Source organism: Bradysia coprophila, unplaced genomic scaffold (genome assembly GCF_014529535.1).
Source record: "Bradysia coprophila strain Holo2 unplaced genomic scaffold, BU_Bcop_v1 contig_70, whole genome shotgun sequence".
NCBI lineage: Eukaryota > Metazoa > Arthropoda > Insecta > Diptera > Sciaridae > Bradysia > Bradysia coprophila.
The window spans coordinates 5,279,928-5,350,748 of record NW_023503941.1 but is presented as its reverse complement, the minus strand read 5'-3'; the positions used below and the strand labels follow the sequence as shown (position 1 = coordinate 5,350,748).

General features: G+C 39.1%; 7 protein-coding genes and 1 long non-coding RNA gene across 8 annotated transcripts; 6 read left to right on the top strand and 2 right to left on the bottom strand.

Moving 5' to 3' along the window:
• Positions 1-3,929: 3,929 nt before the first annotated feature.
• LOC119083862 (zinc finger protein Xfin-like) lies at positions 3,930-7,874 on the top strand. The gene is made up of 6 exons (XM_037193662.1): positions 3,930-4,257; positions 4,324-6,950; positions 7,055-7,182; positions 7,256-7,339; positions 7,398-7,470; positions 7,552-7,874. Exons 1-6 carry the CDS (start codon positions 4,096-4,098, stop codon positions 7,730-7,732), a joined length of 3,255 nt encoding a protein of 1,084 aa, XP_037049557.1. The 5' UTR covers positions 3,930-4,095; the 3' UTR covers positions 7,733-7,874.
• A 292-nt stretch (positions 7,875-8,166) lies between these two features.
• On the bottom strand, positions 8,167-8,973 carry LOC119083883. The gene is made up of 2 exons (XR_005088965.1): positions 8,840-8,973; positions 8,167-8,456 (listed from the first exon to the last, which is right to left on the bottom strand). It is a non-coding gene; the product is annotated as an uncharacterized LOC119083883 (long non-coding RNA).
• Positions 8,974-11,138: 2,165 nt separating this feature from the next.
• On the top strand, positions 11,139-13,592 carry LOC119083867. Its single transcript, XM_037193676.1, has one exon. It carries the CDS (start codon positions 12,044-12,046, stop codon positions 13,577-13,579), a length of 1,536 nt encoding a protein of 511 aa, XP_037049571.1. The 5' UTR covers positions 11,139-12,043; the 3' UTR covers positions 13,580-13,592.
• A 596-nt stretch (positions 13,593-14,188) lies between these two features.
• On the top strand, positions 14,189-15,701 carry LOC119083940. Its single transcript, XM_037193755.1, has 2 exons — positions 14,189-15,100; positions 15,477-15,701. Exons 1-2 carry the CDS (start codon positions 14,189-14,191, stop codon positions 15,699-15,701), a joined length of 1,137 nt encoding a protein of 378 aa, XP_037049650.1.
• A 311-nt stretch (positions 15,702-16,012) lies between these two features.
• Positions 16,013-16,891, top strand: LOC119083939. Its single transcript, XM_037193754.1, has one exon. It carries the CDS (start codon positions 16,013-16,015, stop codon positions 16,889-16,891), a length of 879 nt encoding a protein of 292 aa, XP_037049649.1.
• A 15,801-nt stretch (positions 16,892-32,692) lies between these two features.
• Positions 32,693-40,198, bottom strand: LOC119083879 (aly/REF export factor 2). The gene is made up of 4 exons (XM_037193693.1): positions 39,775-40,198; positions 38,576-38,792; positions 38,293-38,478; positions 32,693-33,241 (listed from the first exon to the last, which is right to left on the bottom strand). Exons 1-4 carry the CDS (start codon positions 39,970-39,972, stop codon positions 33,120-33,122), a joined length of 723 nt encoding a protein of 240 aa, XP_037049588.1. The 5' UTR covers positions 39,973-40,198; the 3' UTR covers positions 32,693-33,119.
• Positions 40,199-44,773: 4,575 nt separating this feature from the next.
• LOC119083868 (farnesoate epoxidase-like) lies at positions 44,774-47,707 on the top strand. Its single transcript, XM_037193677.1, has 7 exons — positions 44,774-45,054; positions 45,177-45,401; positions 46,041-46,179; positions 46,247-46,384; positions 46,451-46,707; positions 46,941-47,121; positions 47,180-47,707. Exons 1-7 carry the CDS (start codon positions 44,967-44,969, stop codon positions 47,619-47,621), a joined length of 1,470 nt encoding a protein of 489 aa, XP_037049572.1. The 5' UTR covers positions 44,774-44,966; the 3' UTR covers positions 47,622-47,707.
• Positions 47,708-48,775: 1,068 nt separating this feature from the next.
• On the top strand, positions 48,776-63,943 carry LOC119083861 (xanthine dehydrogenase-like). Its single transcript, XM_037193660.1, has 15 exons — positions 48,776-48,786; positions 52,577-52,582; positions 54,780-54,808; positions 58,441-58,481; positions 59,056-59,228; positions 59,305-59,429; positions 59,499-59,688; positions 59,803-60,004; positions 60,070-60,293; positions 60,355-60,606; positions 60,671-61,240; positions 61,302-62,358; positions 62,422-62,734; positions 62,937-63,430; positions 63,607-63,943. Exons 4-15 carry the CDS (start codon positions 58,442-58,444, stop codon positions 63,783-63,785), a joined length of 3,819 nt encoding a protein of 1,272 aa, XP_037049555.1. The 5' UTR covers positions 48,776-48,786; positions 52,577-52,582; positions 54,780-54,808; position 58,441; the 3' UTR covers positions 63,786-63,943.
• The last annotated feature ends 6,878 nt before the right edge of the window (positions 63,944-70,821 follow it).

Below are 70,821 nucleotides of genomic sequence, written 5' to 3'. Positions count from 1 at the left end.
TGTAAACAATACCCTAATAGAGCGATCTGACAAATAGATTGAAGATGCCAAAGATCAGTGTCAAATAACGGTTTCTTCTCTCAAAATGGTGTCAAATGAGTTGTCAATTTCACAAAGCTAACCTCAAACAATGAAAGCTCCATATAAATTTTTGTAACATTGTGGTTAGCTTTGTGAAAATGACAGCTCATTTGACATCTCAAACGACATTGACATTATTGACAATGATCTATTGGCGTGACCAGCCACTGTAGCGAAGACGCTAATTGAATGATCTCACAGGATTTTCACAGAACGTAACAGAATGTAGAATGTTCTTCGTCTTCGTTATAGATCACTTTCTTCACTTCAAAGGATTTTCCTTTTACAAATTTTTTTTTCATCTAAGTCTACATATCTTTTGCAAGCACTTGCAGTGCAAGTCTTGTACCTAAACTAAACTGAATGTTACCACAAAATAACAGATACAACAAACACGATTCCTAACATTAATGGTACTTACGAGTAGTTGGAAGAGCTCTTGCCTTGTCGACCTCATCAGACATTATTAAAAAAACAGAATAAAAAATAATTTAAAAAAAAGAAAACACAATATCAAAACAGTAGCGACGACCCTCTATGCTATGGCGACGACTAACATTCGAAGTGTCAACATTTCAGCTGTTTTGGACAGGATGTTTATGAAATGCAATGAATATACAAACCAGGTATGGTCTGTCCATACAAACCGGAGGAAATAGCGATTTCATATGAACAAACTCACCTTTCAATGATTTTCGTTGAGAAGTGAGTTTTTTTTATATGAAATCACTATTTCCTCCGCTCCATACAAATTTTGACATTACGTCATACCTATAGAGCAAGGTTACACTAGCGTCGCTAGTCGTTAGCGACGCTAATTTTGAAAATTTGTCGCTCATAGCTAGAATGTCATTAGCGAATTTTTTTTTGGCTGATCGCTAATCACTTCGAGGAAACGAGCGATTTGGGCGTATTGGTTAATAGATGGTTTCATCCGGGTAGTCACATCGAACAGATGACAATGAAGTGTCGCCAGACAATTGGCTGCATAAAACACTTTTCAAATGGCAATTTTACGAAAGAAACGCAGCGAATACTCTATGTGGCATACGTTCGGTCGAGGCTTGAGTTCGCATCGCCCATTTGGAACCCAGCAGCACAAGTATACAAAGACGATATCGAATCCGTACAGAAGCAGTTCGTAATCTACTTATTGGAAAGCCGAAGCAACGCGACAACATACAGACTTGCACCGTATGAAGATCGATGCAAACAACTGAAGCTACAAAGTTTGGAAAAACGACGTACTGTAGCAGATGCAATGCTCGCCTTCGACATTTACAAACGTAATATTGTCGACGATTTGATATCACCAAGATTTGTTCGAAACGTCCAAAGTGCTTACAATTTTAGAGAGTCTACGATGCAACTATTGATCGAGCCAAGGTATTCCAATATGTACTTAACTAATCAGACTTTAGTTCGTCTAATTAGGCTCATTAATGAACATAAAACGGAAGTGACGAAGTGTAATAATAAACTGTCTTTTAAAAGTGTGATTATTGATAAATTAGGTATTAATCTGCTGTGATTGTTTGTACAGATTTGTTGTATGATAGTATTAGTTAAACTATGTTTGTATTTATGTAAATGTATCAGATTATTCAGCCAGTCTTTGGCGGTGGAAATAAATTCAATTCAATTCAATTCAATGATTTTCGTTGAGAAGTGAGTTTTTTTTATATGAAATCGCTATTTCCTCCGCTCCATACAAATTTTGACATTACGTCATACCTATAGACCAAGGTTACACTAGCGTCGCTAGTCGTTAGCGACGCTAGTTTTGAAAATTTGTCGCTCATAGCTAGAATGTCATTAGCGAATTTTTTTTTGGCTGATCGCTAATCACTTCGCTAATCAAAAATAGAACTTTCTAGGTATTGAACAATTGAATATTCTCAGTATTGCTGGCGTTAATAATGCAGCAATTCTGGGAAGAAATAGCCGACTTTTGGGGTAGCTTTAACTCGTATCTTTATGATAATCGAAAAATCATCAAACTGACCGTTTTTTTTAAATTTCTCCTTACATCGCTCATTTCTTCCCAGGATTGCTGCTCTATTAACGCCAGCAATACTGAGAACAATTTGGAACCGTTTTTGCATAAATTCTGTGAAAAATTAAAAAAATATGGTTTTCCTCGTACCCTTTTTTACACACTAGAAGGTCATCGAATCTGCAACCCGGTGAATCTTTACTTCGAGTCTATATTCGTTTGACAGCTCTTGAAATTCCCTTTAAAATGAGCTATGACACGACTATATTCCTTTCCAGTCACATATTTTAGAGAGCTTTAAATCAAAAAAAAAACTCTGAAAAAGTCATGGTCGGGAGCACGTTTTGTAATTGTTCAACGGTAACTCAAATTTTTTTAAATTTTAAAGTATGCCAAATTGAAGCCACGGTCTCTACGATTAATTATCATATACACTTAAGATATATTTTTCCACACAGCCGGCAGAACTAATCTCACTATGGCTTTGAGACCAAAAAAGTCGGTTTTCAGAGGTGCGCATGGGAGCTTCGAACTTCAATTTTTTTTTTTGGTATTTTCGTGTTCAGTGGACCATTCTGCATCGAGCCTACCCGCAGGCCTTAAAAAACAAAATACTTTCGTCAAAACACTACACCCTATTACTCAAGCAAAACCTCGACAACTCCTCTACAAAAAATGCAGCAACGGAGAAACTGACGTATTTTTTGGTATTGCAGTTTCTTGACATTATTTAAAGACATTTCAAGGTGTATACTTTGGAAATACAAGATTTTCTGGATTCAAAAATTATCGATTTGCAAAGTTTTGCTTGTCAGATGACAGTTTTTTGAAAAGTCATCCTGAAATTGGTCGTCTATTCATTAAATACAATACTGTTAAGCGCAGTAGTGTCGCTTCTGAAAGACTTTCCAGCTTTTCGAAATTCGTTTAGAGAGCCGATATCTGTCAATTGATAAATGGGAGCTTTGCAGCTTCGTAGTCATAAAATCTAATAAATTTTCCTCAATCAATATTCATCAAGAACAATATTTACAAATTTTTTAGATTTCGTCATGTTCAGCGTGATCAGAAGTGTTAAAAAATTTATAAATTAAAAAATCGTTTTATTCACGAGATCTTTTAGCGAAACATTAGCGATCGCTATTAGCGACCGCTACTAGCGCGCTAACTTTTTTTCGGTTAGCCAATAAGTTTAGCGACGCTAACATTTTTCGAAATTAGCGTTAGCGTTAGCGTCGCTAATAAAAATCGTTAGCGATCGCAACCTTGCTATAGAGTATACTTTCATCAAGGTTCTGAAAGAACAGGTTAAGACACATCTGAGTTGATCACGAAGACGGTGACACACAAATTTTGACAAATAGATGCTTTTTATTGAACATACTCAATACAGATTGTTTGAAATGCGAACTTGATAAAAACTTTTTTTTTTCTTCAAGTTGACATTTCAAACAATCTGTATTGAGTATGTTCAATAAATAGCATCTATTTGTCAAAATTTGTGTGTCACCGCCTTCGTGGGTGTCTTAACCTGTTCTTTCAGAACCTTGACTTTCATTGGTTTATCGAACTTTGGTTTTGGATGTTATTTGAATTTCTCGAGAAGTTGTGTGAATTTTGTGAAGTGGTTCAATTGGGTTGGTGATGCAACAGATGAGATTGAATTTTGAGACAAGATTTTCACCTGGCGTCGAAAAATGTATGAGAATTTTATTTCACCGACTGGGTTGCATACTCGACGTTATTTTACAAATATTTCTCCCGCTTCGTACATCGAAACATGATATGCAGCGCCACATCGCGACTATCTCGGATACTTCGTAGAAAATCGCAAAAGTGACAGTCGAAATCAGCTGTGTTGTAGAGAAAAACATTTTTTTTTGTTTTGGTCGTCTCAAGTCTTGAGCGTCTCCAAGTATTTGTTTCCCATTCGCCTGAAAATTCCCGCATACCCGTAATATACCATTGGCATTGTTGCTGATAAATGTATCGGAGCTTGAGTGCAGCGAAAACGAACCATGGAGATTGACGTAAATCGGTCGTGTCGGTCCTGCCTGTGTGAAGGCGATGCTATCCATCCAATTGGAAAAGCAGCCAAAAGCTTCGGACCCGTGGCAAAGGATTCGTACATGTGGAATATGTCGTTGGCTGAAGTGATTATGGCATGCACCGTGGTTAATGTATACTGATGTTGCTGATGGTCGATCTGTCGCACTATGTTCAACTCTGTTCGCATTTTATTTCAGATATCACCGGACGATGGGTTACCACAGTCGGTGTGTACGGAATGCTTGCATCAAGTTCAGCAAGCCTTCCAATTCAAAGAAAAGTGCGAGGCGGCTGATGCGAAGCTACGTCACCATTCAATCAACAAATCGGACGATCCGATTTCTTTCATGCCGATCAAAACCGAATCCTTTGACATGGAACGAATGTTTCATCCGGAAACGGTACTCGTCACCGAATTCCAAATGGATACGTCCGATGATGAGTCACAGACGTCGACGACTGTTGCAAACATTGACGACGATCGGCCGGTCATCAAACGTGAAACGAGCAAGAAACTACACGGCAACGATTCATCAGCAACGACGAGCAAGAAACGGCACAGCAGTGTAAGAACGGTGACAAGGAGTGCTGCAAAAGTCAAAATCGAACAACTGCTGGATGATGTCGATGAAAAGACGTTGTTGGAAGAGGCCGAAATTCGCGACGACGGACGATATCAATGTAAATTTTGTGCGAAAACCCTGGCCGATCGACAAACGTTTCGACTGCATATTCGGCTGCACACGGGCACAAACTTGAAACGTTGCCCGATTTGCGATCGTGGATTCGCCAAGAAGAATCACTTGGAACGACATTTGGCCACCCATGATAAGACGCACAAGTGTACATTCTGTACGAGAGCGTATCTGACGACCAACGAGTGCCAGGACCATGAAAAATTGTGTTACAAAACCAAGACCGAATTAGGCCAAGTGAAGAACGAAGACAAATCACACGGAGAATCAGTGGAAACAGAGGGACATGACGACGAGTATGATGCAGACGACACCAATGGCAACAACGAGAGTTTCGGACAAGCGACAAAGCGATCGAAGAAACCGGAGGGCGGCTTGAATGCTAACGAGATTCGAGTGAGGGCAGCACCGATTCCACTTGACGATGAAGAACAGCTCCTGATAAAAAGTGCAAAAATTGTCGACGATCGCTATGCATGCCCTCTGTGTCCGCGAACGTTGGCACGACGAGAAATTCTTGTCCTGCATCTGCGTACCCATACCGGAAAGAATTTGCTGCGGTGTCCGGTCTGCGACAAAGGTTTTGCCAAGCCGTACAATTTGAGCCGTCACATGATGCTCCATGACGGCAATGCAAATGTTCGAATTGACGAGACGATTGCTAAAGCCGAACAACCGGACGGTTCGTTTTGCTGTACGTTTTGTTTGAAATCGTTCGTCGAACGGAAATCGTTTCGCTTGCATTTACGAATGCACACCAGCAACAAGCTCGAACACTGTCCGATTTGCAATCAAAGTTTCATGGACGAGGATGAGCTTATGCAGCACATGCCGGTGCATGGCGATAGTTTTCCGTGCATCGAATGTGATCAGGTGTTCAATACGTTCAAAGATCGAAAATGCCACACGGAGGCTGTGCACACGGTGAGAAAGGTAAGCTCTGCAACGGGAAAATTGGCAAGGAAACCGCGCGCAGTGAAAGAGGAAGTGTCTGATGAGGAGCACGACGACGAAGACGAACAATTGGTGAACAGTGCCGAGCTGGTTAACGGTCGGTACAATTGCAAATTCTGCGAAAAAACTCTGGCCAATCGAAGCACCCTGAAGCTGCACATCCGATTGCATCTGAAGAAGAAGTTGAAAGTCTGCACGATCTGTGATCACGGTTTCTCGAAAAACAGCCACCTGGATCGCCACATGAAGACCCACTTTCCAAAGATACCGGAATGCAAGATTTGTCACGCCACGTTCGACTCGTTGCAGGAACAGAAGGCACACACAGCGGCCGCACATCGAGATGACATTCAAACGTCGACAATTCGAAAGACAATTGTTCCGTGGACGCAACCCAATGGCAAGAAGAGCTGCGAATGTCGCATCTGCGATTCGGTTTTCGATTCGATTGCAGCTCTTCGAAAGCATCTAGACTGGCATGCCGCCACCACTGACTGGATACAGGAGGTGGACTTGAAATCGCGCCCGGAATATTCTCAAATGTTCGGTGAATCGATGGATGCTGAGTTAACGAACGAACGTTTGGCCGAAATGTTGCAGACGAGATTGAGAGAGAATTCGGCGGACGTGTTGAAAATGCATCGAATTACGAACGGCCAGGGCTGGGAATTATCGCTGACCGATTCGGAGACGGATGATGATGACGACGAGAGCAACGAACGGAAACGAAAGTTCTACAATTGCGACGAATGTCCTCGGCCTCGTAGCTTTGATCGCTTATACAAACTGATGTGTCACATCAAGGCCGACCATCCCAACGCTTCGAAGCAATTTCAGTGCAAGCAATGCTTGCAATGCTTCCCGAACGCAACGATTCTGGACAAACATCTGCGACAGCAGTGTCAGAACGATAGCAAAACGCTGCACTGTACAATGTGCTACAGTCGATTCACATGGGCCGACAGTTTAGCCAGCCATTTCGCTGTCTATCATCAAAGTGAGACGAGGCTGCTGGAATCCAACCGAATGCGTCGTCCCCATACGTGCGATCAGTGTTCAAAGTCATTTTACACACAAGAACGATTGGCTGAACATCAATTGCGCCACCTTCCCAGAGACAAACGATTCGCGTGCGACATTTGCGATAAGCGATTCAGTCGATACGACAATTTGCGGTGAGTTTATGGCGAGAGAATCCGCTCATGGTCTTAACTCCCATCCATCTAAATTGAAAATCATTTCTTTTCGCAACACTAAAATGACATTCTCGCATCCACAGAGCTCACATGCGAAGCCACATTCCACCCCATGAACGGGAAGCTATTGCCAAGACTCATCTGTGTTCCTATTGCGGTGAAGGTTTCGCAAACTCATCCAATTTGAATGTACACATTCGGAAACACACAGGTACCGCACCGACGACACCATACAGTCCACTTGAACATTATTTAAAACCTCTGCAAATCTAATGTGTCCACAGGTGAACGACCATTCAAGTGTGATATTTGTAGCTCCAGATTTCGGCGGTCCTGCGATCTGACTTGTCATCGACGCACTCACACAGGTACTTGCACCCATTGTAACACCAAAATCTCTGAAACTAAATCGGAACGATATTTCAGGTGAAAAGCCGTACCCGTGCTTGGTGTGCGGTCACCGGTTTTCCCGATCCAACAAATTGGTCCGGCACATGAGGTAAAGAAATGACGGAGAACAATGGAACCCTGAAGGCAATCGATTAATTGATTATTTTCGCATCCGTCTCGTTTCCTATAGGATCCATACCGGCGAACGGCCGTACAAGTGCACGGAATGTGATCGAGCCTTTACCCAGTCGAACGATTTGACGTTGCACATTCGACGGCATACCGGCGACAAACCGTTCAGCTGCCTGTGTGGCGAACGATTCATCACGAATAGTCTGCTTCAACAGCATCGGCGGACTCATGGACACTGATTGCCGATTGGACTGGGATTTGTATTTGTCGGAGGAATTAATCTTCAATCTCTCACTCGAATTAGATTTGGAATTTATGTGTTAAGGAAATGGATGAGGCGTTGGTACTACAACGATCGTAAGAATAAAAATAATTTTTGACTCCTGATTTGTTTGTCGGCCTTTTTAATGAGAGAAAACCAGTCGCCGGTTTCTGCCCTACAATTTCAAATCTTTCCCCTCTGTCCCACTACTAATCCCATCCGAATTCCCACCACCATTTGTGATCCGTGCTATGCTTGATGACACCTAGTGAATTTGAATTTGTTAAGTCAAAAGAAGCAATAGATTCAACAGTCACTACTTGTGACAGCAGACTTATCGAACCCTTGCCGACCTGCGATCTTTATTCAATTACTCAATACAAAATTCGGTCACAAAATGGCATCCGTAGCACACTTGGGCACACTTTGTTCGGACAATTTATTTCTTATTTTGCTCGCGATGAGCCTTTAAATATTCGGTTTGGGTCTGTCCAGTCCCAACTTTACTGAATTGATCCTTGGCACGAGCCTTTTCCTCGGGATTTCCACCGGTAGCATAACGACCTGCATGGTATGCGCCATGTACGATGGGACGAACAACTTTATCGTACGCAGCGTTTCCACTAAACTTGGCATCGAACTTGTCAGAGGAATCACGATGAGATGGATTGTCTTTGTCCAGCGGCATTTCTGTTTGTAGCCTGTTATCGAAAATCGTTTGTCTTTATATTCGTACAGAATTTTGAACCAGCTGATTGATGTTTTCAGTTCGAGAAACTCATCAATATCATATTTCATCATATTTGGAATGGCGCAGCTGGTACAGTCAAAGACAGTCAATTTTCAGCATAAATTTGCTTCAGCTGTTTTTCAGCTGATCCACACATACAATCAAAACGGTTTATACTTGTTTATACGGTTGAAGCTGCTACACGCAAGCACATGATAGTGGTAAAACCGTATAAAGACGTATAAACGGTGCTGATTGTTTGTATGGATCAGCTGAAAAACAGCTGAAGCTAATTTATGCTGAAAATCGACTGCCTTCGACTGTACGAAACGATTTGAAAATTTTTCAACTCACCTTCAATGTTTGATTTCGAAGTGGTTGTGCAGTGAATATCTGCCTTCAACTGAATAAATGTACTGCAATCGAGCCAAATATTTACGAACTAAACTCAAGTACTTCTCTTACAGTAAATTTATTTTAAAGATAATCGCCCAAAAACCACTCACAGTCGAGGTGTGACGCAAGTCCTGTTATCCACTTACAAAAGAACTGATATCGGTGTAGGTGACGCTTACAGATAAATTTTCTTGCTGGTCTGTTCCTGAACATTTGCCACTTTGCGACGCAGATTTTTTTGATAAAATTTTGGTTGTTTCCAGTCAAATTTTTTTTGGTAAAAATTATTTGGCAGATGATGAGAAAAACTAAGCCAGCTTGTTTGAACTAAAATTGGGTGTAAAACTTAATTTTTGCGTAACGAAGCTGAAAGCGTCAACTCTAGCGATATCATTCATTTTAGAAATTGTACTTCAAAGACTGCGTCACACTTTTCTCGAAGAGATTTTTGTTGGGATATCAGTCGTTTTAGAAGTTTTAGAACACTGCTTTTTATAACAGTTTATAACAGAAATTTGGAAATTTGGCAAAATTTGAAAATTTGACGAAATTCGAAAATTTGACGAAAATCAAAAATTTGACGAAAATCAAAAATTTGACGAAAATCGAAAATTTGACGAAATTTAACGAAAATCAAAAATTTGACGAAAATCGAAAATTTGACGAAATTCGAAAATTTGACGAAATTCGAAAATTTGACGAAAATCGAAAATTTGACGAAAATCGAAAATTTGACGAAATTCGAAAATTTGACGAAATTTGAAAATTTGACGAAAACTGAAAATTAGACCAAATTCGAAAATTTGACGAAGAAAGTAATTCTCTATCTGCCACCATTCAAGAAATATCTCCAAAACCCCAATTGACCCACCCGTTTCCAACTTTCGACATTTTTCACAAATGCCCTTCTTTTCTACTCGTAAAACTCTCAGACTTTGCCGAAGAAAGTAACTCTCTATCTGCCACCATTCAAGAAATATATCTAAAAACATAATTGACCCAACCATTTCCAACTTTCGACATTTTTCACATATGCCCCTCTGTTCTACTCGTAAAACTCTGAGACTTTGCCGAAGAAAGTAACTCTCTATCTTTCATAACCCAAAAAAATATTAGTCCTTTCATCCTACGATCGAGTAGCTCAAAATTTGGTCACTCTAATCACTCTAGCTCAAACGAATCTGACCCGATTTTTTTAATTATTTTTTTGTTCGAATCGTGTTACGAATACCTTTCATTTGATGGGTCGCACGCCTCTGTAGGTTTCAATACAGCTAAGCTACAGCCGAAAACGCGTTCCCGACCCTCGAAAACCACACTCAGAAACCACTTCGTGGCCAATAAAAAAAAAATCTGGTTTTTCCTGGGGTAATGGCGTATCACATATTCATTTCTATGCCCACCCAGAGACTCCTGCAAAATTTCATGGAGATTGGCTGACTGGTTTCCGAGATCGTCCGTCGATAGATAGATAGATAGAAACATACAGAGTAAGTTGAAAGATTTTGATTGTTTGGGAAAAGTCAATTTGGTGTATTTTGTATGAAAAATGACCAATTTCAAAACGATGTATCTCCGGAAATTTTAAAGCTACATAGTCGAGTGATAGCTCGTTTTGCTCGTATTTGAAGCGAGAATAAGATGGAATAGGATTTGTGGTGATACAGGCCAAAGGAAAGAAACTTAAATTCTCGCCTATATATAGTTGCCGCGTCTGAAAAAAAATTCTTCGTTCTTTTTTTGGAAGTTAGACTGCGTCAAGTCCTCCGCTAACGCTCCGGACATGATCAGATAATGAAACAAATTCCACCCATGGAGTGGCTTCTATTCTTAACAAAAGTTGCCCTAATCTATTTATCCAGAACCATGGAAACTGGCCTGATTCAGGTGAAACAGGAGAAAGATAACTTAACTTAGCGAACTTAAACCAAACTAATCTCACACAAATACAAAACAAAAATTCATCTCCATCTCAACCTATTGCCTTACGCTCTACACGAATCACTCCAGGCGAGCAAACTGATCCCTATGTGTTACGAACCTAGTTTAAATTTGTCCGCCTTTCAATCCATAAGCTTAGCGACTGATGCAAATCTGTTACGTTTCATTTCGCTCATTTTGCACTTACCACTCTGCGTAGTTTTTTAGTTTTTCATTCTGCATTTAAACAGCCGACTGTACAAATTGATTTCAATAAATGCGATTAATTGAGCTTGTTGTTAAAACTTGTAGTTTGATTATATTCGTGGCCAACATTAATGGTAGCAGAGCGTAAAATATAAAGATTCCGGCCTAGAAACAATTCAATTATTTCGCGTTGTGATTAAAAGTTGAAAGTCATTTGAGGTACAAAGACGTAACGGTTGTAATTGTGAACTTTGATCGGCAGAACAATTGTGTAGGCACCGAGAAGCCTTAAATCATCGTGGACCTAGTAGTTCAATTGTGTAGGCACCGAGAAGCCTTACGTCATCGTGCACCTAGTAGTTTAATTGCGTAGGCACCGCGAAGCCCTAATTTCGAACAGTGATCAAAGACAAGCGAAAAGTTCTTTGAAAGGATTTGTACGAACAGAGCACAATAGGCAAGCGAAGCGCCTCGAAGTTTCGTGAATGGTGTGAAAATCTAGGCCCCCAGGCCTCAGGTTTTCGTGATTGGCATTCGAGTTTCGTGAATCCAGTCAAGTGAGCAGCTGTGAATAGGCAGAACGAGTCGATTCATCGCTACACAAAGGGAGCGTCAAGTTCCAGAACGGTCAATGTTGGTAAATGCGAGTTACAAGGACGCTGGCATTAATACAGATAAGTATTTCGACTAAGAATTACCTGAATTGATACCCAGATCGCAACGAAATTCGTCCGTATTGGGATTGATAGAGCTAACGGTAATTCGTAGATGTTGGGTTTGTCGATTGTCGGTTCGTGAACTTTGGACTGAGATAAGTAATCGGACCTTGACCTTGATCGAGCGTTTTTAATTTTGAGCGTCGATGAATCGGATGTTGGACTATGAGTTGTTATCGAATTTACCAGAACTTAAGCCGATTGAAGTGATCGTTATTTCTCTATTAACTTTGTAATTAATTTCTGCGTCTAACGTATGAACTTTGGTAGAGTCAAGCGATTATTAAATTATTGAGTAACGGTAATTTGGGTTAGCACGATGAGTTTAAAGAAGCAGCAGTCCCAGTTGAATCAATTCACTCGAACGGTGACTTTCTGCAAAGCCATTCCTGTTGGAACTACGATTAACGAGCTAATTCAACGATTGGAGAACGTCAAGCAATTGTTCACCGAATTTAAGCAAAATCAAGAGCAAGTGGAGGAGAGTTGTGGCGAGGACAACATTGATGTTCAATTTACAATGAGAGGACAAGTTGAGGATTATTTCTTCTACTGTTGTTCGAGGTTCAATGAAGCTATAGATTACCTCAAGGCCAAGAAACAGGATAAAGACAAAGAACATGCGAATAAGAACGCTCCAAGTCAGCAGCAAGAGGTTAAATTACCACGAATAGAACTCACGCCGTTTTCTGGTCTATACGAGGATTGGACTTCGTTCAAAGATTTATATACAACGCTTATTCACGACAACAAGAGCATTGCGAATGATCAGAAGCTGCATTACCTGAAGACGAATGTAGAGGGCGATGCATATGGTTTACTGAAATCAATTAACGTCACTGAAGCTAATTATCCGGATGCGTGGAAGAAGTTAATGGATCGATATGAACACAAGAGATACATCGTCGATTCGCTACTGAAGAGATTTTTCGAGCAGCCGGCAGTTACGTGCGAAAATCATTCTGAGATAAAAGCGCTTATCGATAAGTCATCTGAGATTGTCCAAGGACTTAAAGTACAGGGTTTACCAGTAAATCAATGGGATACGATTTTAGTCTATGTTGTCGTGTCCAAATTAGACGGAGAGACCCACAAGCATTGGGAGCTACGTCTGAAAAAGGATGAATTACCTACATTTTCGGATCTGCAGGAATTTCTCGAAGCTAGGAGGCAGTCGTTGGAAATGATCAGCGGTAGCAATGTGCCGAGTAGCCAACCGAAGAGCAGTATAGCTACGATCAAGCCGAATCAATCAGGTGGACTTAAGAGATCCAATTCGAACGTTCAAAATCAACCCAATGGATGCGCTTGCTGTTCGAGTGTAGACCACACGATAGGTTCGTGCCCTAGATATGTGAAATTGGATTTAGAAAGTCGGTTGCAATTCATCAAGTCAAAGAATCTTTGCTTCAATTGTCTCAGAGTTGGTCATTCATTGAAGAACTGCAAGAGTAGGAGCACATGTCAGCAGTGTCATAAAAATCATCATACCAGCATCCACAACGATAAGAGGGTTAGTGTGATGACGAGCGAAAGAGCGTTAAAGTTGGACGAAACATCTGATATACCGAGACCCAGGAAATTAGATTTGTTGGCCACTGCGGTTGTTCATATTTTCGACAAATTTGGCGAAGTCACAGCTGTGAAAACCCTTATTGATCAAGGATCTGAGAACGCAATTATCAAGTCGGGACTAGCGAAACGACTGGGTTTCGAACGTTCCACATATTTTTCAAGTGTTAAGGGTATCGGAGATATTCCTGTGGAATCAGAACCTGTTTTGTTCACGTTTAGAATTGGTTCTTGTGTTATTCCATCGTTTACCATGGAAGTGGAAGCCATTAGCATGGAATAGATTACAGGAGATATACCACTGGTTCCAATAGAAAAACGTCCGTGGCCGCATTTGGAAGGATTAAGATTAGCAGACAGAAATTTTGATTGTCCATCGAATGTTGAATTACTTCTAGGCGCTGAGGCGTATGAGAACATCGTCTTGAATGGATTGATCAAGAAAGCCGACAATTCACCGACAGCGCAAAATTCCCAATTGGGATGGCTACTATTTGGAGCCGTTAAGAGCAAGAATGACGTCGTAGCAAGATCCAATAATTCATGTTTGTCTCGAGCAGATGTTTACAGTAAATTGGACGAAACGCTTCGATTGTTTTGGGAAATTGAGGATATTCCGGTGGAGAGAAAATTGTCTTCTAAAGAGAAACAAGCGGAATCCATTTTCACGAAAACTGTTTCGAGAACAAAGGAAGGGAGATACCGAGTATTTCTACCGTTTGATCCAGCTAAGGAGCATCGAATGTTAGGTGATTCAAGGTCAACAGCTGTTTCATGTTTGTTTCAGCTGGAAAAAAGATTTGTTCGGAATCGGCTGCTCAAGGATCGGTACGTAGAATACATGCGAAATTTGATTAGTGCAGGTCACATCGAATTAGTCCCGAAAGAACGAATGAATTTACCATCAAGTGAAGTCTTTTACCTTCCTCATCACGCTGTTTTGAAGGAATCGAGCACCACAACGAAACTAAGAGTAGTTTTCGATGCATCACGCAAGTCATCGACTGGTGTCTCATTGAAGAAGATGTTCAGGCAAATTCAATTAGCTCCTAATCAACGAGACTTCCAACGGATTGTGTGGAGATTTGATTCGAATGGTCCGATTAAAGAGTATAGAATTGCCACAGTAATTGATGGAACAGCAGCCGCACCATTTTTAGCCACTAGGACACTCCGTCAAGTTGCTGATGATGTGAAAGAGGAATTTCCGACTGCAGCTAAAGTGATAAAGGAAGACTTCTATATGGATGATGTATCATCCGGAAGCTTTAGTGTGGAGTCCACTATTCAGCTGCGAAGAGATCTAGCCCAGAGTATGGATAGATGTGGATTTCGGTTACGGAAGTGGTTGTCTAACAGTCAGGATGTTCTTGAAAGTATTCCGGTAGAGGATCGAGCTGATTCATCGGATTTGGTTGAGATTATGGAGGAGAGTGTCAAAACACTAGGAGTTTTTTGGAATCCAAAAAGCGATTGCTTCGAGTTTAAAATTTCATCATTTTCGTCAAGCGAGCAATTAACCAAACGTCAACTTCTCTCCGAGATTTCAAAGCTTTTTGACCCAATTGGATGGTTGTCACCTGTTACAATCGTTGCAAAAACGTTCATGCAGAGTTTGTGGAGTCTGAAAGAGATCGGCTGGGATGACAAGATTCCCGATGAGAAATTGAAATTTTGGGAATCGTATCGTAGTCAACTGAAATCATTGGAAAGGATCAAGATACCACGATGGATTGGAACTAAACAAGTTTACGAGGTGCAGCTTCATGGATTCGGAGACGCTTCTGTATCAGCTTACGCAGCAGTAGTATATGCTCGAATAGTGTATGAGAATGGAACCAGTATTAGCCGAATGATCAGTTCCAAAACGAGAGTTGCACCAGTGAAAGTGATAACGATTCCGAAGCTAGAGTTAAGTGCGGCGCTTTTGTTGTCCAAGCTAATGTTCAGTGTTAACAAGTCGTTCAGGTTCGAATCATTGATCAAACTGTTTTATTATTCGGACAATACTTCAGTTTTGGCTTGGATTAAGTCTCATCCCAACCATTGGAACATTTTCGTTGCGAACAGGGTTTCGGAAATTCAAACACTCACTAACGTTGAAAACTGGTATTTTGTAGACACAGAAAGTAACCCGGCTGATTGTGCATCCCGTGGTGTATTTCCGTCAACGTTGAAAGGGCATAAATTGTGGTGGAATGGCCCAGAATGGCTTACGAACGACAGACTTAATTTTCCAAGGCAACCCCAAGAATACATTACCGATCTGGAGAGAAGAGGAGAGAAGACAAGCTGCATTGGAAATAAATCACATTCGAGACGACAAGCTTGATGAATATTTGATGAAAAGAGACTTATCATTGAACAAGCACATAAGTTTACGCTACATGGTGGTCCTACGCTGATGTCATCGTACTTATGCAATTACTGGATCTTTGGTAGATCAGAAGAGATACGACGTGTAGTGAAACGCTGTACGACATGTTTTGCATTCCAATGTAAACCTCAAGAGCAGATTATGTCGGATTTACCTGAAAATAGAGTCACACCGAATCGTACATTTATGCATTCAGGAGTCGACTTTGCTGGACCGTTTTTTACGAAGACGTACACTGGGAGATCAAGGGGAAGACATGCCAATCTAACAATAAAGAGTTACATCTGTCTCTTCGTGTGTTTGGCTACGAAAGCGTTGCACATCGAACTAGTTTCGGATATGAGTTCACGAGCGTTCAAGGCGGCATTCGACCGATTTACGGCAAGGAGAGGAAGAATCAGTGACATGTACAGCGATTGTGGAACAAATTTCGTAGCTGCGGACAAGGAATTACGAGAGGAGTTTAAAAGGTTGATGAAAGATGAGAATCTTCAAGGCTATTTGGCGAAGGACGGAACCGCTTGGCATTTCAATCCTCCAGCTAGTCCACACTTTGGAGGTCTTTGGGAGGCTGGTGTAAAATCCATCAAACATCATTTGAAGCGATTGGTTGGTAACAACATCTTTACGTTTGAAGAAATGACTACTCTTCTTTGCAAGATCGAAGCCTGCCTAAATTCGCGTCCGTTATGTGCCATGAGCGACGATATCAATGATGTTTCATATTTGACGCCTGGGCATTTTACAATTGGAGAGCCACCGATAGTTATACCTGAACAGAACTATTTGGACTCAAAGGTAAATCGGTTGTCCAGATGGCAATTGATTCAGCGTACACTTCAGCAATTTTGGAAGATCTGGTCGAGTGAATATTTGTCAAGGCTACAGCAACGACCGAAGTGGTTTAAACCGAAGGAAGATGTTCGCGAAGGGCAATTGGTATTGTTACGTGAGGATTATATTCCACCAGCAAAATGGCCTTTAGCACGGATAACGGATGTTCATCGTGGACATGACGGTAAGGTGAGAGTTGTAACCTTAGAGAAGCATTCAGCTAGGATTAAGCCTCCAATTCCAAGTGGGTTTGATCAATATTTGAAGAAGCTGGATACGCATAAGTCTGTTTTGGATAGGCCGATTAGCAAGATTTCTGTGTTGCCTATAGAGGATAATGAAGGTGTGAAGCTCAGAGCTAATTTGTTACGCAGTTCAAATTGAAGTTATTTCAAAATTTTCTTCAGTGTATTCGGTTTATTTCATTTTGCTTGAGTCAGTTTCGATTGACTGTAATCTTAACTTTCATTTATTTCATTTACTTTCACTTTACTATCGATTCGGTTTTGAGTTTGATTAGCGTTTCGACTATTGGCATTACTGTAAAATAACTTAGCATAATTAGGAGTACTAACTTAAGTTAAGCATTTATTATAACGTTTTGACAAAGTTTAATGGTTCCCGTTTGGAATACCTTCTTTGTCTTTCAGAAAAGAGGCATTAGCCCAATATTTATTAATGACAAGCTTTCGCGTTTCAGGGTGTGTGAGTTTGGATTGTATAAAGTAAATTCCGCGCGTTGTAATTGTTGAAGGATATCCTTCAAAGGGGGGAATGTTACGAACCTAGTTTAAATTTGTCCGCCTTTCAATCCATAAGCTTAGCGACTGATGCAAATCTGTTACGTTTCATTTCGCTCATTTTGCACTTACCACTCTGCGTAGTTTTTTAGTTTTTCATTCTGCATTTAAACAGCCGACTGTACAAATTGATTTCAATAAATGCGATTAATTGAGCTTGTTGTTAAAACTTGTAGTTTGATTATATTCGTGGCCAACACTATGATTAGGTACCAAAATGATAGCTAATCCTTAGGGCAGAAAGCAAAGAGTGACTGGCGTCAACCTCGTTTCATTAGACTGTAAATTCTAGAAAGCCACTGGGAGGACAGCTGTGTCTCACCCCTTAGACCTTACACTAATGACAGCGAGTAAGGCAACATTGTCGCCCGTATCACAGTCCTTGTCATTGGGATTGATAAAGCCTGTGATTTACATTCCGCTCGATATTGACCTGGTCCAGTCTCATATTTTATAAGACTAGCCCGTTCGAACATAACGACGTTCAACGAACGTAAACTTTCTCTGCAGTGGGCCAATATGAAAGCCGAGCCAGACAGAAGCGTCACTCAGCAGCGCGCCACCAAAAGGTCAACCGCCAAACTTTACCACTATTTAGCCCAAAAGCCCTTACTTCTAAATTAGACTGACGGACGAGCCACCTTTGAGACGAGGACCTTCGGTGCAAAAAGCGAAATGACAGCGTGTTCAGACGATGGCACACCACTGAATAGCACAACGACCCGACACGGCGACCATATCGTCCCTTTGCAAAGAGTTTTGCACAACATGGAATACATTCCTCGAATATTAATACAGAGAGATGTACCCTCATCGAGTGTACGTTGTCTTTGCGAGGAATCAAAATAAAAGCCGGAAAAACTAGCATCTCTCAGCGACATAACACCACCAATCCATCCGTCGACCTTGTCCACTCTATAGCCCGAAAGCCTAAGCTATATGAATAGTCCGGATCATTTTACTCATATAGAAGCAAAATAGGACCCAGCCACATCAGTGAGTAAACTTTTAGACCATGAAACAGCCGGAGAGCTAAAGCTGGCGAGTGAGGCAAAGCAACTAAGAGTCCTGGCAGTGACACACCACTGAGAAGAGTACCAATCTCTCCAAGCCTTCCTAATGTCTCCTCGCAAAGAAATTCCGCTCACAGCGTCCAAAAATTCACCGAAGTATGTTCTCGAGATATTCGTCGTGAATTTCTGTTGGTTCCAGCTGTCACTATTTTTTCGACGGTACACGTACACATTGTGAGGTTATGACGAGCACCGTATCATTATAGCCGCACGAAAACGTTGGTTTATTGGATGATTATGTGAGAACTCCAACTTTACCGGCGACCATGGCACTTCATAACCAAGATTTAGTCAACAGAAACGTTTTTTCTGGTCAGTTCTGACTACAAAAAGTATAATTATTTTCAGACACAGAAACAAAACACTTGTTGACGTTTGCAGTGTTGCCAGCCTCTCTACAGAATATAATAGACTTCATCTAATTTCTTCAAATCCCCTTCGAACGTTCCCATTATACAAGCGGCGTTAGACCGCTGAAGTGCAATAGAGATTCTTTCATCTCTTTCATCTCAACCTTCCATCTTTCATTTGACAAAAATTTGACGAAATTCGAAAATTTAATGAAAATCGAAAATTTGAGGCCCCTTAAACGCTCATAACTCCCAAATAAGCTTTTTAGGGAAACCATGAAACACGTGTCGACTAGAATTTGAAAGTTTATAAATTTGTCTTTTACACGAGGTTTCTATTTGCCGTATTTTCCGAGTTATGGGTCCTATAGTTCAATAGCTTAACACGCTCATAGCTCCGAAATTACAGCCTGGGACAGTCAAAAAAGTGCATTTTTATTCTATACGTGTTTCATCGATTTCAGCTGTTTTGCCATTGTAATTTGTATTGTTATAACAGCTGAAATCGATAAACACGAAAATTAGAAAAATACACTTTTTTGACTGTCCTTGGCTGTATAAGCTTTTATAAAAATTCCTTCAAATTAGTTTCTTAGAATTACGTCCTTAACATACCCTGAAAATTTCAGCCAAATCCACCGGTAAATTCAAAAGTTTCGTTGTAACAAAGTGACAAATGTTGGTAAAATTCATCTATTTCAAAATGTATGGAAATCAATTTCTACATACAAATTTCCAAGTTTTGAAATTTAATATCTCGGCCAAATCTTAACCGTATGAGGCTCGTTGAACTCGTATGGACGCCCAGATACGAATAAAATACTTTGGGGGTAGTAGGAGCAAAGGGGGAAAAGTCCAAAAAGTTCGTGTAAATATGTTCCTCAGTCCTGCGGAAAAAATTTTTCGTCAAATTTTTCAGTGTGAACGGACCTGCGTCACGGCCCTTCCTACGTTAGTGGCCATGATAATTTTGATTTCTTGCAAAATGTAAATATTTCAACTTCTTATAGGTAACGTGTATGCCCGTATGCGTAACTATTTGGATAATTTGCAATCTGTTCTCGGAAATAATGACATCGTTTAGCATGTAAACATTTGTTAAATTGCGTCTGATAAGAAAGCGATAGTGTAAACTTTATTGCGTTGATAATCTATTACCGGAAACTTATGTCAATTTAGTCATTGATTACGATTCAAATCTTATCCAAAATTGAAATCGGCTCCGAGCTAGTGTAAACATTCAATAAGTAGGAAGCAATTTACAACTTTCAATTCACGAAGGTTATTCCTCTTCCATGGTAACTAACGAAATTTCACACGCCCTTAGTATAAATTACTACGTGCAATTTCTTATTGTACGTAGACAATCATTCGTAGGTATGGTCCTACGCAACTTTCAGCAACTTTCCAGTAATTTTTGTTAAATCTCACCAACAGTTAGTGCCGAACTGGCCCTATGGGCGTTCGGGCGATTCCTAAAGGGCCTTTTTGAGCCAGTCCGGCACTGCCAACAGCAACGCCAATTACTTTTTCAATTTAAAGTTCCATAGTCTAAGCAGAACATGACTACTTAAGTGCTGCCCTGCTGTCATTGCCGTTATCGAAAAAATTTGGCAGTAACAGCCATCTTTGTGTAAAATTTACGCCTGAATCAAAAACGAAAATTTACCAAACGCATAAATGAAAGAAATAGTAGATTACAGCAGAGCCTATGTAAACCAATGAACGTCAACACAAGGAATGGTCGAATGTCAAACTTTGTATGGAGCGGAGGACATAGTGATTTCATATAAACAAACAGAGCCACGGTTGGTTTGAAACGAGATCAAATAGGGACCGCCGACCACCAATATTTTTTTTTCATATTTATAATGAGTGATGGACAAGAACATCACACAGGAAAAGATTAGCCCGAACCCCTGAGCCGTTTCTGAGAACCAGTGGATGCGCTACCACGAGCAGTCAGACACAGCCTGATCACAAATTTTAATGGGGATCGGTAGAGGGAAAAATTCTAAGATATACTGTGTAAAAATTATTGCTTTCGGTCATTTGCTCTCGGAGCAATAACTGTTGAAAGTCAAAATTTCACCATTTTCGAAGAGTAATATATCCCTGACAAAGTGACCGACCCAGCCAGTTAAGGTTGATTCTAGACGCGGTTAGTAAGCTCTTTCGAATGACGAAAAAAAAATTTGAAAAAGTTCTTTTATGGTACATTTTAGAGAAGTTACTTTTTCCGCTACCCTCGGTGAAATTTGGCCACTTCTGTACCTTTCTGGTAGCCTTGTTTCAAACTTATTTGCCCCCAATATTATAGCCTGAGGAATAAGCTTTTCAACGATACCAAACATGCCATACTTGATCCGCAACAGGTACTGTTGATGATTCAGTTTTCAATCGAAGTCAGTCTACTCGAAAATCTGGAGCCCTCGAAAACGAAATTATTAAATTTAAAGATTTTTTGAAAAGAAGTGGACTTTAATGACTCTTTGAGTCGGTAACATACATATAATTGAGTAAAAGACATTCAATTGTAATATTATCTTGAAATTTAATAGTTTCGTTTTCGAGGGCTTGTACCTGTGACTTCGATTGAAAAACTGAATCATCAACAGTACTTGTTGGGGATCAAGTATGGCATGTTTGGTATCGTTGAAAAGCTTATTCCTCAGGCTACAATATCAGTGAAAAATAAGTTTGAAATAAAGCTACCAGAAGGGTACAGAAGTGACCGAATTTCACCGAGGGTAGCGGAAAAAGTAACTTCTCTGAAAATGTAACATAAAAGAATATTTTCAATTTTTTTTTTCGTCATTCGAAAGAGCTTACTAACCGCGTCTAGAATCAACCTTAACTGGCTGGGTCGGTCACTTTGTCAGGGATATATTACTCTTCGAAAATGGTGAAATTTTGACTTTCAACAGTTATTGCTCCGAGAGCAAATGACCGAAAGCAATAATTTTTACACAGTATATCTTAGAATTTTTCCCTCTACCGATCCCCATTAAAATTTGTGATCAGGCTGTGTCTGACTGCTCGTGGTAGCGCATCCACTGGTTCTCAGAAACGGCTCAGGGGTTCGGGCTAATTTTTTCCTGTGTGATGTTCTTGTCCATCACTCATTATAAATATGAAAAAAAATTATTGGTGGTCGGCGGTCCCTATTTAATCTCGTTTCAAACCAACCTCTAGAGGTGACTGTTTATATGAAATCACTATATCCTCCGGTTTGTATGAACAGACCATACCTGGTTTATACTTTCAACAAGGTTCTGAAAGAACATGTTAAGACACTTACGATGGCTGGTGAAACACAAATCTTGACAATTTAGACATGTATATTGTTTGAAAAGTCAACTTGAAAACATTTTTTTTTTGTTACGTTGAAATCGTCATATGCAATTTTCCAAACCTATAGGAAAATTTTGATTCCACCACCTTCGTGATAAACTCGAACGTGTCTTAACCTGTTCTTTCAGAACCTTGCAAATTTTGACATTAGACCATACCTGTAGAGTATACTTTCATTGCTAATTGAGGCATACCATTCTTCTTGTTTTTCAGCCATTGTATATCCACTGCTGGATGTAGGCCTGCCCTTTCTCCTTCCATTTTGAACGGTCTGTTGCCACTTGCTGCCAATTTGCTCCTACTTGATGCTATTCGTCCAACGTTCTGGTGGTCTTCCCATAGGTCGGGTTGTTGGTGGTCTCCAGTTCATGATCCATTTTGTCCAACGTTCATCCGTCATTCTTGCAATATTCAGTTGCCAGTTTCACTTTAGAGACGTTATCCTTTCCGTGACACCGATGATTCTTGTCTGTTGTCGGATCTATTCGTTTGTCATTTTGTCTCTGAGCAACGCACTTCAAGCAAAAGTGGTACTCTAAATATGGTACTGAAACTTGACAGTGCTCCATACAAAATTTTACACTGTAATAAAATTTCATACAAAATAGTACTCTATTTGGCAGCTGTCATTAATAGCAATTTTGGGTGTTAAGGAATCTCGCACCGCGTCATTCACAATATTTCACAAAGTGACATCTTCCTTATACAAAATGTGTCAAAATGTGAATTATTGTGAATGACGCGGCGCGAGATTCCTAGCAACCCAATTTTGCGCAATTTTGCTTGAAGTGCGTTGCTCTGAGCGAAATTCCCAACATACTTCGTTCCATGGCCCTTTGCGCAAACCTCAGCTTGTTTTCTGATGCTTTCGTTAATGTCAACGTTTCCGCTCCATATGTTAGGACTGGGAAGACACCAGGGCATATTTTACGGAAACATGTTTCTCAAGTTTTTGAAAGTTTCCAAAATGTTTCTGAAAAGTTTTCTTAAATTTCTTAAAGTTTCTCAAAGTTTCCTTAAGTTTCTAGAAAAGTTTCCTTAAGAAACTTTCAGAAACATTTTGGAAACTTTTAGAAACTTGAGAAACATGTTTCCGTAAAATAGGCCCTGGAGGACACACGAATTGAACACTTTACGTTTCAAGCTATTATTCATCTTGCTCTTGAAGATAAGCCTGAGTTTACCGAATGCTGCCCAACCTAGACCAATTCTTCGCTTCACTTCGGCAGTTTGATTGTCCAATACCAATTTCAGCTTGTGACCAAGGTATACGTAACTATCGACTCTTTCAATCACTGTGTCTCCAATTTTAATTTCTCTGTCGTCGTCGATGTTCGTCATGACCTTCGTTTTCGTCAGGTTCATCTTTAAACCAACTTTGCTCGATTCTTCGCTCAACTGCTGTAGCATTGTTTGTGCTTGATCCAGATCGACTGCTATAAGAACAATATCGTCTGCAAAACGGAGGTGACTCAAGTACTTGCCATTCCCGTTCATTCCTATCTTGCTCCAATCCAATTTCTTAAAAACACTTTCGAGGACTGATGTGAATAACTTCGGAGAGATGGTGTCTCCTTGTCTTACACCTCGACCGATTCTGAAATTATGCATAGCATTGTCGGCCAGAAAAGGCCAAAATCACTTCGAGTAGTCTATTCTTTTGAGTTTTTCGATAAACATTGTGTGAAAAGGAATAGCCAACTTTGATTGTTTCGGCACTCTATTTGAGTGACGTCAAAGCCAGCTTCGGTGCTTGAGAGTGCTATGATTGAGGACATAGTAGTTTGGCATAAACACGGCCCAGTTTAGTACATTTCTGAAGTAAAACAGGACAAATTCTAAAATTTGAAGGGGCATTGAGACCAAATTCAGGACATTTAATTGATAACGGCTACATGTAGCAATCAGAAAACGGGTATCAATTTGCAATCCTATTCTTTATTGTTGAAGGAAGAATAATTGAACAAATAATTGAATTGAAATTCCGGTGACAAATTTTTTTCGCAGAAAAGTACACAATGCACTTCTGTAACTTACTTTTCCTAATTGTTTTACATTGATAATGCATTTTGATGAGTCATGAAAAAATTTAGTGTTACACGTTTTGACATTATTTAATTATTGCACGTCATGTTCGATACTGAAACAAATGGAATTATTATCGAAACGTGTTTTCGTCTGACCCTGTGCTCTCCGTATAAATACGAACTATTCAGATCAACTTCGTATCAGTTTACTTCGAGTCGAGCTAAGCTTTCCAGTTCTGTTCCAATTGAAGAGAATAACTTCCATTTATCAGATCGAATCATCTTCAATTCAGCCACGATTCGCGCGTTTTTCATTTAGAATGAAGCACAGTCTGATCTTAGTATTGGTGGTGATGATGTACGTGTCCGGAATGGTGTGTGTTCCAGCAACACTATGCCGATTTCCTTTCCGATCCGGTACTCGTTATCAATTGAAAATTCGATTCGGGTATGACGGAGAGACGTGGGCAGGACGATGCTCTGACGATGGAGTTTTTTGCGTGTATGGAGCTGTAAATGGTGTGGTCTTGAAATATCAAAATGGTGATCGTCTCATAGGGCCAAGTGCGTGGCATACAGACAATGCAGACAGTTGGTGTCGAGCTAAAGGTGGTGTGGCTTACTGGTTCAATGCTTAGAAATTTGGTCAAAGTGATGCTGAAAATAAGGATTTAGAGTGCAACAACGCAAGAAATCGTTCACTTTCACTTTAAGATTTCAAAGAAAACAACTTTTGATTTGTTAATTATTTTGAAATAAATTTATTGCCCGAAATAATTGGTTGCTTCTTAATTACAAAGATTCGAGATTCCGATACTCTGACTTTGGAGAAATGTTATAAGTTGCCAGCACTGCACTGAAAGTTTGTAGGTAATTCTATCTCATTCGTTTCTAATCCAATAGCTTGCGATGAGTATAGTGATGGCAACTAGGAGCTTTTTTGTGGATCGACATACTTTTCCCATATAGTTTGGTGTTGAAAAAATAAAAATGTGAAAAAGACTGGGCACCACTCGAAAAACGATTCTCCGTTGATGCCTGACAAAAGTTCTTTATGGTCGTCAAATGATCCGGCTACGCCTCGGATCAACAAAATTCACACGAAAACTATACTTTTCATCACTAGTTATGTAATAGTACATTACTATATGAGTAAAGTATCATCTCATATCCAGATGAGTAAAAGCATCTGAAGGCTTTAGCCAGAGGTACTCTTACTCGTTGTCGTGATACGAGATATCAAATTATTTCCCGAGTGTAGTATGCGCAAGGCTGTATACAGCCTTGCCTTTGGTACCTGGCTGTACGTTACATTTTTAACGTTGCGGTTCTTGCAACGGATCATCAAAGTACCAAAATTATACAGCCTTGAGTATGCGCACCTAGGCTTTCCAAAAGCATTAGAAAACGATTAACACTCGCTCGATTCTTACGTTTTTAAACCGATTCAAATACGTTTGTTTTGGGACGCTTGGTACTCTTGATGTCGATGCTACAACTTTTCGTCGTCTGATATGGTCATTGGGTGTCGTTGGAAAAGTGTTGACTGGAGCTAAAACAAAGATTAGCGACACATAAATGTAGCTCCTCTGAATTGTGAATACATACTGAGGCTACGCAATTCATGTACGGAAATAAATGAAATCGTGTCCGATCGTTTGACGCCCATGAAAAAACTTCGGGCATCAAGAAAAAATCGTTTTTCGAGTGGTGCCCTAGACTTTTGGACACTTCTATCTTTTATATGGGGAAAGTATGTCGAAAAAAGGTTCTATTTGCCCGAGATAAAATTGATTGTTGTGTGAAGCCATTGGATTAGAAACGAATGAGAGTGAATTACTTACAAACTTACAACGATGGCATCTGATAGATTGCAGTAACGAAATCTCGAATCTGCGTAATTTAAAAGCAACTAATTGTTTCGGCAAGAAGAAGAAGAATTATTTCGGAAATAAATTTATTTCAAAATCAAATCAAAATTGTTTGCTTCGAAAGTTGAACGATTTCCGGCTTTGCTGCACACCTAATTCTGATTTTCAGCATCACTTTGACCAAGTTTCTAAGCATTGAACCAGTAAGCCACTCCACCTTTAGCTCTACACCAACTGTCTGCATTGTCTGTATGCCACGCACTTGGCCCTATGAGACGATCACGATTTTGATATTTCAAGGCCACACCATTTACAGCTCCATACACGCAAAAAATTCCATCGTCAGAGCATCGTCCTGCCCACGTTTCTCCGTCATACCCGAATCGAATTTTCAATTGATAACGAGTGCCAGATTGGAAAGGAAATCGGCATAGTGTTGCTGGAACACACACAATACCGGACACGTACAGCATCACTACCAATGCTGAGATCAGACTGTGCTTCATTCTAAATGAAAAACGCGCGAATCGTGGCTGTATTGAAGATGATCCGATCTGATAAATGGAAGTTATTCTCTTCAACTAGAACAGACCTGGAAAGCTTAGCTCGACTCGAAGTAAACTGATACGAAGTTGACCAGAATCATTCGTATTTATACGGAGAGAACAGAGGAGCAAACGAAAACACGTTTCGATAATAATTCCATTTGTTTCAGTATTGAAAATTGCGGACAATAATCAAAATGTATTTTCAATGTAAAACAATGCGAAAAAATGTGTCACGGGAATTTCAATTCAATTATTTTTTCAGCTTGAAATCATTTTCATTTAATTTCCTTCAACAATAAAGAATAGGATTATAAATTGACACCTGTTTTCTGATTGCTACCTGCAGCTGTTATCAATGAAATGCCCTGAATTTGCCCTTAAGGCGAATCGACACAAAGCTAAATTGTAGCCCAATTTTTTTGCGAAAAAGTGGGACCGTCGTTCTGTGTCAAGAAGTGTTCGCTTACAGTAACAATGATAAATGTTTGTGGTGATGTAGCCTACTGCAAGAAAACTCAGAGCTTGTGCTAATTTTCGTGAATTATTCACGGCAGAGTAAAATAAACCAGGCAGTAGCGGTTCATTTTCGAAACGTCAAATAAGGGACCTTATACACTGTACGAAAATGAACTCAAATAAATACAGTCGAAGGCAGACAATTTTCAGCATAAATTAGCTTCAGCTGTTTTTCAGCTGATCCATACAAACAATCACAACCGTTTATAGGTCTTTATACGGTTTTAACACTATCATGCGCGTGCGTGTAGCAGCTTCAACCGTATAAACAAGTATAAACCGTTTTGATTGTATGTGTGGATCAGCTGAAAAACAGCTGAAGCAAATTTATGCTGAAAATTGACTGCCTTTGACTGTACTGACATAAATTGAAAAATTTTATTCGCAAAACATATAGGGCTACTAGATTAATCAATTCCCTAGTCAAACCAGCGCTCCTGCCTGGTTAACTTTACTCTGTCGTGTGAATTATTGCGTTTCTCGTAGTACACCACCACAAACATTTATTACCACCACAAAACGATGGTCCCACTTTTTCCAGAAAGGAAGCAGATACGAATCTATCATCTACCGTTGTGTAGATTCGTCTTAATGTTCCATCAAATTTTAGAATTTGTCATGCTTTACGTCAGGCTATAGACATGTACTAAATTGGGAAAAGCTACATTTTACTAACAAGCAGCTATAGCTGAAGCCTTACATTTGTATTTGTAGCGAAACTATTTTGGTGTGGGGTAATCTGGCACACGGTGCTAAAACAACCCATTTTTCAAGTACGTAAAGGTGAGCTCGCACACAATTTTTCAATACCAAAATTTTGTAAAGGGAGTCATTAAGTCGATGAGATGGCTAAAAAACATTTTCAGCAATAAACTTGCGTGTGCGAGGCGAGTTCGCCTTTTACGTATTTACGTATTTTACGTTATTCAGCCTACTTAATATCATTTTACTATGCAAAACAAGTGTCCTCTTAGCTTTATAGTCTAGAAAATAGGAGTAATTGATTGATTCATAGTAATTTTTGTATAAAGAGTCTTGAGAGTCTTGCGGAGCACCCTATGGAGTTGGATGCTTTAACTTGTTGCTTAGACCTCTAACCAAAAAAAACTTAAAAGAGTGGAATGGGTAATTCCCGATACAAAGACTCCAAACACCTGAAGACGCTCCGATTCTCCTAAAGTCTTGAAATCCAATTTCACGTTTCTATCTAGCCCTTTGTAAGGTGGAGTATCTACTGGCTTCCAAACAAAAGAGCTAAGTTCAAAGCGTTGGAATTCGGATCACCACTTATTGCAAAAGATGTAAGGAAACAAGCTTAGAACGAAAAAGATTGCGTTGTCACTGACAACGTGTCAGTGTCGATTTCGATAGGGCATTACGTACTCTCATGTATACAAATCTCATGATGCTGATAAATTCAATGGAATCTTGGGGCAGATCACTTTTCCGTAAATAATAAAGTTCACCTGCATGCGTAACTCCTTTAATGCCTTTTCCGTGCCATCTGTTGCGATAGTGGTGTTATGTTGGCGAATCAACGGATGAAACATCGCACGAAAATTTCTGTTCGAATTCTGTCTCGCAGCTAACCAACAGTATCCTCCGTTAACCTAAAAATCATTCGATCATGACGACTAGTTCAACTTTTTTTGAAATCATTCATTCCTGACCTTTACGAGCACATCGAACTCTGACGAGCAATTTGACTGATAAAAGTATTTTAACTGAGTCGCGAACTCCTTCAATTTATGATTGGTCACTTTAAGTTTGATCTCCAGAGGAGATGCTTCAAAAGCATCATTACAAAACTCGGGATGAACAATATGGGATGGGTCTTGTTACTTGTGAGCAAATTTTATTAGTGTTCAGGCCAAAACTTCACGAAACAACCGTATTCAACTATAAAAACAAGGAGTGAGATTGACCCCGGCTCGCCTTCGCCTCGGATTAACAGACTTCACGCGATAAAATGGAATTTTCAACTTTTTATCTGTTGTCTGGTAAATAACTATTCCATACGAAGAATGCATGTTTTCGGTTTTCGAACACCTTCCACTAACAAAGTTGTTTCAACTTCTTGGGTTCATTAACTGAAACCATCCCAGGCCCATTTAAAAAAGTACCTACAGGGAAGGTGCGGGAAAGTGGGAAAAATATGCCCTTCAAAGACTTTTAAAAACTCGAATTGTGACACCAACAACTTATACGTCGTTGGAAACGATAGCGGAAAAGGAAAACAGGAAAATGCGCTGACTGTTGTGAGACCAACAATAAAATATGTTGTTTTGGGTGCCCACCTTACTTTCTGCCGGGAGAGGCGGGAAAACAGGATCAGTAGGAAAATATGCAGTTTTTCTCACCAATAGCTACTGTCGTAAGTACGAACTAGATTTTCTTAAAAATAAAATATTTTGTCATATTTGACATATTGCATACCCTTTTTGAATCTAAGCATCCAGAAATGTGCTTAAAAAACTACTGCAAAACAAACACGGTTGGATGTTTAGATTCAAAAAACGGTATGCGATATGCCAAATGTGACAAAATATTTAATTTTTAAGAAAATCTAGTTCGTACTTACAACAGTAGCTATTGGTGAGAAATCTAGAAAAACTGCGTATTTTCCTACTTATCCTGTTTTCCCGCATCTCGCCGTAGAACAGTTATCGAAACTCAACGGGAAGTGCTCCAAAACAGGGATCGAGTCGAGTTCCAGGAAAAGAGTTTTTGTTTGGTTTTGTTTCGCCTATCTTTCACTAGTTGTTACTCATAACTCGTGTGGTGCCATATGTCAAATGAAAGGAATTGACGAGACAAACCAAAATATTTAATTTTTGAGAACATCTGGTTTGTGAAACTGTAGATCTTGGCCTTGGGCGTGAGAAAAACAGCCTGTTTTAGGTTTTATTCAGTTTTCATCGAATAACTTTAGAACAACCTGTCGAACAATTGTAGTGATATGTACGTCCAATGATCGTTATTGACTAGACCAATCAGAAAATCTATGGTCTCTGAAAATTGGGTTCGTGCATCAGAAGCCAGGAGTCAGGAAAACCAATGAAAGTATAAACCAGGCCAGGTATAAACCACTGTTCATACATGAGAGGTGAGTTTTTTTTTATATGCAATCGCTATGTCCTCCGCTCCATACAAAGTTTGACATTCAACCATACCTTGTGTTGACGTTCATTGAGGAAAACGGCGGATTTCTCTTCTTTTCTTTTGTGCAGTTTTCTTCCATAAATCTTGAGATGTCATAATTGAGTCTGTTGGGATTAAAAGTAGGTCTTTTCCATCTGTCAAAGTGACGTTTTAAACGTCAAACTAAAAAATATGAAAACTGGTCCCAAAGTCGTTAGTTTTTCTTCAATTCCATTCAGCAAAAGAATTGAAGAAATTTTCTTCAAGAAAAATTAACGACTTTTATTTTTTTTAGTTTGACGTTTAAAACGTCACTTTGACAGATGTAAAAGGCCTACTTTTGATCCCAACAGACTCAATTGTTATAAGTAGTAAACCATGTAGTAGTAGTAAACGATGTGAAAGTTGTTGTTGTCATAATTTGAGTCTTTAAAAGTCTTTTAAGGGCACACTTTTCCTGTTTTCCCGCACCTTCCACTGGAAAATGCATTCGATTTCGGACGGCTGTTTTTTAAAAGAAGAAGATTCCCGTGAAGTATCGCCAAAGTCGAATCGCCAAAAAAAAATGATGGCGTTTCTTCACATTTTGTCGTTTCTTCACACTTTGGCAATTTTTCTTGGCGGTTCTTCACACTTTGGCAATTTTTTTTGGCGATTCGTCAGTTTCTGAGAATTTTTTAAATCGCCAAAAAAAAATCGACAAAGTGTGAAGAAACGACAAAAAAAATCGTCAGAGTGTGAAGAAACGCCAAGAAAATTCGCCAAAGTGTGAAGAAACGACAAAAAGAAAAAAATCAAATAACTGGCGTTTCTTCACACTTTGGCTATTTTTCTTGGCAGTTCTTCACACTTTGACGATTTTTTCTTGGCGACTACAAAAATTCTCAAAAATTGACAAATCGCGAAAAAAATCACTAAAGTGTGAAAAAACGACAAAAAACCCTTCAAATTTAAATTCAGGAAAATATTAGAGTTTGCATTATATATCTATTTTTGGATTTTTTTTGTTATCATCACATCATGATTTCAAAGTCTTGAAAGACATGAGTAATTGTGACTCTAGGCCGTAGGCCTAGTGCACAATACACATAGTAGGCCTTATAAAGCAATTTGCATCGAGATTCGTAGAATCTTTTATGCAACAGAGGCATCTAAAGTCCGCAGATTTCGAAAATTATGATGCTGAGCTGAGTTGCATAAAACTAGCGCCAGGATCCTGAGATCGCGCGCTACACACCGGCAGTTTGTTTTAGTAAGATCCGACTAGTTGAAATTTAGTTATTTATTACATTGAGTGCGAAGTACTCTAGATGTGTCTAGACGAGGGCGATGCACCTGTTCATTCGGAAGCGATCTCAATAAACGGTAGATAAAAAATTGAAAAATGGAGACAAAAAAGGATGGTAATAAACGACCGATAATTTAATTCAATACTACCGATAAAAAATAATAAACTACCAGTAGAAATGAGATACATGTCCACCATTTAAGGCGGAGTGTTTCTCTGTCTGAAATTTTATTAGCGTGTTATTTTGTAAAAGGACTAATTATTAGACGGTGCAAGAGAACAAAAAATAACTCCTAAGTTAACTCCTAAGCGAGAAGAAAGTTAGGAATTGAGTTAAGTGGGATCTCAACTCAAACCTGCAAGTTTTTTTTATGATTCAATCCTGCGATTTTTATCTGCAAATTTTGTGTATTTGTTTTCGCAGTTTGAATGGGCGATTTTTTTCGCGGGTTCAAACCTACGAAATTTTTATTTGGCAGTTTCTATGCTGCGAATTTTTGTAATTCCAAAAATCACTAAAAAGTGATATAAAATGATCGTCATAACTACTTGAGTATAATGTAAAATTCGCAGGTTCAAGTTCGCCTGTACTTCACATATGCTTTGGCAATGGTACAACAGAATCGCCAAAGTGTGAAGAAACGCCAAGTAGCTGATTTTTCTCGTTTTGTCGTTTCTTCACACTTTGGCGATTTTTCTTGGCGGCTCTTCACACTTTGGCGACTTATTTTGACGATTCGTCACTTTTTTAGAATTTTTTAAATCGCCAAAAAAAATCGACAAAATTGTGTGAAGAAACGACAAAAAAAATCGCCAAAGTGTGAAGAAACGCCAAGAAAATTCGCCAAAGTGAGAAGAAACGACAAAAAGAAAAAAATCAAATAATTGCCGTTTCTTCACACTTTGGCGATTTTTCTTGGTGGTTCTTCACACTTTGGCGATTTTTTTTTGCGATTTACTTTTTTCTTGGCGATTTGACTTTGGCGATACTTCACGGTAATAAGAAGAAGCATCAAAGTGAAACTTCCATTGGAGTTCTGTCCGCTGGAGGTGGGAAGGACAAAGGGAGACAAGACAAAAAAAATTGTGTTTTGGCTTAAGATAAAATTTTTTTCTTTATTTTACGTTTCAGCTTTGATAAATAGAAACAAAAAACATTTTTGTTTGGTTTTTTGTTGCTACAGAATTTTGTCGATGTTACAATAATATTTCCTCAAACTTTTCTCTGACGTCCCATATACGAGGAAAATTCTCATCTAATTTCAGTAAATTTTAACATAATTTCAAAATGCGTCCCATTATCTCTCTCTCGCTCTCTCTCTATTTGTATAAAATTGGATTTTACTTGGATGTCCGGTCGGATTATACATTTCAAAAAAAACTGTAATTCATAAATTAATTGCCTAACACAAATCGCCTCCGCGCACTTTCTCTTCGTTTTCAGTTCACAAATCAAATTTTTTGTTAATTATAGTTCATTACACTCTTCAAACTTCAAAAAATAAATTTTCTCCTTTTTCTTCATCTATCTTTTACTTTAATTGTTTTACATTTCAATACCAGCAGCTAAATATGGTTGTTCGTCTGGTAATTCGATTTTGTTTTGCGTTCGTTAAACTCTCCTCAAAAACAACCAAATTTGATTTACAATTTCATATCGTTCACATATGCGTCTAGTTCGGCATCCAGTTCTTCGGCCGATTTGGATGTTGCTTTGCCATTCGTTCGGTTGCCACCACGACCGGTCGGTCGGCTACCTGGAGCACCTGAAACAATTGAAATGCGGACATTTTAGCGGGGCGTAATTTAGGGTGATTTGAGGTCTTATTGTAAAATTAGAGCAACTGATGGATTGGGTGTGGTAGTGCGAGTGAATTGGACAATTGAAGAAAGTGCAATCAAAAGAGAGTGAAATGCGGGGACATGGAGTAAAGACTGTCGTGTCAACTTGTTCAAAGATCGAGAGAATTTGGTTACCAACGGCTAGGAAGCTGCACTCCAAAAAATGTTGCGCTGAAATTGTTGCGAAGTAAGGTATTGACATCAGGTTGCCTCCTGTGTTCCAAGGTTTCATAAGACAAAGGATGAAAAGGTCGAATTGGAGTGATATTCTAGAAGTTTCCCAAAACAACATCGACGCACGACACGACGCGATAAATCCGTCCTCCTCTAACCCATTCTAACGTAAGTCGTATTCGGTGCAGTAATCTGAAAATTCAGAAGCATCGTAATGTCTGAACGCCTTTTATGAGAGATTCTATGGGTGAGAAAATCCTCACCTTGCCGGCATACGGAATGTGTTTGATCTTCGAGCGAATTACAAAGCACTGATAGAACATGCATTGATTCTGACCAGCGACTCTAGCTCGATTTGTTTTAACGTAAATTTAATGAGAAACGGAAGAGTCTCCGAACTTCTATCCACCAGAGAATGCCCCACTGAAATGAGTTCTCGGAAGTTAAATGCAGACGAATATGCGAAATTACTCAATATGATGACAGTCAGCGACTGTAATGATAGGTCATCTTGAAACCAATGTGCTGAAGTGAATCTCGGACACTTGGTCAAAGTTGTGGTTTGCTATGAGTCAACGTGCATAATCAACGCTCAACGCTTTCTATCGCACCAAAAATACAATTCCAGTGTATCAGTCAGTTTACATCCAACAGAAACAAAATGGTTGTCAAAATGAAGGTATTAGAGCCACGGGAAGAATGAAATTTTCATTGAATGGTCTACGTGGCATCGATACCTACATTTTGAAGGAGAAGCGAACTTAAATTTTGAAACTTTCTCAGGTGAGGTGAGGTTGTTAACAAAGAGTCGCGCCGTTATTGTAGGTAGAAATGAATGTCTGAACGCCTTTTATGAGAGATTTTACGGGTGAGAAAATCCTCACCTTGCCGGCGTACGGAATGTGTTTGATCTTCGAGCGAATTACAAAGCACTGATAGAACATGCATTGATTCTGACCAGCGACTCTAGCTCGATTTGGTTGTAAGTTTATCGTAAATTTAATGGAAACCGTACAACGACTCTGAACTTCAATCCACCAGAGAATGCCCCACGGAAAATTCGACTGAAATCACGATATGATGACGGTCATCGACAATAGTGTAATAGGTCATCAAGAAACCAATGTGTTGAAATGAATCTCTGACACCTCGTCAAGAGGTTGTGGTTTGCTGAGAGCCCTCAACGCGTTTTATCGCACTAAAAAAAGACAATTGTTTGTTCTCTGACACCTAGTGCATCAGTCGGTTCGGTCGGTTCACGTTCACATCTAACCGAAACGAAATGTTTGTCGAAATGAAGATATTAAAACAGCGGAACGAATGGTCTGTGTGCCAGTGCCATCGATTTTGAAGGAGAAAGAAATTTCGAAACTTTCCCAAGTCGAAGGTGCGGTGAAGTTCTCAACAAACATGAAGAGTCGCGACGTTATTGCGGATAGAATTTAATTGTCTGAACGCCTTTTATGAGAGATTTTACGGGTGAAAATCCTCACCTTGCCGGCATACGGAATGTGTTTGATCTTCGAGCGAATTACAAAGCACTGATAGAACATGTATTCATTCTGACCAGCGACTCTAGCTCGATTTGTTTTAACGTAAATTCAATGAGAAACGGCTGAAGAATTTGTTAACAAAAGTCACTAGAAGTAGTTGCACATTCAAGGGTTTCTCAACTCTAAAGGAAAGCCCTAGTCAGTTCGCATTCCAAAGTGAAACATTCAAAAATTTGACTTGTCAGCCACGATGCCACGATGCCTATCCTTTCAATTAAAAACTTTATTTTCACATTCGCTCTATGGGACAATGTGGCCTTTGCTTTGAGGATGAACAAAAATTCTCGAGCTTTCGTAAGTCTAAGGTGAGGTGTTGCCTGAACAGCCCAGATGAATAATTCCAGATAGAAATTAATTCACAGAAGATATGCGCACTGTTAGAACATTTGTTACGCTGGCGATTGTTTTGTTTTGTTAGAAAATCCACCAGACGAATACCCTGACCTCTGAAAAACGAGGTCCATCAGTTCAGTTCTGGTAGAAGTGGACAAGTGGGACGACGGAAATTTACTTCAAAATTCAGAAGCGTCGTAATGTCTGAACGCCTTTTATGAGAGATTCTATGGATTGAAAATCCTCACCTTGCCGGCGTACGGAATGTGTTTGATCTTCGAGCGAATTACAAAGCACTGATAGAACATGCATTGATCCTGACCAGCGACTCTAGCTCGATTTGTTTTAACGTAAATATAATGGAAAGCATACAGCGACTCTAAACTGCTATCGATACGATGGCAGTCATCGACTGTAATGAATAGGTCATCATGAAACCAATGTTGTGAAAGGAGTCTCTGACACCTGGATGAAATTTTCGTTGGATGGTGTAGGGAAACATTAAAAAATTTGATCGGACAAGACGAGACTTTCAATTTCAAATTTTATTTCCACATTCCATTCGGAATCTTTCGTCTAAGTCTAGGGAGAAAGTTAGTGACAAACTTGTAGAGTCGCAACGTTATTTCGGATAGAAATGGATCCGCAGAAGTTGTGCGCATTCGGAACAAAGAATGTATTTGAACTGACTGGATGGAACATTTGTTACGCTCTGGCGATTCTTTTCTAGAAAATCTACCAGACAATCGAACAGTGAACCGATTGGTTACGGTTTTTATACTCTGAAAAATGGGGTGCCAGAGGCATCCATCGGTTGTGGCAAAAGAGGATGGCGAAGTTTCATTTTAAAAATTCAGAAGCGTCGTAATGTCTGAACGCCTTTTATGAGAGATTCTATGGGTGAGAAAATCCTCACCTTGCCGGCATACGGAATGTGTTTGATCTTCGAGCGAATTACAAAGCACTGATAGAACATGTATTCATTCTGACCAGCGACTCTAGCTCGATTTGTTTTAATGTAAATTTAATGAGAAACGGAAGAGTCTCCGAACTTACATCCACCCTAAACAACTGATGAAACGAAGAGTATCAAGGACCTTGACAAAAGGTGCAGAGTGCAGACGAACTTTCGAAATCACCCGAATCAAAAGAACTATTTGCCATCATCATAAAATCTTGATGTGCAGAGCAGTAATGAATCTCTGTCACTTGGTGGAAACTTCTGATCCATTTGCAGTAATAGGCCGGAGGCTCAAATGCGATAAGGAACGGTATTGAACATCTGTTATGAAAACAATTTGATTCTTCTCCGCCTTAACGCTGAATAGGAATAAATATCCAGGCCTAATGTCTGAGTCAGTTTAGGTCCAAGAAAAAAGAAAGTTTTCGTCAAGTTAAAGGTATGAGAGCCACGTAAAGAACGAAAGTGAAAAATACAAAATTTTGATTGAAAGGCCTCAAGGGGTGTCGGACAATTGAAACTTAAGAAAAAAAAAAAAAGTTGACTGACTTGTCAAGGCACGACAGGCCTTTTGAATCAAAATTTCATCGGAACAATGTAATTACGATGAGGAGATTTCATTCGAAAATCAACCAGACGAAGCCTGATCGAAAGTCCATCAGTTAAATGGTGGTAATGTCTGAACGCCTTTTATGAGAGATTCTATGGGTTGAAAATCCTCACCTTGCCGGCATACGAAATGTGTTTGATCTTCGAGCGAATTACAAAGCACTGATAGAACATGCATTGATTCTGACCAGCGACTCTAGCTCGATTTGTTCTCTTCAATCTATTTATCATCATCTTTGACACCGGTATATCATCGAGAACTTTGACCAAAATGTAATGGCCTCTGCCTGATGTGGAGTCAAATATAATAGTGAAGTGAACGAGATAACTGATCCAAGTAAGAGAATCGGCAAAAAATAATTAGACCAAATGAAGTAAGAGATTCCGATGGTGAAATGGTTGCCGATGATTCATGATCATGATCAACGAACCGCTTCTACTGATCGACAAAGGACCTCGTTTTATACGAAATAAAATTCCTTTCTACCGGCCGGATTGACTTTATGACCGAGCGATCAACGCAGGTTGACTCGAACACAAAGAAAATTGTAAAGTGACAAAATTTGTGATAAAAAAAAACTGGAAATTTCCGCACCGAATTATTGTGTCTGCACGACAGGCAATAAAACGAAGTCATTAAAAAGCAATTAAGATGCAACGACAAACCTGTCTGTGTACAAGGTGTCGCTTGTAACAGAAAGCGATTACCTAAATTTTGGTAAAAAAGATTTTTTTACATCGACAACAAACTGAGAAACAAAATGGTTCGGAATGTGTGGGCAGACCAGTTTACACAAGACATTTTTGCACCGACTCGGGCGAATTTTTTGGCAGATTGAAAGAAACCTTTTTTAGTGCACCGCAGAGGGCAATGTCGGAAATAGATTTTAAGAATTTTAAGACCACGCAAGTGATGGCACCGACAGCATCAACTGCTCGAAGCCTTTATCGCTAGAGTACTTCGTCACAACGAGCTACAATTTTTATCACCGACAAAGTCGGGTGACTAACACATGGAACAACATTTAAATTCGCGACGATACGGGAAGTGCGTCGCACAGACATTATTTGTCATACAAATAACCAGGCAGTCCACAGCTGCTGTCTGTGAAATGTTTTGGGTGACGCACGAATTTTATAGCAGCACAGAGCGTTGAACTAACCGAAGAAGCTGACCTGAAGCTCTATCGGGCTTCTAAGCCTCGCATCTCCCCAAAAGAAACCCGCAACAACTTGGGCCGTCGTTTTGTTAAACATTTGTTAGGGAACTTAGAGACACTTTCGCAGCCAGTTTCGTCGGCCGCAAGACACAAAACCTTATCCCAAATTAAGGGATTTCACTCACCTCGTCTGGGTCGCATTGTCGGCGCCAACGGTCGGCCAACATTTCTACTCCGGTTCGGTGTTTGTGCAGGTAATTCGGAGGTGGCGAGTTGAATGTTCATCGGTCGGCCATCAAGTGGGACGCCGTTGTACTGTTTCATGGCTTTCACTGCATCTGATCTCCGTTCGAAGACCACATCGGCCGTTCCTGCATCACAAAATTGAAATTGGGAAAAATTTAATTATTTTATTCCAATCTCTCGCCCGTCGTATCGGGGGATTGTATGTATCTATCGAGCACGTACCCAACGAACGACCGGATCTGTCGTAATGTACGGAAGCATTTTTCAGCGGACCAAAGTCGGCGAATAGTTCGTGGATATCCGATTCGGAGACGCCATAGTCCAGATTCGAAACGAGCAATTTCGTTGCACCGGGACTACCACCACCAGCAGCAGCCGCACGAACAATTTTCTTTCCACCTTCGAACATGTCGTGTGTCCATGTCTTGTTCACATCGCCCTAGAAAATGTGTATTCGCCAAATAGATTTTTTGGTTCTGTGTGTGTTTTTGATCATCAATTTATGCCCCACAGATCACATAATATGTCGCCTCCCCAACATAACGTCGTGTTGTAACGTGGAAAGATTTCAGACTGGAGCGTTGAGATATTCTTGGATCGAGTCATTTTAGTGGAATATTGACGAAGGGAATTTTGTGTGGGTGGTCTTTGAAATGCGCACGAATCCGAACAAGTCCAGTAATCGGAGAAGAATCAACTTTTCGTTTTGTCGGCGTCAAATTCAGGACCGGTTCAATATTACCGTGTCAAGTACTGTTTGCTGTTTTTCGATATTTTTCGGTGTTGCGTTTGACCCAGACAAACAGTAGCTGATTCGTTAATACAATCGGGGGGGTTGTTCCTGGTAAAAAATTATTTTCTTTTTTTTGCTTTCAAAATTTTAACATTTTTTAGCCCAAAATCAAATTCAACTTTTCGTTCAATTTGTCGAAATTGAAATTCGGTTTGCGGTAGACAAACAAGGTTTTACGTAGACAAATTTTCCGTTACTACCAGGCTATGACGCACCACATAATTTCAATAACATTTTCATGGTTACTCTTGCTCTGTATCGTATCACAAACAACCATGAAACTTGGTATACTGAAAGAACACTTCGTGTAAAGTCAATCTTTTTGCTGTAAACAATGCCTCGGATTCCCGTTTAAACAAATAAAAATTTGTCGATTTTTGCACTTTTTTTTAGCCGCGTTCAAACAACAAATTACTCATTTTCACTATGAACTCAACTCAAAAGCAACAACAAAAATAATTTTCTCTCTTAATTCAGTAGAAACTCGCAGCCATTTTGTTTCGAAATCTTTCACGCGTCAAAATGAAGAAAAAAAAAACGTTTGGAGTACGAACTGGATCTCTCCCATCTCTGTTTTCGTCAGATTACGGTTGCATTTTTTGCGGTTGTGTCTTATTCATCGTCTTACCCGGGAGAATCTTTGCTTCGGTGGAGGGCCACCACGACTGCGACCTTTCACTACGCCACCATTCATCGGCCGTCGATTACCGCCTCCAAATCCACCTCGACCACGATTATTTCTTTGTCCGCCGCCACGACCACCACGGAAACCAATTTTACTTGATTTTATTATCTCGTCCAAGCTCATTTCAATTTTATCTGCCATTTTTGTAGTGCGGTTGTTTGTTGATGCTGCTTTTTAGTCCAATAGGATGCGCAAAAAAATTTCGATTTTATTTCGGCGGAGAGAGATCACTTCGGATGACGCGGAATATTTTTGTTAAATGCGACTGATTTGCTCGACTGACGAAACTGTAATGAATGCAATGAATGGTAGACAGCGGAAACGCGTTAAAGAAAACATGGCCGACAACATGGCAGCGCAACTGTCACCGTAGTTGTCAAAATTACGAGCCCAGGGGAAATAACCCAGTGTCAAAAACAGTTAGTCGGGGAGGACTTGGTCGGTATTCTTTACAGAGGGAAATAATTTGAATTGAATGGCGGTTTGGAATTGGTTTTTATTCCATCAGATTTCAATAGACTTGGCAATGTAAATTTGAGTTTTTATATCATTGACGGCACATGTTCAAGCCGTCAAACAATAAAATGGTTTTCATTTTGTCGGATGACGGTTCTCAATTCTTGTAATACCGTTTTAAGACTGTCAAATTGAACTACAATTTTGAGACACAAATTTAAATTTTCTTCATTATAATAACATGGATGACAAGCTGAAAAAGAAGGAAAGAGAAGAAGGGGCTTTTAGCTGATATCAATTCTCTAAACATACACGTAAGCGACTTCGTATTCTAAACGAAGGCGATTTCATCCAAGGTTCTTAAAGAACAGGTTAAGACATTTCTGAGTTGATCACGAAGACGGTGAAACACAAACTTTGACAGTTTAGACATGTTTTGTTAAACACACTCATTACAGATTGTGTGAAATGCCAACTTGATAAAAATAATTTTGTTTCTTCAAGTTTTCTTTTCATAGAATCTATAATGAGTGTCTAATGCTCAAAACAAACGAGGCACTGAAAACGGGTTTTGGTCCTATTTTTCATGACGAAATTTTCGAAACTGTCAAATGAAGTTAGAACTTTTTCTATTCAAAATCGCGATTGCTGCATCTGTCAATGAAAACTAGGACCAAAACACGTTTTCAATGCCTCGTTTGTTTTGAGCATAAATGTCTAAATTGTCAAAATTTGTGCTTCACCCGCCTTCGTGAGTGTCTTAAAACCTGTTCTTTCAGAACCTTGATTTCATCCAGAGAGATCAGTTTTCATAGAAATATTGATGAATGATGCCGTAAGTGTGCCTAAAATTTGAATTTCAAGTGAACGATTCAATGAAAAAGTGAGCCGAAAAGTATTTTTCGACGCTTCCTTGTATGAAAATGACGCTGCGTTAGAAAGTATTACGCACTATCCATTTAGAAAATTCGTCGTTCAATGTGTTTCAGATAGATCCAAGCTCAATGGGCTATAGAGATTTGTGCAAGAAAATTTTATCTTATCACTTTACAATCTGAGCGTTTGTCACTCACAGAGAAGTATCACAGATAAATGATAACAGATGACGCTGCTCCGGCCCAGTGGAGAGGCGCCAGCAACGCCATCTGTTATGATTTCTCCGCTTCAAACCAACTAATTACGAGGAATGCTCAATCAAATTAAAAACACCGACACGTATTCACGGCTTGTGAGATTCATTTCAAGTTGGAATTGAGGAACTTCGAGCTCGCTTGAAGAATTTCGAATTGATAGCCCTGCGAAAATTGATAGGTCCACTGCGGAGAAGGCCACATAAACGGAGAATCCGGTCAAAGCCTCTTCGAAATCGGTTCCATAACCAATATTCAAACGCTACGTGTGACAGGTTGGTGATGCCAAATTCGTGGATGTTGACAATTTGTAATGCAAGTACCATTATGACTCATTTAAATTTTCAATTAGAAATAAAGAAACAGTTTTGAAACAGCTCGGTAGCTTTACTTTTATTGAAAAGGAATCGATACTTCTAGATATAACTTAGATTTTTCGTGGACGTCATTCGACGCAGTACGTATTCAATCGGCTTGGAAAATCTGAACATAACTTGATGGATGCACAGATATCCGTTTTGTAGTTTACGCATAGAGTGTTATGATCAGAGCGAGAAAACCGAAGACCATTTAATTATAACTTGCCTTGGGGTATTTGTCAAAGTATTTGCTTTTCTTTTAACATGTTATGATGTGAGTGAGAAGACCGAAGGCCAGTTTAGTACAACTTGCCTTTGGGAAACTTGTCAAAATATTTCTTTCTCTTTCATCATACTACTCTATAGGATTCTTCCATCGTACTGTAAAAACGAACTTTGGCAAGCCGAACACGAACCGATGTCATCCATTGAACCATAACCACAACTTTTTTCCTTTGTTATTTTGACATTTTCATTGTAAATAATGCTGAGGTTATGGCTCTATGGATGACGGTTTGACATTTCATTTCACCTTGGAAGAAATCTATAGTGCCAAATGAAATTTCAAACCGTCATCCGTGGAGCCATAACCTCAACACTATCAACAATTGTCAAAATAACAAAGAAAAATAAGTTTTGGTTATGGTTCTATGGGCGACGTCGGTTCGTGTTTGGTTCATTTTGTTCGGCTAAACCGTTGCTTGGTAGAAACCAATTGTGAATGTAATGTGCATGCCTTTAGATATTTCAAGTCGATGTAACCCTTGTACGACATGAACCGAACTTTATTTGTGTATGAAATTCGCCTCGGTGAAAATCATCAGACTCAAACTCAGACTTAACGTCTGTGGCACGGAAAATCCTCATTATTCGCATGTAATAGGGACGTAATGTGGTCTTTCTACCTCACACTAGGGAAAACCCTTTACCTCGCTCATAAAGTAAAATAGCATACTGCACACGGGAAACAATTTGATATCTTGTATCACGATAAGTAAAAGGATCCGAGATCTTCAACCCGATACGAGATATTAAATTATGTCACTGGTACAGTAATCTGCTATTATTCGCTCAAAACCTGACACATCATTCACAGGAGTGCTGACTTTGAATCCTTGCGTGGCATGACCCAATGTATGGTTTTTCCGTTTGAACTGTTAATGCTAAACGATTTTACCGAGTTCGTCTATACCGACTTTGTTGTCGTTCAAGTGGATTTCGACTTGATGTGGATCTTCAACCATTACAACTTCTTTCAATAGATAAACATAGCTAACGCCGACCCGTACGAAACACCTATTTAAAATCACTTGCATTATCCACTCTTTGCCTTGTTAGCATATACAAATAAATTGCCGGAGGCAATATAGACAGCCCCGTACGAAGTCAACTTTCATAAATTCCTATTTAAACAGCTATATACCGCTATATTTAACTATATTTTCCTATAAATAAACATTCCACAAATGAGTATGCTCTTATATAGCTCTATATGCCTGTATATAGCTCAATATAGGTGAATATAGGTATATATAGATGTCCATATATGGAATCCCTGAAACCCCTCACACTTAACACATTATTTCCATGTTAACAGAAACTCTCTAACTACCATTTTTCCCAAGATATATCACTTTTATTAAAATCCAATATGGCCGCCGGCAGCCATTTTGTTAGGAAACCGAAAATAGTACCGACGCTTTACATTCGTTAATACCTTTCAAACAAAAAAAAATTCATGAAATTCGGTCAAAATTTACTCGAGATATTGACAAAATACTCCACGTTCACTGTACGGCCGAGTAGCCAGATAAGAGCTCACTCCAAGAGACCTAGCACACGCTCCGGAGAACATAATTTCATAAACTTTTTTTTCCCTGATTGGTACGGTCAATACCTATCTAATAAAGCTAAAACGAACGAAATATGTTCAAATTTAGCCGACCTACAAGCAAAAACTCACAAGTCGGTCATCCGATTTCCATAAACTTTTTTTTGTCGATCGGTATTGTAAATACCTTTTATTTGACGTATCAGTTACAAGTGTAACGTTTAAATGTCCGGAGATATCTTCGAAAAACCGTAAAGCACTTATTGGGCCACAGCTCGGGAGGGGTCGATCCAAAATCACTCATCTTCGAACTTAGCCTGTCTTTTGACATTACCAAACGGAAAAAAAAGAATTTTCAAAATCGGATGCGTTTTACTCAAGTTAGAGAACCCACAGACGGACAGACGGACCATTTTCTTTTCACTGATTTGGCATCTCTAGACAACCACAATAGGTTTTCCCTTACTCAGGGAGTCCAATTCGACGTGTTACAAACGTATGCGTAAACCTATAAGACGCCGGTACTTCGTACGGGTCTAAAAAGTTTTTTTTCCATACCTAGGACCCGAAAAGTGCGACTTGTCGCACTTTTTCTCCATCCAATCTCGCCTTCGGCTCTATCTGGAAACTTCTCACACGCTAAAAAAGACTCATAGTCGTAGGTACGAAATGTGCTATTATATAATTAGGACCAGATCTGATTTCGGAGCTGTACCAAAGTGCTACCGATAATGCACCGTCTTTCGGTTTTATTTTACAAAAATAAACACTATCAGTTTACTCTAGTTTTAAAGTTGCACTTATCTTATTTGAATCCTCAATTTTTACGTAATCGCTTTATCTTTTGCTATATAGCAACAGACTTTAGCCGTTCAATATTTGAATGAAACTTTTTTTTTGATTTTGCCGATTTTGCAGACTTTGATAAGATATCGAAATTTTCTTTATTACTGTACGGGGGACGTCGGTGAAATTTAGACATACGAAATTGCTTCAGCTGTTTATCAGATGGTCCACTAACATTGAAAATAGGATATCGATACATGAGAGGTAAACTCGGGAAACAAATTCATTCTTGAGTCCTGGTTTTGCAAGCAAAATTATGTCACAAGAAATAGAATTGGTTACTAATATATTGTTGGGTATCTCTGTCTACAGCGTGGATTGCAGCTGAAAAACGTTCAAATCAAATCCATGTCTAAATTTTACCAACCTCCCATGTATGTCCAAATTAATGCCTCTCAAGTACCCTTTCATTTCGACGGAGTGTTTCGGCTAATCACCAAATTTTCCATTCAATTGATTCTCCCAAGTCGATGATTGGTGACATAGATTTGGATAAATTGAATTTTAATAGCAATGGCCATCATCGTAGTTCTTGCCATTCTAGTGGCGATTGCTTTATTTCTTTATAACAACGAAAGGAGACCGAAGAACTTTCCTCCAGGTATGTAGAAAGTCGTTATAGGTGAAAATTCGAAGGAAGGATCAGCTGCGTACAGTTTACAATTATTGTAATCCTCATCCTCATACTTACGCTGAAGCTACAATAAAATGGTATAATTGTAGGCCCTGTTGGATACCCAATCGTTGGCTATTTGCCGTTCTTGGGCGATGGATCACACGCTGACATTGGTAAAATTGGGAAAAAGTACGGAGACATTTTCAGTTTGAAAATGGGGAGCTACTGGTATGTTGTGCTGAACGATTTCGATCTGATCAAAAATGCATTGAAAGATGATGTGTTTACGGGACGGCCGAATTATTTACTGCGAATGTCATTTTACAAAAAAGGTCAGTGAAGGAACGCCATTAAAGGAATAGATGGCTCAGTGCTGCCCTACAACGCATAAAAAACTTAGTTCGAAAGAGATGCACGATTTTGTGAGAGAATGTCATACGTTTACACTCTCTTGCATCTCTTGCACTAATGCTTAGTTTCCTCTTACCAAAAAAGTACTCCGTGTGTGAGGCAAAATTGAATTTTTTCAATTTTTTCTTTGTTTATTTGACAGCTCGCTCTCTCACGACTCTCTCACGGAGTACTTTTTGTTGAGTGGAATGGACACTTAATGGTTTAGGGACTATGAATTTGTGTGCATAATGTCTAGCCTACATTTAGGCGAGATATCAATAAATCACCTAATTTTCCTCAGTGCGAAACATATTGCATACTTAGGGTGGTTCGAAAGTCACGTTAAGTCCAGAACTCGTTATAGAGCGTTTCAGTTCGTTATAACACAATTGAGGTCCACTCAGCCAGGTTGTTTGGAAAACCTAACTGTTCGATCTGGAACACTCTATTGACCGTAAAAAGGCTGTTATAGCGATGTGTTTAAACCAACGCACTGTCAGTGCTTTGGTCTAAACAGACAAATCAAAATTAGGGATCGTCAATGTTGACACAATCGTCATAAAATTTCGTCCACTCAGGAATTTCGTACAACAATGGTGCGAATTGGCAGGCGCAGCGTCGATTTTCGATGAAAGTTCTAAAAGATTTTGGATTTGGTAAGATGTCCATGATTAAGTCCATTCAAGATGAAATCAGAGAATTGCAATCATATTTACGGTAAATACTCTCAATTTGTGCCTGCAGCCAGTGTCGTCATTATTTATAGATTTAAATAAAATTGCAGCGAAAACACTGAACAACCAATAGATCTGTCCGAAGTGCTTCCCATCTCAATCCTCAATTCACTTTGGAATATTCTAACCGGCGGCAAATTTTCCCTATCGGATTCACTACCAAAGAAGATCCATCACGTGATCAAATAGTACGCTCAAGTTCATGTTTGACGAACAACAATTCAACCTTTAACTGACTTGCTGTGTTGTTACAGTGGCTTGTCTGGTCAGGAGGTCCTAGGCGTCTTATATTTTCTGCCCTGGCTTGAGCAACTTATTCCTGGCAAAACATCTGGAACCGATAAAATGAAACTAGCAGTGGACACGTTGCACGCAGTTTTAAAGGCTACAATCGACGAGCATCGTCAAAGATTCGTTCCTGGTACGCTACCGAAGGACTACATCGATGCCTACTTGCAAAAAATTGAAGAGTGTGATGATCCGGCTTCTAGCTTTTATGATGAAGAAGGAGGTACATTTCAGTAACACACATCCATTGGTCCCAATGATGTCGGCGATTCCGCTTCACAAAAACGTGAAAGTAATAGAAACACAGAAGGTATCTAGGGTATATTGAGTTCACGGTTGTTGCGGAACTACAGACTTCATTAGGACCAGCGGATGCGTCTTGCGTCTTTCGTACTCAGGTTATCGAAACCTAGTGAATCGTTAAAATTTCTGATCGAAATATATTTCCGTTTTCAGTTTTGAATCTTATCGATGGCCTCACCAACTTTTGTGTACCGGGAACCGATACAATTAGCAGTTCGATGAGCTTCGCTCTTTTGTATGTAGCAAGCTCTCGTGACGTTCTAAAAAAAATTCATGCCGAAATCGATGCTGTGATTGGAAGAGAACGTCTGCCGGATCCAGCAGACAGGCCAAAGTAATTCTCATAAATTGATTCATCGACAGGGTTGTTGTCATTATCCAAACTTTTATAGTATGCCGTACATGTCAGCTGTAGTGAATGAAACATTCCGACTGTCATCTATAATACCCGGAGGTGTTCCACATTCGGCGACAGCCGATACCAAAATCAATGGCTACACTTTGCCGAAAGGAACAATTATTATGCCGAACATATACCAGGTCCATCACGACGAAAAATATTGGGGCGATCCACAGAATTTCAGGCCGGAGCGATTTTTGAATGCAGACGGCACGCTTAGAAAAGAGGAACGAGTGATTCCGTTCTCTATCGGCAAACGAGTTTGTGTCGCCGAAGGTTTGGCTCAAGTGCAATTCTTTCTGTTTCTGACGGGGATTTTACAACATTTCGATTTGATTGAGAGTCCCGACCATCCACTCCCAGGCTTTAACGCGAAATCAACATTCAGCCTGTCGCCACAACCTTACAAATTGGTTTTGCGTGAGAGAGCTTAGATTGTCTGGAATACTTGTTAAAATTGGGGGTCGACATTACACGGAATGTCGCTCTAGTTACCCGCCTCAAAGAGATGATAATTTGGCGACTGGGACGTCGCTTCGACAGCAATTGTGGTGATGTTCAAAACAATTTCAATAATAGAAGCCTGTCTCTGCAAATGTCGGGTATGTTCGTATCTACTGAACGCATATCATTCAATTTGTAGCACTCTCCCAAAAGTTACCTCCAGCATCTGTCAAATCGACGTCCCAGCCGTCAAATTATCATCTCTCTGACCTGCTTTTTTTACCAAAATAAAATCGTTACAACTCAAGAAAGCATTTTTTGGTAGCCTCTTGTGTAAAAAGGGACTCCTAATGTCAAAAGTAAAGGGGATCGCAAAACGTCAACAGCAGCAAAGTTCTCGTTTTAGTGTTAGTGGTGTGTGTGATATAATTTTTCAATGAATTTTGGGTCATAATTCTTCTCTAGGTAGTCTACCTCTATGGTTTTAAATAAGACTTCGTTCGGTAAATTACATTCTGTCCCTGCGTGATAATTTCTTATCGATTGTAATGACGATAACTAGAAATGGATTTCCTATCGATTGTAATGACGATAACCGTAAATGGAGATAAACAAATCAAAATTAATTATTAATTGGAGATAATAACTTTAAAATCAGAGTTACTTTATCTCCATTTTTGATTATTTTATCCCAATTTTCCATTCTTTTTATCTGGAGCCTAGAGGGCCATGTCAGTTAACATTATAGAAGATGTGCGAATAGTCAAGAAAAGAGTACCAGTACCAGTCATACAGATAGAGGCAGTGAAATTACGGCATTAATTTGCTACAGTTGTTTTTCAGTTGATCCACACAAACAATCAAAACTGTTTGCACGTCTTTATTAAATATTATGCACGTATGACAAGGCTTGCCGAGACGGCTTGTCATACGTGCATATTCTTTTTTATCGCATAAGCGAAAACGAGACAACCATATATGCGAATGACACTTTGACAATTTACAGAAGTATAATGTTTGTTTATATATCCTAGGTGAATAATTTTTTCGGGGAATCACATCGCGTATGCGATAATAGTAGATTACGTTGGATGCTGCGAAAGTAATTCATTACACAAGGACACAATTTTGTGATACGAGCGAACTCACGAGTGTGTTTTTGAGCAACAAGCTTCGTAACAGCTAATTTCGACCAGTGTAGAGTTTGTATATCCGAGCCGAAGGCGAGGTATACAACTACACTTGTCGAAATTATCTGTTACGAAGCACGTTGCTCAAAAACACACGAGTGAGTATGCGAGTTTCACAAAATTGTGTCAGAGTTAATGAATTACGTCGCAGCATCCAACGTATTCTGGTTTATTGACTGCTCATGCGAAAATTGACTATTACACGGCTGATCTGCAGAAATTCTACATAAATTCAGTATCTCAATAAACCAAAACCAACAAAACAAAAATAAATCTGTTCTTCCGATAAAACGTTTACAAACAAATCTAGTGTGCTGACGAAATCGGCTCACACGCTACACGTCTCCTAAAAAATTGATCCCGAAAACAGCACTCGTGTTACATTAGTATTGTCGCAACAGTAGTTACAATTGCGTTGGTGACATGTTGACACTGAATAGTTTTTCGCAGTTAGTATCGATGAAGACGCATTGTTTGTGCAATTATATTTTGTTAGTCCTTGTTAATGTTTTCCAAAAAATGTGCAACAAAATGTAGTGTTTGTACTATGAGCAAAAGCAATTAGTGTTACAAGTGGAAAATACAACGAAATGTGTGGCCATAAAGTGTTACTTCGGAACATCAATAAATATGGCCGACAATTCTGTCTTGCGAATTCTTCTAAAAGTGTGTTGTAACCAGATTACTTGCGCAACAAGTTTTTCTCAAATAACTGTGTTCATCGGTAAATATTTTTACCAAAAATTTGTTATTTTAGCGACACTTCTTATATTCTTTATAGATTCATTCAACAAAAAGATAAAGTGAAAGTAAGCCAAATTTACTTAAAAGAACTGTCAATTCGAAATAAACCCCAAATATCCCTAGTGTAATGGATCACTTTCGCAGGGGGTAAACAGCCGTGTAATAGTCAATTTTCGCATGGGGCAGGCAATAAAATATATTATCGACTACTCTTATAAAGTCAAATTTATAAGTGCTTAAGTTTATACGTCAAACTGTTAAAAGTCAGAGGTTTATACGTCATACGTCTATAGGTGATAAGTCCATAAGTAATGACACAACTTTGTGGTATTATATCATCTTTGCGGAAACGGAAAAATGCCAAACATTCCTAGAGGAGTCTCGGTAATATGCAATTACGTTTGCTTTCCGTTTTAGGATATTTCTCAAAATCCAATAATTTTTTGACAATATTATGTTTCGATTGCACAATGATGTCAGGATATTTACTAACAGAAAACAAGATCAAACAACAAATAATCATAAATTATGACCCACAATTACCAGTAAATTTTCCCATTTTTCATCCATTCTTAAGGTTATTGTCAGAAAATGGCTTTTCCTTTTGATTTGAAAGCTAGGTGTACTAAGGCAATATGTCAGGTCCTAATAACCAGGCTTAAAGTGTACACCTTTGACTGGAGCGAATATAACTAATGAAAAGGTAATAGAATTATGTCACTTTTTTTTAACTTAATAGAGCAACGAAGATGTCTATAAATCATTGCCTGCTGCGTGTATATCATACATAATATTTCATTCATAGAATAGTTAAGAGTCAAACCACATCGAAACTTTCTGTCATGAAGTGACAGTTTTGACATTGACATTTTTGACGTTGTCATTTTTGACATTTGAAAAATTTCGTCATAACCTCAATTGAAAACGTGAACTGAACACAAAACTTGTCTTTAAACAATTAATTTTGAATAATATTACAGTATTATCGTAAATGTTACAATAAGGCTACTATAACACTGTAATATTGTTAAAAATTAATTTTTTAAAGACAAGTTTTGTGTACAGTTCACGTTTTCAATTGAGGTTATGACGAAATTTTTCAGATGTCAAAAATGACAACGTTAAAAATGTCAATGTCAAAACTGTCGCTTCACGACAGAAAGTTTCGATGTGGTTTGACTCTAAGTACGAAAAAAGAATAGATGTGCTGTCACTTTTTCCATACAAAAATATTACGCCTGCTCACTTTTAATTACGATCGTTCACTTTTGCAATATTTTTGTATGGAAAAAGTGACAGCCATCAACCCAGCACATCTATTCTTTTTTCGTACTTAACTATTCTATATGGTTTAATCGTGAACACTTATGGACCTTAGAGACGTATGACGTATAAACCTCTGACGTTTAATGGTTTCACGTATAAACTTAAGCACTTATAAATTTGACCTTATAAGTAGTCGACTTATAACTTATGACTTATAACCCCCTTACTTATAACTGACTTACATATAACTTATAAGTTCATATTTATGAGTCGACGTATAACTTATACGTCATTTGCGCAAACTGTCTAATAAACGACCGAGAAATTAATTTAATTTTTTTTGTCGTTTCTTCACTTTTGTCAATTTTTTTCGTCGATTCAGAAAACGACAAAAGTGAAGAATTGACAAAACGTCTTTAAGTTACATTTTATAAAAGGATGAATTCCCTAGGAACGAACAAAACGCCTTCTCGTTACATTTTGTAAAAGGATGAATTCCCTAGGAACGAACCGCCTTTGCTTTATATTTCCAAAATCGACAAAGTGTGAAGGAAAGACATTTTTTTACTTTTTACTGATAGGAAAATGGATTTGGGTTGGAATTAATAAAATTCCATTTAGACTGTACCAGCTTCAAATACTTTTTACTGATTTACTGAAGATGTAAAATTGAATTTTTCTATCGGTCGAATATAATATCCCATAAAATATCATGACTCGTGAGAATTATGGCCCTCGCTTCGCTCTGGCCGTAAACTTCACACTCGTATGGGAGTTGTAAAATATTTTGTTTGATTGTTGGAATAATGAATTTAAAAAAAAAATCAGAAATCAGTTGAGAATGACTTATTGCCTACAAAGAATGATGGTTACATTTAACGTTTTTCCTCCACTTTTCAATCATATTGTGCTCATTTGATAGCAGGCATTTTTTTGTCGTAAGACATTGAGTAAAAAACATCTTTCTTTGGTAGTAGACACATTAAATTTGTCAGTCAACTATCAAGTTGTTGGCAGTTCACTAACAAGAGATGTTTACCAGTTAGAGGCTGGGCATGTGACGAAATCGGTGATTTTTCATACATTTTCAATCACAGTGAACCTTTTTGTTACCCACATATTTCGGTATTTTCTGGTGTAAGACCCTGACTTTCAGTCAAGGGAATTATATGGTCTTACCACTATCACGCGCGTGCGTAAAACAGCTTTAACCGTATAAATAAGTAGAAACAGTTTTGATTGTATATGTGGATCAGCTGAAAAACAGATGAAGCAAATTCATGCTGAAATTTCACTGCCTCTCACTGTAAACCCTTGAAAGAGTAAAATGTGACGCGTACTTCCAAAATAACTAATATCGTCGTAGCTGACGCATTGTTTCTTTTTGTTTTTTTTTTTTTTTAATGTTCAACTGTGTAGGAAGCAACTGACTGTCACCTCAATAATCTTAAAAGTCTAGAAGACAACCGAAAAAAATCTTAAAAATCGTCAAAATATATTTTTTTAGAACTGACAAGATGGTGGACCCTATGATGTTATGGAAATACAGGAACCAACACACTATTACTTCATTCAATAATCCCAAGAGTCCAGAAATGAACCTAAAATTTCTGTAAAATCCCTCATAATCCTGAAGTTATAGAACTGCAAAGATAGTGGACCAATGGGATTGTTGGAATTGTAGGAACCAACCTTCTATCACCTCAATAATCACAAAAGTTCAGAAAAGAACCCAAAGGAAACAGTCAATATTACACACAATCCCAGAATTCTGCAGTTGGGAGCGATGGAGGAGGAAAACTTTTTTCGCCATTCAACCTTCGGAATGTAGTTCCTACAAGAAATTCCTGATATCTCGCTTCCGTATTGGATTAACAGCTCTATTCCTTAGGATGATAAGCTAAAAATTGGGATATTATATTTGACCGATAAATTAATTCAAAACTACCGATAAAAAACAATAAATGACCGATAAACTCGCTACCGATAAAAAATAATAAATTACCGATAGCGAAATTCACAAGTACCGATACAAATATTTTAAACTACCGATAACTTTTTACCGATAAAAAGTACTAAAGTACCGATAAACTGGTCGTTCTATCGATCATTCATTATTTTCTATCGGTAGTTTATTACTTTCTATCGGTAGTTCATTATTTTCTATTGGCAGCTCATTATTTTCTATCGGTAATTCATAATTTTCTATCAGTACTTTTATTTTTTTCTATCGGCAGTTTATAATACTTAACGTTAATGGTCAATTGTTGTTTTCGATCGGAAAACTGTGGAAAAATGGGGGTACGCAAGCGTTTTTGGGAGCTAGAGGTGTTCCAAGGTTGATTCCTAAATTTTGGGATGACAGCTGATTCCTCTATCACTTCCTAACTTCCATCGGATTTTTTATGGATTCGGGATATTTTCGACATGAGTGAGGTGTTCCAAGGTTGGTTACTAAATTTTGGGATGACAGATGATTCCTCTGGCAATTCTTAATTTCCGCCTGTTTTTCCGATGTATTTGGGTTATTTTCGACCTAAGTATTCCTAGATTGGTTTCTAGATTTTGGGACTCAGACTTTTGATGTTGTCGAAATGACATACTTACAAAAGAGGTGATATCAGTCAAAAAACCCCTAAAGGGTAAATGTGACGCAAGTCCTTTATCTTACTTACAAAATAACTGATATCGAAGAGGGTGACGCACTGATAGAAAATTTTACAAAAAGAAGTTTGCGTTACAAGTGCAGATGTTGAGGAACCTATTGTTAGGGAAATAGTTAAAAAATGTACTGAAAAAATTTAAACGGAAGAAAACTGAATCATCTGCTACTTGTGACGCAAACTTCTTTTTGTAAAATTTTCTTTCTAAAATTTTTTGTGTCAATTTTTTGTTGATAAAACTTTTGCGTACGGCGCACAATGATATCAGTTATTTTGCGTCACATTTACCCTTTAGGGGTTTTTTGACTGATAATAAACTACAGATAGAAAATAATGAATTACCGATAAAAAGTAATAAACTACCGATAGAAAGTAATAAACTACCGATAGTAAATGATAAATGATCGATAAAACGACCAGTTTATCGGTACTTTAGTACTTTTTATCGGTAAAAAGTTATCGGTAGTTTTGAATATTTTCATCGGTACTTGTGAATTTGTCTATCGATCATTTATTATTTTCTATCGGTACCGTATTTATCGGTCATTTATTATTTTTTATCGGTCGTTTATTAGTATCCCTAAAAATTCACTCCCGTGGCAAGTCTCTTTTTTCACTGATCATTATGACCGCTTCTGTCCGACTAAACAAATATCTACCAGGTTATCGTGGTGCGAAGAATTTCAGCCTTCATTGCCTGATGTTTCAGAATTTTGGGAACAAACGTATTCCGGAATAGTGATTCTTCTGGTTCTTCTTCGTTTCAGAAGAGATTTTCTCTTGTAATTGGACTTGCGTCACGATCGCTACGCAAACGCCTGGACATGATTTAAAAGCGTCCAAATGTATGCTTTTCAGCAACACATCCGTGACTCTTAAATTTCGAGTCTAACCATATTATGTCAGCAGATAGAACACTAACACATTACGTTTCGTATAATAATTGAGATAATGGAATCGGAGAGATATAAGGTAACACAACAGCAATGAAATTGGTTATACAATAAATGTCTAAAAAATCGAATGAACGAATCACTCACGGCAAGTTCGTCGTAGTGAATAGATCGCTGAAGTGCAGTTTTGAATATATACAATTTTGTGTTATAAATCAGATTCTCGACAGCTTCAGTAGATATATAAACTCATAAAACAGCTAAAGGCAGAACAAGAAAAAAACGAATTTCAAATTAAAACTGACATTGAGAATTGGAAGTGATTAGAGGAGCATTATTGTTCAAGTGTATTGTTGCCGGTATATTATTATTGTTGTAAAGGCGTCTACGAGTAACCAATTCATTGATCAGCACGGTGCAAGTGAGAATTTTTTTTTATTTTCTTCAATTGAATTCATTTAGATAGACATCGAATGTGAAGAGAAGGCTTCTCTGAGAAGCGGAGTAATTAAATCGTCTTGGGGTTCAGTTGTGAGAATGTAGGCGGATCTTTCTCTCCATAAACAACGTAATTACAATGACAACGCAATTTATTCCTTCCGTTACTTAGCGGCTAATCCATCAATAAATGTTGTGAACAAACTGGGAATGGTCCGACTAAATTCGATATATCAATGCCTGATGATTGACAGTTCGATAAAATGCGCCGAAAAATTCAAAAATTTTTGCGATAATTCGAGGGCTTTTGGGTGAGATAATTCTAAATTACTGGGTCCCGGATACGTTCACATGTAGGAACTAAAAAAGACCCAAATTGAACCAGGCATATTCGACGGATCTTTTTATCTTTCGTCTACGTAGATCAGACTCAGACCATAAGCTTCGATTTTTTCAACTGTTTCGCTAATAGCGAAATCAAAATGTTGCGATAATTTTGTGCAATGTTGACTGATGTTTTTTCGGCTGTGCTAAAATCGCAAACTCAACAAAAATTCTTTGTTATTATTGCAAACACCAAATTTCACAATTTGATTTCATTCTTCATGTCAAACGATAAGATAAAATCATATCGTCAGTCATCGTGAGTCTAGAATTTCAATACAAACACGAAGCGACGCAGTTAACGATTGCGTAATTCTGACACCATATACGATTAGGGTGTCCCAAATTTCGATTGGGGAATCGTTATGACGGTAATGACACTGCATTTTTGACCAAAACCAATGTTACCTCTAGCACCGAAGCAGAATAGCCAACTTGATATGATTTTGGCACACTATTTATCTTACGTCACCGTTAGCTTCGGTGCTAGTGATAACATTGCCAGAACATTCTTTGCAAAGTATGTGAACACTGAAGATAGTGCAAATCCACAAAAAACTCATGAAACCCCAGTTTCGGCCCGAATTATAACGTTGGTCACAAGTCGAAATCTATTTGTTAGATTGCAACACATGCCAAAACTCAACTCACTCCATAAGTCCGCCAAAATTTTAAATATTTTCAACTGACAGTTGGACAAAATGCGAAATACGAAATGTCAAAAATCGTGCGTTAAAATGTCACGAAATGTTTTGAAATTGAATGTAAAATTGATCAATACTAACCAACGCAATTCCAACAACATTATTACGCCAAACATCACATGACAAGTCTTATATTCTCCCGAAATTTGGGTTCCATATTGCTTGTGATCCGTTGAGCGTTTGCGTTAACTTCAGTGTGTATATGATTTGTGATTGAAATCATTCAGCGGATCGGAGAACCCGATATGAGCAGTCGATTTGACAAGAAACCTAAATGCATAAGTAGGCTTACAAATACAAATACATGAGACGAATACGTAAACAATTGTGATCAACAACCAACAAACTGTCAAACTTGACAGGAGAACAAAAGAAGTATTTGAATTACGTGGCTTCACGTGGCTTCAAGTCTTTACGTGGCTTTGTGTAGCTACACAGGTGAAAAACAGTTGAAGCAAATTCATGCTGAAACTTCACTGCCTTTGACAATTCATTCCAATTCATTTCTCGAAAACTGTTTTTTTAGAACACCCTAATGTATGTACGACCGTAAATCTTTTGTAGGCCTGCACATTGGCGAGCAAAACATCTAATACTCAATGCTTGTATGCTTGTATGGGATTGTTTGAGTGTAATTTTTTGTGTTAAAAAAACTGCCAAGTCATCTTGTATCATATAAATCTTCGATGAGAAATTTTCAAATTTTTTTCCCTCTTAATTTGCTTAAGGCCAGTTCATGGTCGCATATATCGCAAAAATGTATGCGAGTATGAACTGGCCTTAAGTTTTCGCTAATGAAATTCAATTGTCACTCGCTGTTGATGATTCATAATCAGTAGCAAACTAACATTATGCATGCAAAAAATGTCGTTATGCTTTCGGTTCTCTACGGCATCTCGTTGATGTATTTTGATTTGATTTGTAACAATTATTTCGAACGAAAATTGATAAAAATCCAACAATGATCCTGCTTCTACTTGTACACAAGTCTGTATCAGTACGACGACAATATCCCACGCAAGTTTCAATTGTCAAAACATCGATTTCCGACAATATGTCCCACGTCAGTGTGATTGCAACAGTTAGGTCGAAAACACGAACAATTTTGTGATCGACAATTTTACTGTGTTTGCCATTGTTTTGCGTGTGGTCAATATCGGATTACAATGGAAAAGGCAGCATAACTGTCGATCCCATCAACACGCTCGAGTGTTTTCAGTCCTTGTCCAAAGTTTATGGTACATTACTGTCTTGCTGGGATATTCTTTTGTTGAGGTGTGTGGGAAGATTGTTTTTCGAGCTGAAGGCTAGGAATGCATCCCACAAACCTCAACCAAGAATTTTCCTAGCAAGACAGTACGGCACTTCATTGTCTTGCGACCAGACAATGCGAATTTTGAACGAGTAAGTAAAGACTCAATTTCCTAACCGCAAGACAACAAAGAATTTAGTTTGGTCGAAGGGCCTATTGTTGGTAGATTCACTGAAAATTACCGAAGAATTCAGTAAATTTCGATAATTTTTAGTCATTTACAAATAATTGGCCTTGATTGGTCGTGATCGACAATTTTCACTGCTTAACGTATGCTACAAATCGGATTACAATTGAAACGATGCGTAATTGTCGATCTTATCGACGCAAAATTGCTCGTGTGTTTTCAGCTTAAAGAATGGAAAATGCAGCATAATTGTCCATCGTGGCCACGCTAAATTGTTCGTGTTTTTTTTGGCCTTACGGAATCCACGCGTTTAGTGAGATGGTTTGTAGCGCTGCATAAAAAAGCGGTCGAATCCGATATTTTGAATTTTTACTCAACATTTCACACAAATGAGTATGCCAACCGATAAAACTCCATAAAAGATGCAAATCTAGAAAATCTGGCTCTTATTCGTCAAAAACAACGGAGGTATCAACGTTTGAATGTGAATTCCCATACAAAAATTCAAAATATCGGATTCGACCGCTTTTTATGCAGCGCTACAAAGCATACCACTAAACGCGTGGATGGTGTGGACTATGTTTTGTGTCTACGAAAAATTGTAGATTACAACGTAACCCAATGCACGCCACGCCGGACTCCAAGGGAAATGTAAATAAGTATTGGGGGCAGTTTGATGTACATTTCCCTGCAATCTACCGTACAACGCATAAAAACTTTAGAGAGACGATTTTGTGAGAGAATTTCAAATATTTTCTCTCACAAATTCGCCTCTTTAATGCTTAGTTTCCTCTTACCAAAAAAGTACTCTGTGTGAGAGGCAAAATTGATTTTTTTCAATTTTTTCTTTGTTTATTTGACAGCTCGCTCTCTCACGGCTCTCTCACGGAGTACTTTTTGTTGAGTGGAATGGACACTTAAGGTTTTGATGCGTTGTACGGTAGAATAGATGAGAGTGTCTTAATGCTCATGTGGATGAAAATTCATTCTTTCAGAACCAGTTCCTTTCCAGCACCAGAACCAGTTCACATTCCAATACACCACTTATCGTATGACAGTGACGAAAAAATAAATTTCTTTTCTTTCAGAATGGACGTTTTCTTTACGATAAACGGCAAGCCGTATCAAAGTGAGTATTCAATGAACAAAAATCTGGCACAGCCTGCAGCGACAAAAAAGATTTGAAAATTTCAACTGTAACTGGTAACTTTCTGTAGTTACAAACCGACGCGGAAAAGACCCAATTCAAATTTTTCTTTTGTTCTTCTGTCAGATTTGACAGTATAACAAAAGGAAAATTTGAATTAGGTCTTTTGTGTCGCTATGTGGAGCTAAAGTTTTTATCCAGGTAATCCACAATATCTGCCGCATCTGTAGCGGCACACATAAAAAAGACAGCTGCGTTAGATAATGTAACCTATATAGGTTACCTGGAGACAAAGTTACCGGCTTCCGGTAAAAGTATCAACTCTTCTTCAACAGTGTATGTAGGTGGTTTTTTTTTGGGTGACCTGCACAACTGATGTGTGTGGATAACGTGAATTAGGGTGGCCAACAGACAACTTTTTAAATACGAAAACGTTTGTGAAAATCTAAACAAATTTCAATTGAACCGAAGTCAATGCTAGGATTTACAACCTAGAGATTGTGTAACCGCCATCGCACTCAACGTCGTGGTTTTAAGCAAACTTACCTTTTTCTAGTAAATGCCAATACCGTGGCTGTTGATACGAGCTTAAACACGTTCATCCGAACGAAAGCTCAATTGAGCGGAACCAAGTTTATGTGTTCCGAAGGTGGCTGCGGTGCGTGTATCGTTAGCGTTAAAGGAATTCATCCCGTAACAAAAGAGGAGAAAGTGTGGGCAGTGAATTCGGTAAGATCACCGTTGCAGACTGCTTTTAGTTCGCAGCAGTAAAGTCTCACGGAATTTTGTTTTCCTTCACATCCAGTGCCTTACCTCGGTGTTCTCCTGTCATGGATTGGAAATCACAACCGTTGAAGGTGTTGGCAATCGCCAAACGGGCTACCATACTATCCAGAAGAGATTGGCCCATTTGAATGGAACGCAGTGCGGGTAAGGACAGATAACAAAAACAATTTTTTTTTGGAATTTTTGATGCGAATCAACGGATCTGTTGTGCAGATACTGTTCGCCGGGAATGGTCATGAACATGTACAGTTTGCTTCAATCGAAAAACGGCAAGGTTTCAATGGAAGAAGTCGAAAATTCGTTCGGAGGTAACATATGCCGTTGCACCGGATACCGACCGATATTGGATGCTTTCAAGTCTTTCGCCTACGATGCGGATAAAGCTTTGATCGAGGCTTGCATGGTACGTATTCGAATGAAAATGAATGTCTGGTATAAGGGGGCGAAGTTGGGACATATCCCGGCACAAAAATGTTTGAATTTGCTCGTGAGAAAGTACTGATTCGGTCCCTTGCAGGACATTGAGGATCTGACCAAAACCTGTCCCAAAACGGGCTCACCATGCGCTGGACTTTGTCACAAAGCAAAGGGTCCTTTAAGCATGGTATTCGACGACGGGAGGCGTTGGCACAAAGCCTCAAACATCGCTGAGATCTTTAACGTTCTTGAGAATGCTGGCAACGAACCGTACATGTTTGTGGCAGGGAACACTGCACATGGTTTGTACACGAAAGAATCATTCCATTCCTCAACATGCTTCTAACCACCCTCCACCTACATACAGGCGTCTATCGTCGCAATGAGAATCTAAAGTATTTCATTGACATCACCGGTGTAGAAGCACTCCGTTCACATGCCATTAACGGATCGGAATTGGTCTTGGGCGCAAATGTTAGCCTGACTGAAACGATGGAAATCCTAACGAAGGCATCGAGTCAAGTTGGATTCGAGTATTGCAAGCATTTGGTCGATCACATCGATCTGATTGCCAATGTGCCAGTGAGGAATGTAAGTTCGTTCGCTTGTAATGGTTTAAAGAGTCAACCTGAAATTGACTTGGTATCGACAGGCTGGAACAATAGCTGGCAATTTGAGCATCAAGCACGGAAATGTGGAGTTTCCCTCGGACATGTTCATTATTTTAGAGGCAGCCGGAGCGAAAATGACCATCGCAAGTGGTCTTAGTACCTGTCGTATCAAGCCTAAAACGAAAGTCGTTTCGGTGGCCGAGTATGTTCACCTGGACATGACCAAGAAACTCATATTGAATGTCATTCTGCCGAAGCTCGATCCGACAACGTACAGCTTCCGGTCGTACAAGGTAACGAACCATTTCGAACACAAAGTCGTCGATCCTCTACAGCCAATGCTGTAACTAATTGCAGGTCATGCCCCGTGCCCAAAATTCGCACGCCTATGTGAACGCTGGCTTCCTATTTGAGTTCAAGAATGGCCTCGTCAACAACGCTCGCATCTGCTTCGGTGGAATAGCTCCAGAATTCGTGCATGCCAGCAAAACCGAAAAGTTGCTCGTCGGAAAGAAGCTGTACGAAAATGACGTACTGCAGAGTGCCCTGCGGAGTTTAACAACCGAAATGAGTCCCGATTGGGTGTTGCCTGATGCCAGTCCCGAATATCGAAAGAATCTGGCGGCCGCACTGTTCTACAAGTTCGTGTTGAATACATGTCCGACGGATTTGGTGGGCAAAAAGTACGTTCTGGGTGGCTCGATCGTCGACCGTGCCATTTCGTCGGGAACGCAATCGTTTGATACGTTCAAGGAACGGTATCCGTTGACCGAAAAAGTGCCCAAATACGAGGGTCTGATTCAATGCTCCGGTGAACTGCAGTACATCAACGATATCAAGCCCATGGATGGCGAACTTTGGGCAGCATTTGTGCAGGCAACGGAAATTCATTCGTTTGTTGAAAGCATCGATGCATCGGACGCTCTGGTAATTTTCAGATTTTTCTTTTGTCTCTTCATTTGACTGAGCGTGCGATCCATTTTTACAGTCTCTTCCCGGAGTTGAATTTTTCTTCTCAGCCAGCGACATACCAGGCGAAAACAATTTCATGCCAGCCGCTGTGGTCGCCGTATTTGGTTCGGGCAATGTGGAACAGATTTTCCTCAGTAAAGAAAATCCCGTCCTGTACAATGGTCAGCCGGTTGGAGTAATATTGGCCAGCACTTTCGCATTGGCCAACCGAGCAGCGAAAAAGGTCAAACTCACGTACAAGAAACCGGAAGTCAAACAGCCGATCATCACTTCACTTCACGATGCCCACTACAAAAAGGCAACGGAACGATACCATCCGATACCATACCTCAAGATTGCACCGACTGTCGTCACCGATCTGAGCGACAAAAATCCGAAAAAAGTGGCCGGAACATTTGACATCGGCACTCAGTACCACTATACAATGGAACCGCAAACGTGCGTATGCATTCCAGCCGAAGATGGCATTGAAGTGATTTCGTCGACTCAGTGGGTGCACAAGGTGCAAATTGCCGTGTCACGCTGTCTCAACATACCGAACAATCAAGTGAACATGGGCCTTCGTCGACTCGGTGGTGCTTACGGTTGCAAGGGAACAAGGGCCACGCATGTAGCCTGTGCTGCTGCCATTGCCTGTAAACACACAAATCGTCCGGTTCGCTTCGTTATGACGTTGGAAGCGAACATGGAAGTCATGGGCAAACGTTTCCCATTGCTGAACGAATACGATGTCGATGTCGACGATGACGGCCGTATCCTGAAGATGGTCAACAATTTTGCGCAAGATTTCGGTTCGAATATGAACGACGGTCCGGTATTCAACACCATCAATCACGTGAAAAATGTCTACGTACCCGATACGTGGGACGTTCAATGTAGTGCTACGCTCACCGATGCACCAAGTAATACATATTGTCGGGCACCAGGTACCACCGAAGGATTGGCGATGATCGAAAACATCATGGAGCATATTGCCCGAGTCACCGGAAAAGATACGTTGTCGGTGCGCATGGCTAATATGCCAGAGAATCACAAGATGAGAACGATGCTTCCGGACTTTTTGAAGAGCATTGGTAAGACCGTGTATTCGGAGTCTGTCGTATGACAAAGTCATTTATCTCACACCTCGCATGTAGATTTCGACGAGCGCAAGCAGAAGATTGAGGAATTCAATCGGAACAATCGCTGGCGTAAGCGCGGAATCGCCTTCGTGCCAATGGAATATCCGCAACCCTATTTCGGGATGTATCCAGCTATTGTTGCAATCTATCCGGAAGACGGTACAGTAGCGGTAGCGCATGGTGGAGTCGAATGCGGTCAGGGAATAAATACGAAAGTGGCTCAAGTGGTAGCCCATTGCTTGAACATTCCGTTGAGTTACGTCAGCGTTAAGCGAATGGACAATGTTGTGGGAGCGAATTCGTTCTGCACGGGCGGATCAATGACCAGGTTTGAATCCAAAATTTTGTTTACCTCACCTGTCCCTTTTGCTCAGTGTTCTGAGTCGCAACGAAATTTTCTTTGATTCCGATTCAGGCGGACGTTGTGCAACTCAGACCACAAAGCAAATTTTTGTTGTTTTTGAATTGTGCTACCCACAGCAGCCTACAACCACACAACATCTCTTTAAAAAATAATTTCTTCTCCACAGCGAGGCCCTTTGCATGGCCGTGAAAAAGGCTTGCGAAACACTGCTCGAACGCATGAAACCGGTACGCGACGAACTCGGCGACCCGAAATGGAATGTTCTGACCCAAGCGTGCTACGACAAACTGGTCGATCTGAGCTGCAAATCGATATTCGACAAAAATGAGGTGACCGAGTACACCATTTGGGGATGCAGTTGTGCCGAAGTCGAAGTGGACATTTTGACCGGCAATCTGAAATTGACTCGCGTCGATATCTTGGAAGATACGGGCGAATCGATGAGTCCTGGCATCGATGTGGGTCAGGTGGAAGGAGCATTTGTCATGGGCATCGGTTATTGGCTGACGGAGAGTGTGGTTTATGGTACGGAAAAGGGAGAGTTGTTGACGAATCGAACGTGGACATACAAACCGCCGGGTGCAAAGGATATTCCTGTCGATTTTCGCGTAACATTTTTGCATAACAGTTCCAATGCGGCTGGAGTTTTACGTTCGAAAGGTAAGCGAAGCACAGCCGTCTGAACGTTGATGTTCTCTGATCAATCTTTGAGTGTCAAGTTTGTCTCTTCTGTCAGTAAAACAGAAAAGAATGGGAAGATGATGGGCGTGAAGCGTTAACGGTATCAACGGCCAAAAGATTCAAAAAATAAATAATTTTTTTCTTCTCTTAAACAGCAACTGGCGAACCACCGCTATGCATGTCGATTGTCGTGATTTTTGCATTACGCCATGCATTGGAATCAGCTCGAAAAGATGCGGGAATTACAGATTGGTTTGAAATGGGTGCTCCATCCACGCCAGATAGGCTTTTCTTGAGTGCAGGCAACTCATTGGAACATTTCAAACTTTACTAGACGTTCATTGGGCGCCTTGGACGAGTTAAAGTGAACAAATTTTCATCAAAAGTTTCGAGGTTTTCGTCCCTCTCACAACGACTGCAGCGTTGTGTCTATTTAATTTAATTATTTTGCATCGGTTATTGGTTTCATAAAAATATATTTTGCAAATTGAACCCCAATCGTGTTTTGAATTTTCAAGAGCGACTGAAACATTTCCTACTGGACGGTAACGAGAGATTTTCCGGTTGATAAGACCCAATACAAAAGAAGTGACAGTTCAAATAAGAAAATTTCATTTGACCAATCGTCAACAAAATGCAATTTTCTCATGGGGAGATTTAGGGGAGAAAATGAGGTTAATCACACCGCACGCATGAAATAGTTATTTGTCCACCGAGGTATTAAAATCTGGAAACTTCACTTCGATTGTGTTGTCACCAGAGAAATGAAATTTCCAACTTTTTCCCCAAGGTCAACGCAACGTTTTTCACAACAAAGACTCCCCAAGTTTCGGCTGAGGTGAGAAAATGACTAATTTCTCGCCAGCGTTGTGAAGAATCAATTTGACGTTGTTGTCAACTGGAAGGAAGAATCAATTTTCCTGTTATGTAACATGTTGTTTTTGGCCAGGGTGCTAATACAGTAACAAAGACTATCTATTTGCACCCGAGTGAAAATAGTCACTTCGAAATAAGTAACAGATTTGCCGATTTTATACACACGAGATTCGTTTGTAACCAAAAGGTTTTTTTCGTTGATTTTGGCCTTCGAAAAGTCTACATGTTTCAGGGACTAAAAATACGTTCTTTTAAAACGCAAAAGGGAACAAAAACAAAAAATTCTTCGGCGTGAATGACCTATTTTCTTCGATCAAATTCAGTGGGAATATGTTGTTTTGTTGACGCTCTATTCTTTCTCTGATGTCAGTTCTGGTGAGAAAATTGGTATTTTCTCCATTCTTGTTTGCAACGTGGGCTGAAATAGCACTTTACATGACCAGGGTGAAAAGTAGAGTTTTCGTGGGAATTTTCTTGATCTGAGGCATAGCCGAGAACAATAAACACATGAAATCGAGACTTTTCATTTTTATCCCGAGTTATGTAATGGATTTGAAATTAATTAATTTGTAATGGAAAATAGTTTCGACGTATGTAGTATGTAAAAGAGTTTTCCTTTTCTCTTTGCAACTGTCACTTTGTTTTGCTTTTGTAAGTCTTGAAGCAAACTAATGTGTTTGTTTCGTGGATAAAAACGACTATTCACGCCACGCATGGATGAAAAATTATGTGTTCTCCTCGTGAAGAAATTGTAAATTCCTATTTTCTCACCTTGGTAAACAAATAACTATTTGTGTAGAAAATGAATGTATCTTAATAGTAAACCGTTTTTCGGACAATAAATTGGTGTGTTTGGGACTATTTCTTGATGTTTATCGAATGAAAATTTAGGACAATCAACGGTATCAGTTATCAGCTACTAAAAGGAGTAGAGATTGTGAATAATAAACGTTTTTCGTTAGTTTCGCAATATTTGTAGTCGTAAGTGTAATACAAATATCTTTTTAAACAAGTAAATTGTTCTTCTAATGATACTACGGTGAACGAGAACGATATCTTCTTAGCAAGTTCTGTCTGTGGTGCTTGCCAAACTGGTACAATTACGAACATTGTTGCAATTTGTACAGGATGTACAATTCGAGCAACTTCTACATCCGCTACAATTACTGCAATCGGTACAGTCTGTGGAACTTGCACAGTTTGAGCAGCCTCTGCAGTTATTGCAATTTTGACAATTGGTGCAATTCGAACAACTTGTGCAACCACTACTGCCTCCACTGTCTCTGCAATCTGTACAACTATCACAGTCTGTACAACCGGTACAATTGTTACAATTACGACAATTTGTGCAATTCGAACAACTTGTGCAACCACTGCTGCCTCCACTGTCTCGGCAATCTGTGCAACTATCACAATCTCTACAACCTTGACAATTGTTGCAATTACGACAATTACTGCAATTCGTACAACTTCTGCATCCGGTGCTACCTGTAGAGTCCTTACAGTCTGTGCAGCTGGTACAACCAGTGGAACCGGTACAATTGTTGCAATTTTGACAATTTGTGCAATTCGAACAACTTGTGCAACCGGTGCTGCCTCTACTGTCTCTACAATCTGTACAACTTACACACTCTGCACAGCCTTGACAATTGTTGCAATTACGACAATTACTGCAATTCGTACAACTTCTGCATCCGCTGCTACCCACAGAGTCCTTACAGTCTGTGCAGCTTGAACAACCAGTGCAACCGGTACAATTGTTACAATTTTGACAATTTATGCAGTCTCTGCAATTAACACAGCCTGTGCAGTTTACATTTCCATTTTCGTCTATACTGGAATTCGATTCGAATCTAAGGAAAAATAATAATTTAGTTTGTTGCTGTTGCTTTAGATAGGTATCATTTACTGTTTCGTACTGTTTTCGAACTAATTTAACGAACGAGACTTACAATGGACTGGCCATCACACTCACAGCGACCATTGCAAGGAGGAAAAGTGATAATTTTGCCATTTCGTTTCTTCGTTGATGTCAATTTATTTCAATTATGATTTCGCAATATTCAATACAAAAAAACAAAAATTCTGCCAGTCGGTACACCTGTTGATTTAATTACTTTTACAGTTCACTTGAATCGTTCTAGTTAGTAACTGAACGATATTTTACCTAGTGCATCTTATATATAGCAACATTTTCGGTTTTATACGCGCAGTTAATTAATAAAAGAAAATTTGCCGGTATTTCAAGGTGTGTACATGTTATCCGAGGAAATCCTGAGTACCAACCTTAGCGTTTATATGACACACGCGTACATTCTTTCAGATAAAATTGATATGCAAGCGGAAATTTCCTATACCCAAATGATATATAGTAAACATGTTGTTTAAGTTCTGAAGTTCTGGTGCAGAGCAATATAAACATTCAGTTTGATTAGCTTAGAAAACGTGTGCCGTAAGTATATATTTGAAGAGGTATGATTTATTGAAAAATTTTAGAGTTTTCATTAAGGCTACGAGTAGGTGTGGAATTAGGTGGAATCAATTCCTATTAGCGGCATTGAACTCTCCCTGCTAAAATATTTTCTTTTTATAAGGTCTGTGATACTAACTGCTGCGCATGACCAAACATCAAGCCACATGGTTCGTCCAATAGTGGCACATGAAATGGATCACGTGATGTACATAGATTAGTTGTATATGGGTTGACGTGGCTTTGATACATTCTCGAAATTTCTACCAATACTGCTAGTGTACAATTTATTTTTGTTAAATTTTTGGAATTTTGTAAACTCAGTACCATTGGGTTAAATTGTAACGTCAATGCAATAATGTAAATATTTGCACAATACTAGGTCCCACCGGTATTGGTAGAACAGATGCCTTGACTGTTGCGTAAATATTTATCAGTTTTCCATTTTTTCTAAAAAAAACCAAATTGAGTTACCTCACTAATTTTTTCTCAAATTGTATTTTGTTGGATACGGGCCCTTGATTTTTATCCATTTTCGATCGTTAGACCCTGACTTTCAGTCAAGGAATTATCTTTAATGTACACGGAAACAATGATAAAATGTCCGTCATAATATTGAACTAGAGAATATCGCCCATTTCGACGGTTTTATAAATGGATTTCTTCCAGGACACATTTTCTGTTTTTAATTTTCTTTACAGTGATTTCCTCAACATCTGCCGCTTGTGACGCATTTGTTTTGCGTGTCGAAGCTGTAAGTAGATTGTATTTCGATTCTACGTCATGCGTATTCAGAGCTGTCCAGATGAATTGTTTATTATCTCGGCAGTAATGGACCGACCACAGATAATTGAAGTAGCAATTTTAACAGGCCAGTGTCTTGTGAATGATGCTAACAACATTCCTTTTTTCGTTGTGAAATTGCACATCACGGCCCTAGCAAATACTTAAAATAAGTAAATTAAGTATAGTAGGAGGAGTAGGGATTAGGGTCAGGTTAAGGTGCCTTAAATCGCAAGTAAACATTTGCGATAGTTAGCCGTCGTAACATCGCCTGATGAATAATAAAAGTTTTTCGTTAGTTTCGCAACAGTGTGTAATACAAAGTAATCTTTTTAAACAAGTAAATTTCATGTGAAAACATGAAAGTCGAGTAATCTTCTAATGCTAATACGGTGGACGAGAACGACATCTTCTTAGCAAGTTCTGTCTGTGGTGCTTGCCAAACTGGTACAATTGCGGACGTTGTTGCAATTTGTACAGGATGTACAATTCGAGCAACTTCTGCATCCGCTACAGTTACTGCAATCGGTACAGTCTGTGGAACTTGCACAGTTTGTGCAGCCTCTGCAGTTATTGCAATTACGGCAATTGGTGCAACTCGAGCAACTTGTGCAACCGCTGCTGCCTCTACTGTCTCTACAATCTGTACAACTTTCACAATCTGTACAACCGGTACAATTGTTGCAATTACGACAATTGGTGCAATTCGTACAACTTCTGCATCCGGTGCTACCTACAGTGTCCCTACAGTCTGTGCAGCTTGAACAACCAGTGCAACCAGTACAATTGTTGCAATTTTGACAATTTATGCAGTCTCTGCAATTAACACAGCCTGTGCAGTTTATATTTCCATTTTCGTCTATACTGGAATTCGATTCGAATCTAAAGAAAAATAATAATTTAGTTTGTTGCTGTTGTTTTAGATAGGTATCCTTTACTGTTTTCGTATTAATTTAACGAATGAGACTTACAATGGACTGGCCATCACACTCACAGCGACCATTGCAAGGAGGAAAAGTGATAATTTTGCCATTTCGTTTCTTCGTTGATGTCAATTTATTTCAATTATTATTTCGCAATATTCAATACAAAAAACAAAAATTCTGCCGGTAGGTACACCTGTTGATTTAATTACTTTTACAGTTCACTTGAATCGTTCTAGTTAGTAACTGAACGATATTTTACCTAGTGCATCTTATATATAGCAATATTTTCGGTTTTATACACACAGTTAATTAATAAAAGAAAATTTGCAATCCTGAGCGTTTATACACGCGTATAGTGTCATATAAAATTGCCATGCAAGAGGAAATTTCCTATACCCAAATATGGTAAACATGTTGTTTCACTTCTGGTGCAGAGCAATATAAAATTCAGTTTGATTAGCTTAGAAAACGTGCCGTATATTTGAAGAGGTATAATTTACTGGAAAAGTATAAATTTGTCATTCAGGCTACGAGTAGGTGTGGAATTGTGTTGTTCGGCGAAGCCGAGTCCTATTCGCTTGTCTTTCTTAGGATAAACGTTGTTTTGATAGAACATTAGTTTCCTTTCACAAAATTGTTAATTGTCGTCTTCGCGCTTTGTGTTCCTCTCGAAATTATTCAACTAGGATGAGTAAACTATAATTACGCTTCTATGATGTGTCAAACATGTCATTCCTCTATTTTGTTGTCTCGTTTTCGCTTACACGATAATATATATTATGCACCTGTTGCCAAGATTGTTATTTTGACGTGTCGGACATTATTGTCAGAGCCGAAGGCGTGGGCAATAATGCCTACACGTCAAAATAACAGTCTGGCAATAGGTGCATACCATATTTTATCTGTCGAGAACAGATATATCGAGATAAGTAAAAACTAGAGAGATAAGCTCGAGATTATCGTTCTAGACAGATAATAAATATTATGCACCTGTATCCAAATGTTTATTTTGACGAGTTGGTGATTGTGATCCTTCACTTCACAATTTTTATTGTAATTTATTAATTCATTCAGAACATACGGGTTGGATTGTGATTCTAACTCGAAGGCGCGGATCATAATCCAGCTCGTGACATGTAATAGTACATTACTGCTATAAGGCTGTATATAAGAGACGTGTACGTATACGAGCGCTTGCGCGTATGCGATAAAACATCTTACTGACATTTAAGGGAAAATATCGGCAAGCCTCGTTCTCCTCAAATGGCAGAAATATATATTTGGTACCGAGGTGTGAAGGGACCGAATGGTTTACAATTTATTTATCATAGATGGAGTGGTAGCGGAGTCCGTGACGCTAGCCCCTTCTGTAAGCAAAAATGAAACGAAGAATGCTTTTGGGCGCGACACTATGTATGACCGAACTCTTTTATTTCCACACTTTGATCTACATCGCCACAAAACCTATTCCATCATATTCTCGCTTCAAATTCCAACAAAACGAGCTATTTGAAGCGATAGAATTGGTTCACTTTTCATACTAAATACACCCAATTGACTTTTTGCAAACAATCAAAATCCTTCAACTTTCTCTGTATGTTTCTGTCTATGAATGTGTCTATCGACGGGCTATCTCGGAAAATGTAATACTACCCCAGGAAAAACTGTATTTTGTTTTATTGGTCTTGAAGTGCCATTTTACAGGGTTTTCTGAGGGAAGAGAACGGTTTTTCTGTTATATTTATGGATGGATGGATACTCTAACGGCGTTTTATAGCGTAAATAAAAGGTCTCGACGAGACGAGTCTAAAAAAATCCACAAATCGACCAAAAGGGAGGGGAGATAGAGAATGGGTGAAACTCGGGCTCTTCGCACGGAGAATCGCTGGTGTGAATTTTTGGTGTATAATATGTGAGGTTTTTATCCGACATTTTTGAAATTTTATTTTGACAAATTTTCGCATTTTGTCAAATTCAAGAATTTTAATTTTGTAAGTAACTAAAGCACGAATTTTCGAAAAATCGGCAAATTTTTGTATTTCAATTCGAAATATTGTTGAATTGTGGCCAGAAAACACTCATTACCGTGTAAACCAGTTTTTCGCATTTTCCGGCCGCAAGACAACAATGTACTGTTTCGTTGGGAAACTTCGTGTTGAGGCGTGTGGGATGTATTCCTCGTCTTCGGCTCGAAACACAAACTCGAATTGAATTGAACGACTTTGGTGAGAACGGATCTCCTTGATTCCGCGTCTTATCGAACCCCATCGACTATATTTGTCCATTTTTTTCTCGCTCTTGAATTTCTACATTTT

What these genes read in the sequence shown, in the direction of transcription:
- LOC119083862 (XM_037193662.1), top strand. Translation starts at nt 4,096, where the DNA reads ATGGAGATTGACGTAAATCGGTCGTGTCGGTCCTGCCTGTGTGAAGGC. An exon ending in TGGCATGCACCGTGGTTAAT is followed by an intron (nt 4,258 to 4,323) that starts GTATACTGATGT and finishes ATTTTATTTCAG; the next exon opens with ATATCACCGGACGATGGGTT. An exon ending in AGTCGATACGACAATTTGCG is followed by an intron (nt 6,951 to 7,054) that starts GTGAGTTTATGG and finishes TCGCATCCACAG; the next exon opens with AGCTCACATGCGAAGCCACA.
- LOC119083867 (XM_037193676.1), top strand. Translation starts at nt 12,044, where the DNA reads ATGAGTTTAAAGAAGCAGCAGTCCCAGTTGAATCAATTCACTCGAACG.
- LOC119083940 (XM_037193755.1), top strand. Translation starts at nt 14,189, where the DNA reads ATGAATTTACCATCAAGTGAAGTCTTTTACCTTCCTCATCACGCTGTT. An exon ending in CTGTATCAGCTTACGCAGCA is followed by an intron (nt 15,101 to 15,476) that starts GTAGTATATGCT and finishes CAACGTTGAAAG; the next exon opens with GGCATAAATTGTGGTGGAAT.
- LOC119083939 (XM_037193754.1), top strand. Translation starts at nt 16,013, where the DNA reads ATGAGTTCACGAGCGTTCAAGGCGGCATTCGACCGATTTACGGCAAGG.
- LOC119083879 (XM_037193693.1), bottom strand. Translation starts at nt 39,972, where the DNA reads ATGGCAGATAAAATTGAAATGAGCTTGGACGAGATAATAAAATCAAGT. An exon ending in CAGATCCGGTCGTTCGTTGG is followed by an intron (nt 38,479 to 38,575) that starts GTACGTGCTCGA and finishes TTTGTGATGCAG; the next exon opens with GAACGGCCGATGTGGTCTTC. An exon ending in GACAATGCGACCCAGACGAG is followed by an intron (nt 33,242 to 38,292) that starts GTGAGTGAAATC and finishes CAATTGTTTCAG; the next exon opens with GTGCTCCAGGTAGCCGACCG.
- LOC119083868 (XM_037193677.1), top strand. Translation starts at nt 44,967, where the DNA reads ATGGCCATCATCGTAGTTCTTGCCATTCTAGTGGCGATTGCTTTATTT. An exon ending in ACCGAAGAACTTTCCTCCAG is followed by an intron (nt 45,055 to 45,176) that starts GTATGTAGAAAG and finishes GTATAATTGTAG; the next exon opens with GCCCTGTTGGATACCCAATC. An exon ending in CTTTTATGATGAAGAAGGAG is followed by an intron (nt 46,708 to 46,940) that starts GTACATTTCAGT and finishes TTCCGTTTTCAG; the next exon opens with TTTTGAATCTTATCGATGGC.
- LOC119083861 (XM_037193660.1), top strand. Translation starts at nt 58,442, where the DNA reads ATGGACGTTTTCTTTACGATAAACGGCAAGCCGTATCAAA. An exon ending in AAACGGCAAGCCGTATCAAA is followed by an intron (nt 58,482 to 59,055) that starts GTGAGTATTCAA and finishes ACCTTTTTCTAG; the next exon opens with TAAATGCCAATACCGTGGCT. An exon ending in CTTTGATCGAGGCTTGCATG is followed by an intron (nt 59,689 to 59,802) that starts GTACGTATTCGA and finishes GGTCCCTTGCAG; the next exon opens with GACATTGAGGATCTGACCAA.